This window comes from Chamaea fasciata, unplaced genomic scaffold (assembly GCF_029207755.1).
Source record: "Chamaea fasciata isolate MVZ Bird 193981 ecotype frontalis unplaced genomic scaffold, bChaFas1.0.hap1 SCAF_11, whole genome shotgun sequence".
NCBI lineage: Eukaryota > Metazoa > Chordata > Aves > Passeriformes > Sylviidae > Chamaea > Chamaea fasciata.
Genome location: NW_027094096.1, coordinates 20,698,577 through 20,769,447, shown reverse-complemented (window position 1 = coordinate 20,769,447; position 70,871 = coordinate 20,698,577). Strand labels below are relative to the sequence as shown.

The following is a 70,871-nucleotide window of genomic DNA, read 5'->3' as shown; positions in this document are numbered from 1 at the left end:
ATGAAACCAGAAGTACAATGGCCTAAGAAGCTCCAACACAAACTCAGCACTCGCCAGTGCACAACGGAACACAAGCAAAGTTCCATGTATGACCCCAGCACTGACCTAGCACACAAAAGGTTTTCTGTGGTAAGCAAAGATCACTCAATAAGCCGCAGCTGAAAGCTTCGAGAAGTAGGAAACTCTGGCAATATCAACTTTGAAGCAATCTTTGAGTTGTTTTTAGGTGGCTGAGGTGGTGGCCTTCTGCTGGGAGTCTGTAGCCACTTACTACAGAATCTAATAGACTGTGTTTCACAACTTGCATACCAATAAATCACAAGCACTGAAAGAGTATACCATTTTCATCCTGCTGTAACAAACATCATAGCATTTAAAAAAATAATTAAAATATTAAAGCAAAGAAAAAGCTTTAGTATAAAATTCAGGTCTAAAACTCCATCATTTCTACACATGATGACATCTACCTTAATTAAGACACAGAGCTGTCTAACAGTGAAAAAGGTCAGAAGCAAAGCTCTTTATAGCTATTTCTGGTGTATTAAATTGGCTCACTACTTGGGTAAATCACTTAAGCACCCTCTGATTCTCAATATAGTCAATAAACAACTACACAGCTTTAACACACCTTCTCCCCATGATAACATGCACTGGGCATGGAAATGAAGCCTGCTTGAGGGGAATTGCAGAGAAATTCCTGAGTTACAGGAATTCTTGCAGTACTTTACTACCCTTTGGGATTAAAAGGGCAGCATGGAATTAAAGAGTAATCCACCCTTTTACCTTACCACCGGCTTCTTTTTTTTTCTGTAGTGGTAACTCTCAACACTGCAACATTAACAATGCTGCAGAGCCAGTTCTAGGGGCCATACAGGCTCCAGCAATGCAACAAGAGTAGCAAACAGACAACAGTTGTAACTTCCCAAAAAACTGAGCTACAGTCACTTTACACAGTATACTTAAGGTGGGCCACAGGCAAGGAAATAATCTCTCTGGCTGTGTCACCCTTCACAATGTGAAAGGGCGTCCCAAAGTAGGACTGTAAGGAGACAATGAATCGTCTAAATATGTTTTTCAAAAAATTTTATCAGCACAAAATTGTCTGGCATCTGCTGATTCCAGTGCAAGGTAACTGACATCATGTAGCAGTATTGCTATCAAAACACAGAAAACAGTGGTCTACCAAACTTCTCTTAATTTTCCATTATTTTTAATTTATTATCTATTTTTAATTTATTTTTTACAAAATTCAGCAAATTCATTCAAGTAGACTAAGATGACCAAAATTCTCTTCTTAAGAAGCTGCCTATTAACAGGCAACATCAGATCCTCTGCACATTTGTTTTATTTGAGCAGTTGATTAATAATTTCTGTCTTTATTTTTCCTTGGTACTAAATTCCTTTAATTTTTATCTTTTTTAGCTTACAGAGAAAATGTTCAGCAGATACAGTTCTCTTTAAATATACTCAACATTAAAATTCAACCTAGGACTTCCCAGTCAAATCTGCCATTAAGTTGAACTCTTTGTGCCCCACACTGAGTGCCAAAAAGGATTGTGAGGGTTTGACCCCATCCAGCCCTCGATCACTCCCCACCAGTAGGATCAGGGAGGGAACTGGAAGGGCAGAAGCTGAAGAACTTGTGGGCTGAGATAAAGACAGGTTAATAAGAAAAACAAAAGCCACACACACAAGCCAAGGAAAACAAAGATTAATTCACTTCCTCCACAGGCAGGCAGGTGTTCAGCCACCTCCAGGAGAGCAGGGCCCATCACACACAGCAGTCACTTGGGAAGACACACACCACACTCAAAACTCCCCCTCCCTTTCTCTTCCTTCCCCCCACTTTACACACTGAGCACGATGTCACATGGTCTGGAATATCCCCTGGATCATTTGGGGTCTGCTGTCCCGGCTGTGTCTCTCCCAGCCTGCCATGCACTCCAACTTCCTCAGCAGCGTGGCAGCAGGAGGAACAGAAAAGGCCTTGGCTGTGCTGGCACTGCCCAGCAATAACAAAATCCCCTCTAGATAATCAACCCTGTGTTTAGCACAGATTCAAACACAGCTCCATACCAGACACTGGGAAGAAAATAAACTAGTCCAGCTTAAACCAGCACTATATTTATTTATTTTTACCTTCAAACCTTCTGCTGGCAGTCTGTAGCCAAATCTAGCTGGCAGATCATCAAAAGTCCGAGTTCCATTTTCAAGGTTATACTAAGAGAAACACATTTTTAAAAAATTAGGTTTGTAACAAGACAGAAATAGTTAACAAATATCAACAAAACCAAACACTACTGTGTATTTTTTTAGATTAAACTATTTATCAGACATAGGGTATCTTGTGACCATGTCAATGAAATCATGAAATTGCTTATTCCATCCATCTTCTACTCTACACTTTCTTATCTAGCTGTCAAAACAAGAAAATAAGTAATAGATTTTTTTAAACTATTTGTATGGTAAATCTTTCTTTCTACTGTCTAAAATTTGAATACCATCATATGTGCAGAACAGAAACTACAAACAAACTGAGCAAGCAAAAATCTGAAGAGCTGGGACATTTGGATGTGGAGTTTTCACTAGATGGTAGAGGTGGGTGTTTCGCCCTGAATTAATTTGTGTACAGGTAAAAACAGCTTTTAAGAGGTGCTTTACTGCAGACAAAGAATAGCCTCCATGTGCCATTCCTTCCCAATTCCCTGCTACACAGTTAAGTAGCTGAGAAGTATCTCTACAGTTTTGTTTTATAATAACTATGAGCTTTCATTTTAAAACAGAGGAATACCAGAAAAGACCCTAAATCCCTGCAAGCTTTGTTTCCCCTTTCTCTGTCCATCTCTGGCTGTACAACATGCCTGACCAACACAAAATTCTTACAGAAAAAAGTGCTGTGTACATATGGTGTATTTTTTTCATTTAAAAAAAAAGTGTTTCCTGCAAAAGTTGTGAACTGTACAGTTAAGGGACTTGAACATCCGTGGGTTGTTTTATTAAAGGGTTTAGTGAGTCAGAAATGTTTGTCTATTCATCATTTCATCCAACTGTCACACAGAACAGCCAAGTAAGGATTGTGTTTACTTCAGAGGGATGTTTCCTACCAGCCAGGCTTGGACAGGGGAGCTCAAAGTAGAGTTCAGAGAAAAACACTGACAGGTTTTATCTGAAGTCTTCCAATATTAATAAGATATTCTCAGAATAAATTTGCAACTTCCAAATCTCCAAGAATGAAAGATGTTTCATTTTTATATGGAATTACTTTAGAACACTACACACAAAGCTTAAATAGAAAAAAAATCCAACTAAACTTCCAAAGTGCCCTATTTTTATTTTTTGAGGTTAGGGTGGGTTGCTTTTTTTGTTTTAAGTCACTTTTCTAAGAGAGGAAGAAGCAATAATGAGTTAGGTTTTTATAAAAAGAGGAAGCACAGGCCTGGTGACAGAGGAAAGCGGGAAGAGGGAAATCATGTTTACAGTAAAAAGTTTAAAATTTCACAATAAAATGCTGATGTCAGTGCCATAATAAAGCAATTATGCATCTGCATTCTTTACATTTTTTCTACAGAAAGTATTCATAGAACAGTAACAACCTGAAAATCCAAATACAATACTTTAGTATTCATCAATCCCACTTTACCACAAACTTTAAAGTATTTTTTATTTTAAAATTTGTCTCCGAGAGTTCGTCACTCTCTTCTCCAAAACTGATATGACATTAACAATTCTTCTCCATATCACTGGAACAAGCAGGAGACTACAGTAATTAGGTTTAATTATTTCAGTAGCTTAAGCTCGAACCTACAAATACATTTATAACTTCCTCCTTAAAATGCCACAATATACCAAATTGGTAATAAACAGCACAGCATCAGCTTTTAGCACTGATCTATGTTCATTATTCTGTTTATTATTTTCCTTAATGATAGCAGATATTTCCAACTATTTAAAAATTGTATCTAAGTGTAAGATACACAAAACCCCTTAGTGACAATGCCTCCAGCCCACACAAATAAATTATACTAGCCACAGAAGATTATTTAAATCCATTAACCCTACAAATGGCACCCATCACCAAAACTTCAGCTGCCGTCTAAACCAAAGAACGTAATTAACAGGGTTTTAACATGCTACAGCACATCTGCTCAGAGTGAACTTTGTAAATGACTAAGGGAATTAGGTGCTTTCACTGTCATGGTACCTGAGCACATACCACCTGTAAACTCATTTGAAAACGTATAATTTATTGTTCATTGAAGTAAACTGTTAAGGCAGTTCCATTCCAAGAAATCTGCTATAGCATTTATTGTATTAACTGATTCATTAATAGAATAGTTGAAGAGATCATTCAATTTTATAGATATTTCATCCACGTAGAAAAATATTATTATACTTACTGCTAAAATATCCGCCTCCACAGGTAAAAGATTCAGGAAGGCAAATAACTGCACAGTCACAATAGTGTATATCTGGGTGGCAGACAACATCAGCATTCCTATTGACAACAGCATATTTTGTTCAATACCTGCAAGAAAAGAATCAGAGTCAAGGCACAAAGCAAATACTTTCTGTGCCATTTTACAGGACTTTTAGTCACTTAAAACTTTTCTGCTAAGGAAGTATGCAAAATGCTATTCAATGTTTACCTCTGAGAAACAAGTAACCTCAAAGCTACATGATTATTTTAGAAGGTCCTTTAGCTAGAAGCATGTCCTTCCATAGCAGCAACAGCACACATTAATTACAAAAATTTTAAGAGCAAGACTTCAAAAAGCTTTAGGCACCACAAAGCAATGCAAGGGGTACAAAGGGGTGATCATTCACATCATATTAACCATCTTTAGACACTTCATTTTAAACTTCCCCTCTTCTATCATAAATCCAAATCAGCAGAATTCCTGATGTACCTTGAATAATTCCACTAAAAGTAGGTATTCCAAAAATACACTTGCAAAAGCAATGAGATACCAACTTGGAGGAACTTCAGATTTCTCTCAAGCTTAGCTCCAACATGACTGTGAGCATGCAACCTCCTAAGAGCACAGAAAGCACAAAGTATCTCATTCCCTTTACAAAAGCTCGCACCTAAACACAATCAAGTTAGAAGACCCAATGTTCAGAATTTAAATACCCATGATCCAGTGCACCTCATGAGTACAAAACAAGCACCAGTGAAGTGCCACATGCAGCAGGAAATACAACCACTTTCACTCCTGAATGTAAGAATTGTATGGTCCACAGATGTCTAAGACTCTCCAGAGATTCTTCCAGTCTCAAAGTAAGAAATTACTGGAAAGTACATTAGATAGTCACAACACAGAACAATAGAAAAGGGTCCATTTTTGGGTCCAACATAGCTATAGGAATTAAAATAATTAAAGACAAGTTTTAAGAGTGGACAGTATGCACTTAATAATATAATTATCTGAACATCTGGATCTCCTCTAACTTCTTTTATGGGAGTAATTACAAGTACTTCACAAAAAACTCAATTAGGTCATCCAAAATATTTCTTGAAACAATTTTTTGTTGAAAACCTCCAAATTGTATCTTCTTACATAAATGGTTTCATGTGAATTTGTTTTCATTTGACTGCAGATATTTCTTCTGGAAAGTGTCTGTTGGCTTAACTGAGAAATCACAGCCAACACTACTACTTTCTTTTTCAGAATCAAGAAACACCTAGGAATCCCCATCCTTCTGACCTATCCTTCATATGTGTCTCAAGCAAAAAGCATTGTTCCATGATGTAAGGTTCTCAATGTTAATTAAAGCAAATACCAGAGAGGTAGACTTGATTTAAGCTAATATGAAGATAATTAGAATTTATTATTATTATTTGGAGGAAACAGCTGATACTTTCAAAACCAGTTCTCATGATTCTGACTTGGTCAGAATCAGACACATGATGCTTTGGGAAACTTTCAACTGGTTCACAGAAATGAAGTTACGCTGACAGGAAAGAAATGGTAGTGAGCTACAAAACTAATGAACTTTTATTACTACGTTAAGATTTATCACTTTCTTTCATCAGCTTGCCCTAAGAACGAGGACATCAGTGAAACTGTAAGGATAAAAGAGCCATTGTTTCAAAAAGACAGCCATTTCTACTATGACAGAAACAACAATACACTTGAAGCCATCACAGCACTTTAACCAACACAGGAAACTCAGCACAGAGAAAAGCACTCAAAGGGCATTAAGCAAGGTTGGACAACACAAGGATTAAAGTGTCCTTGCAAACAAAATGCATATACAGTGCACTCTTCCCTGTCAAAATTACATCCACACAAACTCCTCTGTGCTCAGGATCTGATGCCTCAAGCCAAAAAGCCTCACAATTTCTGACATTCCATGGCTCTTTGGAAAGCATCCCCCTCAGCTGAGGGAGGCAGCTCAGGCACACAGAAATGCAGGTGTGTGGAACAGGACTACTCTGCAAACCAAACCAAACAAGTCAGACCCGGCTCTGCAGAGACCTTCCACACCTCACAGCTGATTTACCAGCGTGTACAGACAAAGTTGTGTGTAAATAACTCTGAGCATTTCTTCCTCCTCTCCACGCTAGAGCCCACAAGCTGAACCGTGCCTGAGGTGCTGCATCCCTGTGTGATGGGACTGCAGGGGACAGAGTGAGGAGGAATACGTGGGGAGTGCTGGGCCAGCACAGCTCCGAGCAGCAGACACCCCCGGGGGAAACACACAAAGCACTTTTAAAATACAGGTCACAAAGGCCTTACACAGCTCCACACAGACAAGAACTTTCACACCTTCTGGCAAATATTCACATATCAGCCTTCACAAACCACACCTAAATATGGAGTTTTCAGATATTTGTATCTCGATCAACTCAAAATGTGTTTCAGAGCACAATACAGCACAAAGCAATTCCATGTCCACGTGGTCATGTTTACATTTTAACTCACTCAATAAAACAGCTTCTCCCTCCCACTTCTGAAAAAAACCCAAAACTTGTACATCTGTACGAAACTAACTTAAATTCCATTATTTCAAAGCCAAATGTGATTATAAATCTTACAGCAATCACAAAGAAAGACATATGAACATACATAAACTGCGACAAATTACAAATATTTTGGTAGACTGGGCTGCACCTTCCAGAATGTCATAAGCAGAGGATGAACAAAAACGAGACAGCTAATAACAACAATTCTCATTCACATCCTGTAATCCCCCCACATCTGAATTCCGGCATTTTGCTGCCATCGTACCATTACTGACACAAATCTCCATCTCAGACCTGTCACAACACTGGGCACTGACCCACGCGAAGCAAGATCAGCGTTCACACCTATTAAGACGAAGGAACAATTCCTCCCAATTAATTTCAACGTTTTTACTAAGAGCTTGGCTTTCAGGCAGTGAGACCCCACGCTCCTCATGACCCCGCAGGCTCGCCCGGCACTCGGGATCCGCACACCCGGCAGGAGAGAACACCGCGACCAGGGGCAGAGCCTTGGCCGTGCCGGGAGCGCCGCTCGGGGAGCGCTGCAGAGGCCTCCGCTGTGCTCATCTCCGTTCCGCGGCGCGGGCAGTGCCGGGGCCGCGGCCGCTCCAGCGGGGCTCAGCCCCGGCCGGGCCTCGGCCGCCCGCGGAACCGGCCCCGCCTCGCCGCCCCAAGGGTGGAGGCCAATAAGCACTGCGCAATGGGGTGCCAGGCCCGTAGGTGCCCGGCCGCCGCACGGCCGGAGCGCGCAGGGAGCCCGGCGGCCGCGCCCCAGTGCTCACCTGCGGCCCGGGGGCCCGGCCCCGCGCTCACCTGCGGCCCGCGGCCCCGCGCTGCCCGGGCGGCCTAGGCCGACGCCATGGCGCCTTCCGTGCGATCGGCACTCGCGCCGGAAGTCCCGCCTGCCGCCTCGCGCCCGCGGGCGGCGGCCCGGGACAGTCCATTGGCCTCTCGGGCTGTCACTCAGGCGCGGCGGGGCGGGCCCGGCTCCGCCGGGGGCGTGGCTCCGCAGTGGCTCCCGCCCTGCCGCCAGGGGGCGCCACTGCGGCGCCCAGGGGCCAAAGAGCGGCCTTGGGGAGAGCCGGGCACAGCTGGGCACTTCTGGGCCACATCTGGGCCACATCTGGGCCACATCTGGGCCACATCTGGGCACTTCTGGGGCACTTCTGGGGCACAGGTCTTGCGAGTGCAGGAGGCAGTGCTTGTCTGTAATTCCACGGACGTATGGATGTGTATGTGGAGTTCCTGTGGCTGGAGGATGTCTCGTCCTAAACAGCAAAACTCTGTCGAGAGAGAAGACAACCTGTGGGTAAGGCCTCCTACCGGTTTCACAGGAACTTGTGCGTATTTGCCGGCCATAACGATGCAAATATTTCCGTGTAAATATATCTATGGCAACTTAAAAGTTTGTAAAGTTTGTAAATTGAAAAAAAACCACGATGCTGAAACGCAGAGCATTTCACCTGGGAGTCCTATTGAAACACTAGATCTGGTTGTATGATTCTGGAATTTGTATTCAGAGTCTGAAGCTTAAACTTGACAACGTTTTAGCAGTGTAATTTACTCTATATGAAGAAGCTTTTTTCAGTCACGAGGATGGCCTGTGTCTGTGGCTGTCAGTCTTGCAGAAAAGTGCAGCACGGTCTGAGCAAAAGCTAGTGCTTCCAGGTGGTGACAAAATGCAGTACCATTTTTTTCCACTCACATTTCCCAGACATTCTTTTATTAAAAAAACAAAAACAAAAACTAACCAACCAAACCCCCCCCAAAAAAAAAACCCTTCAAAAGTTTTCTAGCCCTCGTGTTTAACAAAAGGAGGTTCGGAGCTGCCGCGGCCCAGGGTGTCCCGGTCCGTCCCGGTCAGTCCCGGTCTCTCCCGGTCAGTCCCGGGCTGTCCCAGTCAGTCCCGGTCAGTCCCGGTCTCTCCCGGTCAGTCCCGGTCATTCCCGGGCTGTCCCGGTCTCTCCCGGTCAGTCCCGGTCTCTCCCGGTCCGGCCCCGCGGCCCCGGCCCCGCGCAGGCGCCTGCGGGCGCCGCCCCTTCCCGGTCGGCGGTGGCGGGGCCGCGGCGATGCTGCTGGTGCTGTCGGCGGAGCACCGGGCGCATCTGGGCTGTTTGCCGCGGGCCGGCGATGCAGGTCGGGCCCGCGACGGCTCCGCGGGTGGGGGGAACCGAGCCGGGCCGGGGCTGCAGCGGGATCTCCTCTCTGTCTCTGTCCTTACAGCCGTCGGCGAGCTGGGGCGCCTGGCGCTGGAGCAGCTGCGGCGGGGAGCGGCCCCGCGGGCCTGCGAGACCGCCGCCAGTGAGAGCCGGGGAGCGAGGGGACCGCGCCGGGCCGGGCAGCGGGGGGATCGGGCCGGGGAGCGGGGGGATCGGGCCGGGGAGCGAGGGGACCGGGCCGGGGAGCGGGGGGAACGGGCCGGGAACGGGGAGCGGGAGGAGCGGGCCGGGAGCGGGAGGAGCGGAGCGGGGACCGGGCCGGGGCCGGGCCGGGCCGGGGAGCGGGGGGATCGGGCCGGGGAGCGGGGGGAACGGGCCGGGCCGGGGAGCGGGGGGATCGGGCCGGGGAGCGGGGGGAACGGGCCGGGAACGGGGAGCGGGAGGAGCGGGCCGGGAGCGGGAGGAGCGGAGCGGGGACCGGGCCGGGGCCGGGCCGGGCCGTGGTGGTTTGGCGGCGGGAGGGCGGGAACGCGGTGGCTCTGCAGCGGCCACCAAGGACCGCCGAGTCCCCGGGACCGCGGTGCGGGGCCGAGGGAGTGGGCTGGAGGCACGGAGCTCCAGCATCGCGGAGGTCGGTGCTTCGTGCCCAGGGTGGGGAGGGCTACGGACATCTCTTCCGACACAAACCCTCCTCTCTACCGTGCAATTGTTTTGTGTTTTTCTTAGTTTTTTGCTTTTGATGGTTTGGTTTGAGGGGGTTTCTTAACATCTTGTACATTATTATTATGTGAAGGGTGTGAAACCCTCTCTTTTTCTTTTTTTTTCTGAGCATATTTTGCATGTTAAGCATTGCATAAATTTGCAGCTTTAAGTTTCACTACTGCGGCAGTTAGCAAGTAAAAAACACTTTGTGCTTTCTTTAAAGGAAAGCTGAACATTGGCGTTGACATCGTTCAGCACGGGGTAGAAGGACTAGTGTATCTTCTTACTGAGAGTTCCAAGCTTATGGCAAGTATACCTTCTCATAAGGAATTTGGGGACACACTTGAGAGGTGTTTTCTGGACACTTGGACCTCTAAAAATCGTGAATGGGGAAAATATAGCTCAAAATTTTAATGACGTATTGTTTTAGTTTCAGAAAGAAGTGTCTCATGCTCTTGTCTTATTGAAACACTGCGTCTGCATATATGACTCTGGAATTTCTATTCAGTGTCTGAAACTAAAACTTGACAATGTTTTAATAGTGTAATTTATTACATATAGAGAAGCTTACTTCAGGATTAAGCTCTAAATAATAAAACTTAAATGAAGAGTTTGCTGTTCAGCTACTGCACAGGATGTGGGCTAGACTAGCCCTCTGTTCAGCATTCCTTGTCTTTGTCCAATGTGGTGGGTTTGAGAGCTTTTTCAGCTCTTGGCATCAAAAGTTTTAGTGGGTATAAGCAGATACTAAAAGATTATTAGTTGGACAATGACTGTTTCCATTGGAAAGACTGCTAACTATTGATATTATAGAATATTTGAGCAATGACTACATGGAGAAGGGATACAGAGACAAGGAATGCCTGATTAAACTCGGGTAAGTGTTGCTCCCAAGAGTAGGTGGGGAGGGGATGGAAATGGTGCAGAGCCTCTCCTTAGAACAAGGGGTCTTGACTGACAGGTTACAGTGTGCTGTGGTACAGTGTGGCTGGTTACAGACTGTGTTGCAGGTGCTGCACTGGGGAGGTACAGTGGCATTTTCTGTGGAGTCAGTAACAGCTTCCCCAGTGCTGAGCCGGGCTGCTGCAGTGAACACAAAGGCCTGTGAAGCTTCTCCTGCCCTTGGGACAGGAGCCTGGGCATTGTGCCTTGTGCTGCTCGTGTACAGATCGCTGCTGGGTGTTTGTAGTCTGGTTATCAGGGGCCCAGTTCGCCCTGACAAATGGATTCACGCAGCATGTCGTGCCTTGTGACACAGCTGAGGTGCTCCCTCATGCTGTGTTTTGTTCTTTGATGTGAAGGCTTACATGTGAGGGCTTCAAATGTTCTTTAAAAAAATTGTTCCTGAATGTCATACAAATCTGCAGTAATACGTCGACATCTGTAGATCCTTTATAACAAATATCCTGGATATTTGTGTCTGAGGTGTAGAACTGTACTTGGACATTCCTGCAGGAAAATAACTGCACCATAGCATATGTGATGTTTAGTTGCAGTTTTACTTGGTTTTCAAGAAATAATGATGATTACCTGGCCTAAATTGATATTTCTAGATTTCTGAGGTTGACTTCCAAGATTCCATTCATGTTTTGGGATTCTCGGATGAATTGAACAAATCCTTGCTCCAGCTGTACCTTGACAACAGGAAAGAGATCAGGAGCATTCTTGGAGAGCTGGCACCAAGGCTTCCCAGCTACCACAGTCTGGAGTGGAGACTGGATGTGCAGGTCTGTTGTTCCCTGCTGTTTTTAGCATTCCATCCTTTCCTTCACTTTTTTTTTTTTTTTTTAAACATAAAAAAGCCTGGTAAACAATATAAAAAATTGAGGGAGCAGTACTTCATGTATTTTAAACTGACATGATATTGTTAAGTGTCCTACAGCCAGTTGTGAGATGAACAGGATGTGCAGTGATGCAAAGTGCTTGTTGCCTGATAAAAATTTAATTAATGGCTCTATTGGTGTTTTAAAAATATGAACATATACTAAACATATTTGGTCTTGGTTATCACCTTATTTTCAGAAATATTATGAAAGCATTGATTAAAGTGGGTTAGTACTTCTTAATTATAAAACACAATAGTACCTTGTGTGTATCTTTAATGTGGATGAAAAGGGTTTCTGTACAGTGGTCCAGGCAGGTTCCACAAACCTGACAAGAACTGTTAAGAGCAAACATTGATAACCATCAATCATTTTCCTGTCCCACTGAACCCCTCCTACAGCTTGCAAGCAGAAGTTTGAGACAACAGATCAAGCCTGCTGTGACTATGAAGCTACATCTTAATAACCAGAATGAAGATCAAACTGCCCAGGTGTTGCAAACTGACCCTGCTACCCTTCTCCACCTCATCCAGCAACTGGAGCAGGCACTGGGGGAGATGAAGATGAACCACTGCAGAAGAATAGTGCGCAACATGAAATAACCTTGACTCCTCTCTGCTCTCTTACCAAGCATTTTGTAAAACAACTCAAAACACTGCTCACAAATAGATTTTGAGGAAAAATAAACATCTGGATCAGATGAACTGCTTTCCTGTGCCAGGATCTTGAGCCAGTATTTAGTGGCCAGATGTCTTTGGCTGCCAGCTTTGCACATCTATATTTGGTGACCTTTCTCGAAGAATCATCTTCATATATAGTACATGGTAATTAAATGTGATCAAATATACTACTTGGAATTTTTGATTACTATTTTTTATGTAATTGATCTCTGTTTTCAGGGGAAACACAAGATTAGCTGATACATAGGTGGGTGGTTTCCCTCATTCCATCTCTCCTCACTACAACCGTAGCCTGGAACTCAGGGCAGCAAAAAAGAAGTTTTAGATACAAATCCTAGAAACTTTTTGTGTTGTCTCACTAATGCCTGATGAATCTGAACATATTTACCTTTTTCTCTCTTACATGTTTTTAAAAATCCAGCTGCTATAGAGCTGATTGGCATCATGATAAGTGCTGGCATTCTACACATGGGTCATATCCTGAAACACATACTAACTGAGAAGGGGAAGGGTTTTCCTTGGGGATTCTGAGTAAAATGGTCAGTTGAAAGCAGATGTTGAGATTGCAGAATGTCACTGGAGAGCCTGCATGTTCCTTTGGGGAGTGCGTTGCAATATTGAAGAAGGAAAAGCTGCAAGACTGAATGGTTTTGTTTCCTCTTTCAAAAAATTACCTCAACTAAGGATGGTCAAAGGTAAACTTTGAAGCTGGGTGAAACTGAGAGAAACTCCAACTCTGGCAGTGATCAAACAGACTCAAGGAGAGAGGGAAGGAGAAAGATCCTTTATACCAAGTGTCTTACTTTTAAATTGTACCTTTCAGTTTGTTCTGAGAACTACTGAGCCTGGAAAACCAATGGCTTAATTATTGGAAGGGCAGATTTGCCTTTAGGTGAAGTTGGAACTGGTCTACACCTCTGCAAGTTCTCACTTCTCTGTCTTCACAGCATCCAGGGCAACTTCTGAGGGCTTAGCACCCACACCCCGCTGGTGAGTGCGACTGCAGGCCAGCAGCCATGGCTGCCAGTGCCTCTGTACCATGGGTCAGGCTGGGGAGTGAAAAGGCACATGTGTCAGTAACCCAGAGATACTGGTAAAATAGGGATTCATCCTTGGGTACAGACTTTGATTTTGTTGTTGTCGTGGGTTTTGTAAAGAACATGTTATTCTGTTTCATCTGGGTGGAGCAGAATTGCTTATCTGGATGTTTTATTTTATAACAGACATCACACATGCTGCTTCACCTATGTAGGTTTCTCAGAAAAATGTTAATCTATGAAGAGCTTTGACATAGACCAGTGATAGATCTAGATTAAAAATTACATGTGGCATTATTTCTTTAACTTATTAGGTGCTCATCATATAAGGGTACTTTTTAAAGCGGACTTACTTCTGAGATGTTTGCTTGGGTTTTGATGGAAGTAGAGACTGAACTTGCTGCTAGAAAATCTACAACAAATAGTGTATATTCAAAGTACTGGGTTTTATTAATCCTTCAGATGAACACAAATCCTCTGTACTATTCAAAAACATTTGAAAACCACGTGAAATTGAGATAAAATAATGTTATTGCCTTATTTTTTTACAATGTACAATGTTGCAATGAGAACAAAGAAATGATGAGGAGCTTTCTATGACACATTTGTGATTTGGTTCCTTTGTCACTTAATCCAACCCCACTGTGATAGAAGTGTCCTTATTTTCCATAGATTTGAGCATTTTGTACCACTTGCCCTGAAAGCCAGTGGTAGCTTTCTTTTTTGTCCCATGAAGGAAGTTACTATTTCTTAACAAAGATTAATGACAACAATACTATGAAAATTTATTCTTACAGTTCTAATCACTTCCAAATTATTGGAGAAAAATGCTTTAGCCTACACCAAGTGGTACAATAGCAGATAATTGTATTATTCAGTAAAAAGTGCAGCTGAAATACATCTCATTGAAGAAGACAGTTCTAATTGTAATAAATGTGGCTTAGGTTTAGGACAGATGTGTATGTACTCACCCATAAGATGCCATGCTTATGGAAGTGGTCTAATTAACATAGATGAGATGGCCCCATGCATGAAACTGTCAGAGCCGTCCCTTGACTGGGCATGTCACTTGAAAAGAAACAGGTAGAGAGTGTGTGGTTTGTCTTTAGTCAGAGATACAGAGCCGTGGAAGCAAAAGAAACCCTTTTAAAGGCTGTATGAAAAATCACTCATGCTCAGATCATTATCTGTGCAATAACCACATGCATACACACCCAGAATCTCATATGCAAAGGATTTAAATAAGGATATTGCAGGAAAGAAAAAAAAGATATGTCTGCATAGCTCTAGAGCAGTGCTGTGATTAGCACTGCTCTTTGAGCTTGTTGCAGCAAGGAATCCAGTACAAAGCAGTAGAAGAATGGTATAAAAATATTTTGGGAAGGGAAACATAAACAAGTCTCAGGAGTAATGGGTTTCCTGACCAGAAATACAGCAGATGTCAGGGGAAAAATAACAAAAAAACCCCCACCAAAAACCAAAAGCCCTCAAAACAATAACAACAAAACTCCCAGACCCTCACAAAAATGAAGAACAAAACAAACCTCAGGGAGGAGATCTGCCAAGCCAATGGAACTATGAACAGGAAATGTGATGAAACGTAACTGACAAGGAATATTTGTTGAAGGAAAGCCATCAGGAAATGCACAGGATCTGTTTCACAGAGCTAGCTGTAGTTCGTGTACAGGCTTAAACTGCAACTCTGAGAATCTGCATAACCAACATATGTAACACTGATTTGAGGGACAAAGATGGTTCGGTCAGGCCCACATTCTCCCCTAGAAAAGCCAAATGCAGTTTAGAGAAATTCATGCTTCTTTTAAAGAAACAAGGAATACAGTTCAGAAAAAAATTGCTAAAGACTTTTCTAGTGTGGAGAACTTTACTGAGGAGGGTGTATTCTTACCAATCAGCATAGCCTGGCATCTGTCCAGAACACAGAAAATAACAAAATGCAATTCTAAAATAAAGTTGTATTTGTTTAGGCAACGTGTGATACCTCTGTGTGTGTAGTCACAAAAACACTGGATGCTTCTCTCTGTAAAAGCCAACATTTAAGTTGGAAAGTGAGCAGTATTATTCTTTACAGACACAGCTACTGTATTTAAACAATTTTTGGTCACATTGCCATTCAGAAGTTATTCCAAGTGCACCAAAAAATGAGACAACATTATATTTATTAATTGTAGAAAAACCTCAGGTATGCATTTTGATGACAGCTCTGGTTTCTAGTATAAGTTAAACCAAAGACAAGTGATTGAACGGACAGTCAGCAGAGATTCACAAAGCATCACACCTGCATTTGAAACTACCCCTATGGACAGTGAGCTGGAAGGACTTATGATACAGCTCTGCACAGGACTCAGTACTTTTCAGCAAAGGGTCAAACCTTATCCAAACCACAGCGAAGTGGTTGCTGTCCATGGCACTACGGATGCTTCATTCCTCCCCATCGCCACAGCATCACTAAATCATGCAATTAAACTTGTACGTGAACTAATTCAAGCATCATTTTGCTTCCAGAAATCAGTATCACCCGTTATCTTTCTGAACAAGGGTTTTGGAGCACAGTTCATTAGCTTGGCAGAGACAAAGCGCTCCGGAGGCTCCCCGGGCACCAGGAGCTGGGGCTGGGCGGGGGCAGCGGCTCCGCGCGGGGTCCCGGGGAGCGGAGACCGGCCGATGTGCGCGGCCGAGGGCGGCACGGCCCGGGCGACGCGAGAGGGGGCGAGGGCGGGGCGGGCTCCGCCGGCCGCCCGGCTCGGGCCTCCAGGGCCGTCCCGTGCCCAAAGTTTCCGCGGCAGTTGCATAACTGCGGGCGGGGCGGCGCGGGGGCCGGGCTGGAGCCGCTGGCACTGCCCCCGTCCCGCCGCCGTCCCCGTCCCGCCGCTGCCCGGGGGCCGCCCCGCCCGCCCGGGACACCGGCGCGGCCGGCGGGGGCGCAGAGACACCGTCCGCCCGCCCGGCCCGCTCCGCTCCCGGAGGGCCCGCTCGCTCCGGAGGGCACGTCCTCGGGGGTGGCCCGGCAGCGGGGCCGGCCCCGGCCACCGCCCGCCCCGGGACGGCTGCGCCCGCCGACGGGCGGTCGGGGCGGACAATGAACCCCGCGGCCGCGGCCCCGCCGCCGGGGCAGCAGGTAATCCACGTCACGCAGGACCTGGACACGGAGCTGGAGGCGCTCTTCAACGCGGTGATGAACCCCAGGCCCAGCTCCTGGCGGAAGAAGATCCTGCCCGAGTCCTTCTTCAGGGAGCCCGATTCGGGCTCGCACTCGCGGCAGTCGAGCACGGATTCGGGCGGGCCGCCGCCGCGCCTGGCGCCCGTGCACGTCCGCTCGCACTCCTCGCCCGCCTCGCTGCCCGGCGCGGGCGCGGCGCCGCAGCACGGCCACCTCCGGCAGCGCTCCTGCGATGTCACGGACGAGCGGCCGCTGCCGCCGGGCTGGGAGATGGCGCTCACGCAGACCGGGCAGCGCTACTTCCTCAAGTGAGTGCGGCGGGGGAACCGGCGGGGGAACCGGCCCGGGCCCCGCGAGGGTTCGCGGGGCGCTCGCCGGGCGGGGTGACCTCCGGGTCCGAGGTCTATGCGACATTCCGGGGGGGAAATCCCTTCCCGGTGGGAAGAGAGAGACGAGGGGGAGCCTGGGGCTCTCCCGGAGCCCGGGAGAAGTCCTGCCGTACTTGTCGATTTCTTTTCTGCTTGGCCACACCTCCAAGATTCTGAAACTTAATATTTTTGAAAATAAATTCAATAACAGTTATTCCAGGGAGTTTCTGGAACGTGGGAACAGAGCTCTGCATGTCCCTGGTCTGCCGGGGGTAGAAGGGGCTGTGGATGGGTGGGAGCTGCCCGTCCCGGCTCCGGCCGCGGTGTGTCCCGAGCATCCCCGCCTGCGGGGACACGGCAGGAGCCGCCTTGTTCTACTGGGAGTTTGGGAAGTGTGGTGACACAACTGCCGTATCTCTTACGGCCAGTCATTTTAGCCGGAGTGTTTTATGTATGACAATTGACATTCGATTCAAAGGCATTTAATAGGCCTGAAAATACGTAATAGCTGTAATAAGTGCTAAGGCAACAGTGCCTTGTTTTGGTAGGTTCTGTAAGTCAGCTACAGATTCATTGCAAACTGAGTCGTACTGCAGTAACTTGGTAAATAAGATAAAATGTTTGCTAATGAAATAAAACATAAAACTAATGAAGCATCTAGCTGGGAGTTAAACTGCCCGGGCTCCAGGACATCATTTACTGGCTCACTATAGCCTTCTTGGTCAGAAGAGTAAAATCTTGAGTTCACATTAAGACATGTGTGGGTATTCAGCCATCATAAATGTCATACAGACAATGTGTGAGGGGAAAAGAAAAGGACAAAACTGTTTAGAAAAGTGAAAAAAGTAATAGTTTACTTGTTTGTATAATGATTTCTTTGCCTCGTGGGTTTGGAATCTCGAATTGATTACTCAAGAGCCCAGTCTCCTAATGACTCTGCAGAGATCAGATTTTTTGCCTTTTGTCACACTGAGCTACCAGCAAAGCACGTAAATACCTTTCTGTATGGCACTGTGTAGTGTTGATGGCACTGTGTGCATATGTCTCAGGGTCCTCACTTAGAAGTTTGTTATTAGTCTGGTTTGTCACCTAAATGAGAAGATCTCGTGTCTCTGCACTTAGGATGTATGTTTCTCAATAGAACAAGCTGCAGATTAGTAGCTGACTGACAGGAGCACTGTAACAGACCATTGATAAATAATTATTCAATATAAATTCTTGCTAGGGTTTGGTCAGGGAGTGTTTTCACATACCTCTAGCTAAAAATTGCATAATATAATCTTTGTCTGCTCTGTGTTTTTTGACTAATACCAAAATGAACTCATGTGGTTTCACCTTCCTGTCATGCGTTTCTGACCTAGAGACAGAGTTTTCCAAGTCGATGGATTCTTGTTGCCTAGGCCAAAAGTACAAGGCCTTTAGAAAATAAAAAGCATGGGTAAAAACTCAAAGTGGTTTAAAATATTTTTTTCCAAATCCTGTCAGCAGTGACAGGATACTCTGATTAACAGCATCCTTTTTAATATAAAATACAATATTCATTGTGCATGTAATTTGTTACCTAAATTAATATTTGTTTTGTTTCCCCAGTTTTATCTGTCCAATAGAACTTCTGTCATTTATATAAAAATTAATTGGAATAATGCGTTTCTTTATACCTTTAATGTATTTTGTTATACCCCAATGCTTTGGGGAGTAATATTTAGCTATTAAATGCTCACATATGAATTACAGTATTTTACAAATGTAAAAGTAGTCTTCAGGTGAAAATACAATTTAGGCTTGATTATGGAAAGCAGCGTTTAAAGCTGTGTGCAATAAAATAATAGAGTCAGGTGATGCACTAAAAATCGTATTTGATCAAACTCGGCATACAAGGTTACATTTCCCTATATTCAAAGAAAAAAAAAAAACAAACCAACAAAACAGTCAGTCCTTTCCAGCATAACAATGAAGATTTGTTTTTTGTCATTAGCAAAAAAAAAAAAAAAAAAAGAGAAACCAACAAAAAATAAAAAGCCAAATTAGGTCCTATTAAAGCCTTTATTATCTGTTGAAGTTTGGAATGCAATTTGTTGTATTAATACACATTTTCAATAATTATTTAACAGAAGTACTAGTTTGAGTTTCAATGAACAGTGAGCTAACCTTGTTGACAGGGAGCCAGCTAGAACTTGAAGCAGTTGCACTCCTGCATGTCAGTTCCTGCAGAAATTTTCTGGCTGTGACTGGAAGAAACATAAGTAGCCTGGGGACCACTCCACCCTGTAATTAAATACCAAACTGCACAAGTGGGGGCTGGAAAACAGGCTAATGAACACACACTTGCAGCAATGTTATCTAAAGCATTTTTCTGTGTGAGCATGTGTGGAAAAAAATGTAAGTGTGATTTATTTCTGATAAAAAGCATTTCTGTAGAGACAGGCCGGCTGCCTGCCCTTATGCCTGTGAGTGGGGAATGTCAGCTGGATATTGATCTCCACGCTGGGCTGTGTATACATATTCTGTAAAAGGAATGTTTCAAGTATTACTTTATGCCGGTTTGGGTTTAGGTGGTCCAGCCTCATATTTCAAATGAATACTGATGGTTTCATTTTTTCTCAGTATGTGTAGCGAGCTTCTTGGTCAGACTCTTATAAACAGATTTGTGAAACTTTTGCCACTGTTATCTTTATCATTGTTATTTTTAAAATGTTGCAGTAAACATTTGCCATACCAGGACATATTTGCCAGCAAGATCTGGTTGGGGATAAAGAGCCTAATTACTTACAATATTTCATTCACTCAAAATGTTCAGATTTTTTCTTACTGGTTTCTGTTGGAATAGAGCTTGATTTAACACATGATCAATTTTATATAACTAAGTGTGTTCAGCAGGACAGCAGATAAGTAATATAAATAACATAAATATAGAAAAAGTAACACAAATACAATGAAAAACTTTTTTCCTGAGAATGATAAAACAAATAGTATTGAGATAGCTGAACTGTTGAAGTGATTTTCTGATACGATTTTTCCTTGAAAAACATTTGTGTTAATTCTGTAGAGACTGTTATTATTTCACATTGGTGTTGTCCATGCATTCATCATGGAGAAACTTTTCCGTGTTGGGAATGTGGTTGCACAGCTGGCAGTGGGGGAGGAGATGGATGGTGCTTGAGGAGGTAACTCAGTTAAGCTCTGGTAAGAATGTGGAAGGCACTGACCCCTTTGTCCTGCCTGTCCGCAGTGCCGTCCCACAGGTGTGACCACTCGTGGCTGTGGTGAGTGTCCTGCAGTGGCGGCTCATGTGGCTTTGCCTTTCCTTGGTGCTTATGGAAGAGTGGTGCAAGGCAAGAGGCCGTGCATCCCTGCTGGCCTTGGTGTCAGGCAGTAGAGAGAGAGATTTCACAGATCCATGTGGCTTTTGGAGCATTTAGTCCACACCTTAAGAGAATTTTTTTTGTTCCTTGTTTCCAGTGGTTATTCCTGTGGGACTTGGAGCTTGACTTGTTCCCCACGCCAGCATCCCTTTATTAAAAATAAATTACAATGTGCTAGACAGTTCTAAGATGTAATACTGGCAATGGCTTTTAGCCTAGACTGTTGAGTGCATTAATGAGTTCTTAGAAGGCAGGAAAGCTGTGATACACCTCTGAAGTTTAATTGTCAGAAATACAACTATAGCTCACATTTACAACTCACTTTAGAGATACTTAGGAAGTTCTGAGATTGGAATGTACACATCAAAATTAAATTTTCAAGCTGTAATTGACAGCATTAGGGGTCTGTCTGATTGCTCCTCAAGTGCTGATTTAATGATGATGATCCTGGAGTTTCACTTAAAAAAACTACCGAGGATCCATTTCCCTATATTCTTCTTTGAATTCTCTGAATTCAGCAGTAGAAAAGTACAGAGTTTCTAATGAAGGCTGATATTTATTCATTTTCTGGTCCAAGATGGTATCTTTCCATGATGAACAGATTGGTTTTTTTGGAATCTAAAAATCATGTCATCAGTGCTGCTTAAAGGAATTTGGTGGTTAATGTGGAGCTTAATAAAATCTGAGGACGGAAGTAGATATGGAGTAAAATTGCTTCAGGGACGCATTTGATTTGCAGGATGTGATCCAGTTCCCTCTGATATATTTGACTTATGTACACTTTAAGATAATAAATTAATAATGTGCATGTGAAATTATTGGTTTAATGAAATTTATCTTAAGTTAGTCCTTCAGACATAGTGTTAAACCCGAAGTCCTGGAGTATTTGTGCATTAGTGGATGATAACTGTCATGCATTCACCTCATTAGATGAGCTGAAAATACAATTGCTTTATACATTAATGATTAGGAAATAGTATCAATTAGCATTTTCTTAGAAAGACGTCTGTAGAATTGACACAGGTGTTAGTTAAGAATGCTACCATGGGAACCAGACATTTTTTCTGAAACCATCTGCAATGGTTTTGTCTTTACTAATGGTTTGGGTTGCACAAAGAAAGCAAATGAATAGTAGGTTTATTTTTATCATGTTTGTGAGCTGCTATAGCCAACATCTAAAAGCTGGTCTGCTTGACCATCTTTACTCCATAGTTAGTAAATGAGAGTGTGGAGAGCTGTCTGTCTCTGGAGGTTATGGATGTGTTCAGTTTTGAGCAGGCTTGACAATGTAGAGTCTGTAAAGTCTTACTGTCCAGTTTTTTGCTGTTCACTCCTTCAAATAATGTTGGAAGAGTCAGTGGTTGGGCTTTGGCTTGTTTCCTTTTGGATGCTTTGGCTGAAGTTGAAAATTCTGTCTTTTTGATGTTGGGGCCTATTACAGGACAAGAGTTTCTTTGTAACAGATGGTTTGGTGCTCAGGGGCTTTGCTTGATTGGTAGATACAAATTGAACCAAAGCAATTAAATCCAAAGGAAATGTCATGTGGGCTGGATTTCAACATACAGACTTGTGGTGTTTTCCCTCTTCATTTAGAGAGAGCGAGAGAGGGGTCAGCATGATGTATGGTGGAGGTATTTGGGGTTGTTTGTTTGTGGATCTTTTTCTTTTCTTTTATTAACTCAAAGTCCAGACCTAGAGAACTCTTCAAGAATGGAAAACTTGGGAACGCTGCACTGACCTGCAGTTTTCCCTACCTATGACTATTTTAAAGGCCAATGTGATGGAAGCTGCGCTGCAGAGACAGATATAGCTGTGCTAAGAGAATTGAGCAGACTGTCTTGTGTTAAAACTGAAATAATTGCTTAGAGTGTCACCAGAAAATAATGCAGTATGAAGGGAGATGTGAAAGAGGAGTTGGCTGCTCCCATGTCGTCTTGGTTTGCAGCAAGTGCATCAGCAGTCACAGCACAAGCAGCAGTAGCAGAGCTGCAAGTTCAGACACAGCTTTTCCTGTGGTGACTTGTTTCTCTGATCTTGTCCGCTGAGCCCTCACTGTTTGCACAGTCAAAATGCTCTTTTTTATTTATTAGGTATTGATCTGTCCCTGATAATTTTTGGATGCTTTATTCTGACAGTCTTATAGGTTTGAGAATAGCAGGATGCTTCCCTGGTACAATTGAGTTGTCTCTTGTACCACAAATAATCATTTTTTCCTACCTGTGATCAATTTTCCTAGTCTGTCTACTGTTTTTTTTAAATAAATGTTCTATGTTCCTAATTTTCAATGATGGATTGGTGAGCAAAGGTGTAAGCATTACAAAATGGAGTGATAGTCCTCAGTCATGCAGTTCTTGAAGTTGTGTTAAAGTATCTTGTTTCCAAAACCAAAAGTAGTGTTTGAACTGTGAGCCTTAAGTTTTGTGTGAGCTTTTAAAGAAGTTTTCAAAACTTCTTGATTGATGTGTTTTCTTAGTCTTCACTGGCGCTGTGCAGCCCGAGTACGGCAGCATCCGAGCAGAAGGATGTGGGGATCCTTGGGAAGCTGACCCAGGCTGGAGGAAACAGCAGCGCGGTTCCTGTTGTGCTGCCGAGTGTGTCTCGTCGGAAATCACGTAATTTCTCTGTGCCTTCTTTTCTGGGCTTCATTTCAGCATCTGTTCCTGTCTGTGAAAAATCTTCTGTGTATTGAAACAGGCAGCATAATATAACTTAAATATTGCTTCATGGAAGTTGTTTGTTAAAATGCAAGCTTGCGCCCTTTTGTGTTCCCGTGGATCAGCTCAGACTTGAATCACCACAACATCACAGGCAGTTGCTGGTGATTCCTGATTGATTGCTGCCAGCAACAGGAGTTCAAAATCCCTGAAAAGGGAATACATATTGCTCTTTAAATATACTTCTGCTGTGGCTTGTTTACAAAAGCTAGCTATAGTTTGTACAAACTACAGCAACTCCCCAAACATTTTTGGAGATAGAACACGCAATACAAGCAAGACACCTTACCCAGCTGGAGTCTGTTAGATTTTCAGACCATATTTCCAAAGGTCTCTTCACCTGATAAAATCATCTGGCCTGTGTGGGTTGTATGTCGCCTTTTTTAAAAAAAGAATGAAAGAAAAAAGAACAAAACTGAACTGTTGGGTGGTGTTTGTTTGCCTAAGCAGCCTTTTGTAATCTTAAGGTAGAAATGCCAAAGTTGTTTTGAGAAGTTTCTTAAAATCCTGTATTTTCAAATGCCTCAGGAATAAAAGTGCCATTTGAAAAAAAGGGTTTAGATTGTCTGCTTAGTCAAACTATTTGGACAGAAGCAGCTTTTCTAATTTTGCCATGTGCTCCATATGGTTTATCTCAGAGCACACAGGCAGTTCTGTCGTGTGAGTGCCCATCTTTGCAGCCTCCTGCCAGTGCCCTCACCTACATCAGGTGTCTCTGGACTCAGACAAAGCAGGCTTTGCATCAGTAAATCAGTGCAGCCTGTGCTGTGTGGGCATCATCGTGCAGCTCTGTGGGGAATGTCGAAAAGGTCATCCCTTTGGAGCTGAGAAGCAGAATTTAGTGTGGGAATTCTTCACAAAAGGTTTTTTTATTTCACATTTGGTTTTGATACTGCATTTCCAATTTCACGTTTTTCTCATTCTATGGTGTATCTTTAAACAGAAATGTAAGTGCTTTTGCTTCAGAGATTGGGAAAAATATTTTTTGCAAACGAAGCAAAATGAGTGATGAAGAAAAGATGATGAAAATAAATGCCTACTGTCACTTAAAATGTAATTTCTAAAGGTGTAAAACAGGCTGGGTTGTATCGGCACATGTCAAAACTGAGGGTTTGATGGGAGTGACGGTGATGTGAAAATTCTGGAGCACATTTTCATTTTGAGTAAATGTGTGCCTCTACAGCCTACAGCTCTAACTGACCTGGCAGCCGAGGCAGCAGGAGGGGTACAGGGATGCCAGTGACTCTCACCATCCCTTCACACTGCAGAGGGTATAGGTGCTGTAATGCTTTGACAGCCATCCCTTTGATGAGGACTTTTCCAGTTGTGGGATGGTATTTTCACAGGTTCTGCCATCCCTGTCTCTTAGCCCTGACATTACCAGTAGTAGGTTATAATAGTGGATAAAGCTTAATTTTTATTAGATGTAGTGGAGGGCTCTCCTTTTTTTTTCATGTTTTATAGTTGGTATTTTGATTTTTGTCTGTCACTGGAAGACTTTAGGGAAATGGAAAATCAATGAAATTGTGCTATTGCAAGAGAACAGGCAATGCAAAACTTAATAACTAGAGTAAATGAGATTTTTAGTGAGACTGTTTACAACTTACTGAAAGCGCAGCAGTAAATCATTGATATTTAAAAGAAATTAAGGTTTTGTTAAAGATTCAGCAGTGAGACTAGTCAATAAAGGTGTGTATGTTGTTAAACATTTTCAAAGCTAGGAGAGATCCTGGTTTGAGATTTGTAACTTTATAAAAACTTTAGTGATTTTAGTCCCTAAGTCATAAATGAAGAAATATTTCTTGGTATTAATCATGCTAATGCTCACCCAAATATATGAAGAAATATTATTTTAAGCAGTCACCTGCACTGACTGAATAATTCACATTATTATGTTTATTGTTTTTCTGTGGTAGCCTTTCATTGAGGACAGAGGGAAGATCTAACTTTGATTCCATAAACTCTGTGTAGTTATATATCTTGTGAATTATCTGGCAGATTTGCCATGATGTTCCATTGCCAAACATCTGGATGAAGTGTCGTGCTGCCATGGCAGGTCCCTGTTCTGTATTGCAGCCTGGAAATGAGTGAGCAGTCTGGGGCAACAGAAGTGGTTTCAGGTGCTGTGTATTCCAGAAAGCAACTCCTGTGTTGGTTCTCTTGTCAAATAATTGCCAAAACTTAGGCGTTGGAATGATCCTGGTGCTCATGCTGTATATTTATGGTCAAATACTGCTCAAAACATTGAGTATATTTTGAGGTTTTCACATGGTCTTTTTTTAGCAATTATGACAGATCTTTCTTGTAACAAAGAGTTGGACAATAAAGGGTGAAAGAGAAGCATAAGTTTGCAGATAAAACAAACGGAGATGCAGTTAAGACACAGGAGCACAGTCAGTTTCCATTTTGTGCTACTTTTCCTGCAGATGCAGACATATGTTTGCGTTTATTTGAGTCGTTTTGTGGTACTGCCTGGTTTGCTTTACTAAAAGCATGCCTTCTACTGAGGATATTGTCTCATGAACATTTCCTTTTTCTGTCAGGATGGCTTCTACTAGAACAATATTTTCAGTGCTCTTTTTTTATCTTAGAGAAACAAATGTGTGATTCATTTTTCTAGAAAAACAGGAAGCTGTGAAGTAGACAGACGGGAAAAGAAATGCATACTGTTACTTAAAATGTAATTTCTAAAGGAATAAAGCAAACTGGAAGTAACTCTTTGTTATATTCTTGGGGGATATTACAGTTTTACTGTTTTTCTCCTGTTATCTGAACCTCATGCGAAGAACAATTTAAGATAATCTTATTAAAAAGAACCCCAAACCCAAAAAACAGCTACTCCAATGAAAACTTCAGATGAAAGCAGCTTCAAGACAGCAGCAGGTATTTTGAAAGCATGCAGCCTCTGCACCTTTCTGAGTGATGTTTTCTATGCCCACGTTCAGTATTGCTGCACTGGGTCCAATACAGATTTTGACCACAGCGAAGTACTTTTCAAAGCAAAAGAAAAGACCAGATGGGGAGATTGAAGTTGGGAGTTCTTTCTGGCGTGTATGAGGTTGTGATTTTTTAAAAATGGAATGATGTGATTAATGGAAAAAATGTTCCAATTAATTTTAATAGACTGAAAAGCCCTGCGTATTCATAATCAGGTTACTTAGCCTGGCTCTTTTTTTGGTTTTTGTTTGTTTGTTTTTGTTTGTTTGAGTTTTTGGGGGTTTGTTTTTTGTTTTTTGGGGTCTTTTTACTGTAGAAATGATTGATCCTAGAGGCAGATTATTGTCAGCTTTGCATGCAGATCTGTTCCTGTGATCTTCTGGGGTGCTGGAAATATTCACGGACGTTTTGCACCTGTAAAAAGCAGAATGACTGCATGTTGGAAGGGAAGTGGAGCATTTAAGAGTCCCATACCACAGTAATCATTGCAGTAGGATTATGGTTCTAAGTACATGCAATCCCAAGTCATAACTCAGTGGTGAGGTGTTGATGCTGTGCTTATCACTGGTGCCAGTCCTGACCTTGCTGTGAGTAATCTGGTCCTCCATCCTTTGTTACAGTTCTTTCCTCCCTGGGGGCTGTAGCCTTTACTGAAATGCAAGAATTAGAAATTATTGAAAAATTATTCCCTTAGCACAAACATTGTGAAAACTTTAATATTCGTTCTTCATATTTTAATACCTATGACAGAGGGATGCATCCTACGGAAAACTCAAGCTAAAAGACTTCTGTTATTCTTGCACTTTTGTACACTGACAGATGGGAGATGAACTTCCTCAGAACTGTAATGAAGTAGCTCTGTTGAAAATGTGTGAAGTTCAGTTTTGGCTTCTGCAGATAAGTAAAATACTGTGTGGAAAGATTATTTTGACTGTATTTATAAAGCACCTGCAAAGCGCAGAACCATCAGCAATGCCTCTGTTTTATTTGGTGTTTTTTTCTTGGTGACTGTACTGGGAACAGCAGAGAAGAAGAAAAGTCTGAACTGAATTTCCTCTTGGGGCCATATGGGAAGAACATATCACTGCAAGAATCCCACCTGATACAGACCCGAGTTTTTCCTGGCTGTTGTGCAGATGCCTGTTGTGGGTTGTGTTTTAGGGACTGGCAGAAGGGAAATGTTTTCTACTCATTCAGTTTCCAGCATTTTTATCAAAAGGAAAAGTTGCAAAGGTGTTTCACCGTAGGGTCTTTGAGACAAAGCTATGCCAGTTTTTAAAATTTAATTTATATGTGACACTTTACATAAACAACAGCTTAAAAAAATATTAATGTTAACTCCTGAGAGTTTGCAGTTTACAATTACATTATTTCTTTGAGACATTTGAATAACAATTCCTTTGATAGTGTAATTCCACATGGCATATGCAAGAGTCTTGACCTGCCAGATCATCACCTGCTAGGCCTAAATAAATCTTGCAAATTCTCCCCTTTGCTGAATTCTTTACTGAATTCTCACTTCAAAAAAAGAGTTTATTTCAGTTTAACATCCTAATATGATCACCGTATTGTAAAGCATTTAAATACAAGTATTTCAAAATCCAGATACAAAGTTTACTGATGTGTAATTTTTAATTCTAAGGCGTTTTGGATTTTACAGGGAAATGTTTTGCCTTCATGAATATTAAAGAAGAAATACACAATGCAAACCATGTGTAGAGCTGTTATATTGTATGGTGATTTGATTTGAAAGAAAGATGACAGGCTTGAAGTTTTCTTGCAAAAAAGTTACGAAAAAAGTGCCTCCATGTTTTAGTGCAGTCTGCATGCACAAAATAGGCAATTTTCCACACTTGGATATGAAGAGTTTGGTGTTTAATTCATACGTTTGGAATGCTTTTTTAAAAAAGTGAACTGTAATGAAGATCAATAGTAAACATTTTAAAGAAGCATAAGCAGTTGATGACAACACAGGTTTTTAATACATTTTGTAATGGATTGTTAGTCCAATGCAAAAATATTTGGGCTATATTTTAGCATATTGATTTCCAGTGGTTGCGATAGGACTGTGGGCAGCTGATCAGCATTGCAGTCCAGTCCTTTGCTGTGTGATGGTGGAGTACGACATTTGCTCTCCATTGCCATACTTAATTTTTGCTCTTGGTAAGTCAGGAACTTTTAATACTAACTGTGAGCTGGAGCTGGTTGAATCTGGCTGAGTCCCAGAGGTGTTTATTTGGGAGGTGCTAAGTGAGTGGAATATTATTTATCATTGTAAGAGACCTACAGGACATTTATAGAACTGTAACTGAAATTGGTGGATATAAGCCATTATTTTTCCTTTGTAGTTCCAAGAGTCACCTTTAACAGATCCATTCCTTTGTATCACATGTCACAATGATCAAAATAATAGCTTTTTTTGTTGACATGACGTCTGTAATTGGTGGAATGACTAGACCGTGTCTTGTTATTAAGATAATTGTACTTTCACTTCATGCTTATTATTTAAAGTAATCTAAAGGAAGAGGATGGTCACTTTAAACACAGATGAAGCATATGTAGTTGTTCTTCAGTTCACACAGCTGGTTTAGCCTTTCTTCTCTGTATGGGGCCAAACCTCAGATATCTGGGTTAGTGGTGCCATGAAAGGGCTACACATTTAAATCCAGGGCTGATAAATGACATACCTCCTAGGTAAACAGTATCTTAGGTATTGGAAAATACTGTGACATTGGAAATAACTAAAAGCAACCGGGGTATAGTGGTTGGACCAATTGGATGGGTAAGATGAGAGCAGATTTTAAGGGAAATGTAGAAGATAATTTCCCCCTCCTCTTGGGGGTTCACTTGGCAGGGGCCCACGAGCTGCACTCGGGTTCCTGATGGTCTGACTCCCGCTTGGCTTTTGCTCAGGTTCCTCCCTGGGAGGAGCAGGGAGCTGCTCTCCTGCCTGGTCTCCATTCCTGCTCCTGGTGGCAGTCATGGAGAGAAGGGGCTGCAAGTGGCCTCATGCTGCTCTTGCTCTGTCCTTGTCAGTGGGACACTGAAGCAGCTCTGCCTGGTTCTGTGTCCTGGCTTCATTATGTGCGAGGACAAACAGGGCTGCACAAAGTTCTGTCAGCAACGCCAGCAGCCTCTGACTTCATCTGGGTTGGAGCTGTGGCTTTGGGGGCACCAACCTGACGTGTGGCTTGAGTCCCAGTTCAGTTGTATTCAAAAATAAAGACTGTGATTTTGTTTTGGCTGATGTAAGCTGAACTGAAAATGAAAACAAAGGATGATTGCTCTTACGACTCAGGTAATAATCCGATTGCTTTCATTATTCTGAATTATGAAACTGTCAACATATCGTTAAATTTTACAAGCTAAATTTTTTAATAGGACTCCTTTATTACTCTCCCCTGAACTCAGTATAGCAATAAAACATCACAGATACTCATTACGATGAGAGAACACCTTGCAGGTCATATCTTAATTTGTATTCTCACGGAGTTTCTTTTGCCTCCTAGTGGTTTATTTTTGGTCAGAGGTTCATTTTCACTTACTGTTTGACTTTGGATATTACAAAGTCTTTGGCCCCTCTTGAAAAACCGTAAATTATTTTAAGGCTTTGAATAATAATAAAGTAAAGTCCAGCAAAATAGTTATGATGTCAAATTGTAAAGGAGGGCCGATGTACTGAATTTGTGCAGGTTGGAGAGCAGGAAACTGAGGGATGACCTCGTGCTGTCTGTGAATTCGTCCTGGGCGGAGCAGGCAGAGGTGCTGGGTGCTTCTCCCTATCCCCTGGCTGTGATGGGGAAGCTCAAACTGGACATCAGGCTAAAGCTCTTCACTGAGAGGATGGTCAGACACTGGAACAAGCTCCCCAGGGAAGTGGCCCCAAGCCCACTGTTGGTCGAAAAGTGTTTGTATGACTCTCAGATAGCTGGTTTAACTTTCAGGTTGCCCTGTGTGGAGTCAGGAGTTGGACTGGATAATCCTCATGGGTGCCTTCCAGCTCAGGATATATGTTTTTATTAAATAATTCTGCATTTATTTATTAATGCGGGGGGACTTTTTCAGATAAGAAGTTGCTCTGAAATATTTCATTCCTACTAGATTTTAAAAACCAGATTTTAGGTACCAGATTTTAAATGGTGTATTAGGAAATTTTACAGTACTTAGGACACTGGCTTTTAAATTATATTTTTCAGTGAGTTGTCAGCATTTTTTGTAGCTATGATACAACATTTTAGTCTTTAAAAAGTCACACCTTTTCTGAGGGTAGCTAATGTATTTCTCCAGCCCCTCCATATATATACACATGTCCCACACTACTCCCCAGTCAAAATTGTATTTGTTAGCCAGGTTGAATGTCTAGGCTAAACATTGTCTGATCAGTCACTCTCTTGCATTCCTAACCAAATAGATTTAGGGAGTGCATCTGACTTGCTAATAATATGTGTAATTTGTGCTGCCTCCATTTGATGGCATTATTCCTTTTGAATATGGCACGGTCTATTCCTGTGACATGTGCCCATCTTCTCATACCAGTAATCCTCAGACACGTGTTCCTTGCACCCCATTAGAAATCAGTAAGATGCACCTACATTGCTGAACATCTGGTATTTTTACGCATTATTCTGAGCTTAAGGGAAGCCTCGTTCGTCTGCGTTTGTACTTACAAAGATTTCTTTTCAAATAGACTGTGTTCGGTTGGAATATTACTGCAGTGTCAGAAATTACAGAAATTCCTTATGTTCAGGTAGATCTTACTTGAAATTCTGGTCTCATTTTGAAATTCTCATGTACAGAAGAGCGCCAGTGCAGAGCTGTCACTGTAAGCTCAGGTCAACTGTCAGCTTTGAGAGATCATTTCTTAATTTTGGGAATGTTTTGTTTGAGAAAAGATTTGGTCTTTTAACCAGCTCCTGCTTTTCGTCTGTTTTTCATGGCAAATGATCACATTTCCCAACCATTTGCAAACAGTGACTGTCTGGCAGGATTTCCTGGATACACATTAGTTTTGAGATTGTAAAAGGTCAACTTTCTGAACTCTGGCAATTAGTGTGGTTATTTGTCCTGCCTTTTCTTCCATGGGAACTGATCAGCTCATATGGAAGGTAGAAATAGTGTCCAAGAAAAATTCATCTGCTAGCTAATCACCTCCACCACGAATCACAAAGAAAAAAATAATCCAAGTAGGACATCTCCTGACCTTTGTGTACTAAAACTTTCTGAACAGCTGGAACCAATATGTTTGGAGTCAGAGTTTTGTAAGAAGCTTCTGAAAAAGTTATTCATAACCTGATCCCATTCTTGTCTATTAGAGTGAGGTACTGAGGTCCTGGCAGCACGTAACTCATAAGTTGGAGTTGTGTGAATAGAGGGCAGTGGATAACTAGTGCTGACTGTGAAAAGAATCATTTCTTTTAGACCTTTTTTTTTTAAAAAAAATATTTGAAGCTGACCTTCAAAATTAAGATGGGAATAAAAACAAGTAAACCAACAGATGTTTATAGAAATTTGTTTCTTGTGACTCCAGTGGAAGAAGTGATGGGATTTTTCTCATGTGCATGTGCCGTGTAAGAGATTGAAGCCATGGAAATTCTTCCATGCTGTGAGGGAACCCTCTAAATCGGTAGTAGGGAATAGTAGACAAGAAGCTGATGTTGATAAAAGACAGGGTTTTGTCATTATTTGCATAGAATCCATCAGATATTTCTTCAGGCTCTGAAAGTGAGGGCTGTGTTTGACTAGCAGAAGTCCTAATGGATTTCTTAATCTTATAGGGAAGAGGAAAGAGTCATGCTCCACATCCCTTAGCTCCAGCCGTTGAGTTTGGTTATTGCTTTCCTTTTCCTCACCTTCTGAGGACTTACAAAGAGGGCAACATTCTGTTCTACCTTTTGTCTGTTTAAGAATTATGTATCTCCTGAATTGTCTGTTTTCCTTACTGTATTCTCAGTAGTAATTAAATGGTCCAAATGGAGGAAGTAAGATAAGTCCTGATGCATTCAAGGTCATGGTTGTCTCAGCATTCATTTAAGTGAAACAGATTTTCTCCTATTGAATTTATTTTACAGAGGAAATGCCAAAGGCATCCTGATAGCTGCTTTCTCCCCCCGTGGTGTCTGGAGCCTTTTTTCTCCTATATGAACGAGATCTGCAAGTTTTGGATTTGTAGGGTTGGGGCTGGAGGGGAGCAACAAGCAGCTTTGTTGGTTGTTTTTTAGGTGTGGATTCTCACTGCCTCTGGTGTCTGCAGGAATGTCACCAGTGCCACTGGCTTGCAGGTGGGTCAGTAGAGACCTTTGTGGAGGGTTTTTTAGACCTTGCAGAAATGCTTGGGCAGTACAACTCCATCAAGTAATCATTTGTTCATGTCCTTATGTACATAACTGCACATGATAAAAGAAATTTGTAGTGTTTATTTAACTTTAAACGTATAAGTCTGAAACAATGGTTCTTACAATCCTGTAATTAATCTGCACCATATAACGCTTGAAAGGATAGCAGGACAAAATACCAGAATTTGTTGGATAAAAATAAAAGTGTGATGCATTGAATCGTGGGCAAGTGAATAAAACTTCAGTGTTTACAGGTACGAGTCACAAAGTTGTTCCTGATGATATTGCAGTGACACATTATTTTCTAAAATACTGAGAGATTTGAATGGCTTGATACTTTAAATAATTCTATCTACCTTATAACCACTGCTGAGGTAGATAAATATATATCCAAAGTAATTTTATTCATCTAAATAGTTCTGTCTGTGATATATTGAATGAAATTGGTTGCCTAAACATTATTTTAGTTGGTTATGTTGTAACTAAATCATAGGAGAAAATGCTTTCGCATTTGCTCTTTGGCAGAATAAAGTCTTGTTTACAATATGTAAATCTTGGTTAGGGATTTGGGTCATGGAGGGAAAAAAAAATTAGTATCTGGTTCTGTCTGTTGTGCTGTAGTTACTGGCATGCATATTAAAATATAAATATTGATGTCTGTGAAGTTCAGAGAACAGAAGTTATTTTGATCTTTTTGGAGCTTAATAAATGTACTGACCTGAAAGCTGAGGTTGTGAGAACGATCTCTGACTGCAAGCTGCAGTACCAGGAACTGCTTTGCACAAGTGTGTGTATTTTGAGCCAGTGTGCAGTTTCTAGTGAAGGAGGATTGTCTATTTGGGAAAACTGTTCCTCAAACCAATCTATGTTATTGTTTGGAAATCCTGACCAAGCAGTTCAAAAGCTTGTCACAGGAAAAAGTTAGAACAACTGCTGTGCATTTGTAGAAAGAAATTCTAGAGACTGTGGTAACAATATTTTGTTGTCTTTTGAGGAAATGCTGTTCTCTGTATGATTTCAAAATCAGAAGGTACGCATGATTGCAGATGGACCTACTTACGGAGTAGAAAATAGTTTTATTTCTGCAACTAAAACCTTTTACAGAAGTGTACTTGAATATATTGCAATGATCTGAAGCTCTTGACAAGTTATTCTTCAAATTACAAAGCAAAAACAGTGCACAATTGTTAGTTTAATAGTAAAATAGTGTCTTCTTGGTATTATGTTAATTAATTCAACCCTCTAAATTCTCTGATTAAAAAGGCACCAGACTAGAAAAAAAATCCTTTTTTTTTTTTATTCCTTAATGAACATGCCAAAATGCACAATGCCCCGGAAAGATTAATGGTGATTTTCTGACAGACTCAGAAAGCAAAACATGAAATAACAATCTAGATTACAGAGGAGAATTTTGGGACTAAATTCCGTGGAGTCATACATTTCTCTGCTTCTGGCCAGTGCAGTAAAATGTAACATTAGGTATTTTTTTGATAACTTCAAAGGCATTTTGTGTCCTGTTTTGCTCTGGGTTGTTTTTCTATCCTAGAATCTGTTCTTTCCTGGGGAAGATTTTCAATGTGTCCTTTTAAGGGAACTCTGTATAGTTAAGGGGGAGTTCTTGTTTATGTATTAATTTCTACTAGAATGCAGAACATGTTAAAGTAATAACAGCTTGTCTAGAAATGCCACTTGGGTAGTCAAAGAGTGTTCATTAGGTTGGGCCACTTCTCCCATTCTTGTTACAAGGCAGCACCAGTTTATATTTTATGTATGCAGACCATGATTGTTCTTGAATATGGTCCCTTTTGTCATGACTTTTGTATCGGTAAAGTGAGGCATTCACAACAAGACCCGGTGACAGCCCTCCAGCTCAAGTAGAGGACAGATAGTTACCTTTCATTCTATTACCTGTTCAACAATTTCAGAAACTGCATGCATCTGTAAATGTCGTGTATCTCTCACAAAAGAATGCTTTGTCTTCAAATTGGTACATTTTCCCCCAAATAAAATAAACATGGTTTTAATAAAATCATTAATGTTGCTTTAAATATGAGTGCTGCAGGCACTCACCAAGTAAACAAATGCATTAATGCTATTATATGTTGTATACGTTAAAAAACCCTAAGAATGTTCTATATAATAGCTTCATTCAGTACCTTTTTTTTCTTTCTCTCAAGAAATGGGATTTCATCCAAATTCTAAAGGTTAAGTTGTCAATGGAACTCAAAGGGCGTTTTGTATCCATTTGTATAACTAGTTTAATGTTTTTTAAGGCCTCCATGTATGCCAACAATGGAATCAGTCAGTTACAGGGGAGCTTAGCAGGACATTCTCAAAGTTCTCTTCACAGCAAATTATGCTGAAACTAATTCAGGAAAAGAGCAATTCTCTTCACTGAAGGAGTTACTTAGCGTAGAGTAATAAATATTCAAATACAGATGTAATGTTCCAGCTTCAAGATCAGAGATGATGATGAACATGCAGCAGGAGAACAAAGTCTATGGTTCAATCAGTTTAATAATTACATTGTGGCCGCTTGTTAAAGCTTCATGTAATTTTCATGAAACATTATCCGTGTCTGAAAAAGCAAGTGCCATGAATTTGATTAGCTAAAACTTGTGAGCTGGAGTACTGCAGAGCATCACTTGAATTCCCACAGCAACAAGTGGCTGAACTATTGAATGTTACTGATTTCTGCACTCGAAAGGAAAGTGATTGAGAAATACTGGATTTTATATTTGTGTGCTTTTAGTGATGTAAGGAATGATATGTTCTTGTTCTTTCCAACTGTTTGACACTGTCCCAGCCATTTCACAGCTGATGTCCTGGCTGCAGGGCACTGTTGAGAGCAGTGGCCTGGCTCTGTCCTCCTCTTTCCGAATCTTTTTCTCCATTTTCTTCACATGAGGCTGCAGGCTCAGGCAGATCAATCTGTTAATCTAGCTGAAACAATCAGCAGGATTTGTTTCTGCAAGTTCAGCGAGTTGACCGAGGTGTCCATCCTTATCACCTTGGCACCACAGGCAGTTGGCAGGAGCAGCTGCCCTGTGGCACTGTGTGACCATGGAGCAGGCTGTGGGCTGCAATACCATCCACCGGCATTCAGCTGGGACCTTCAACTACCTCATGCATCATTTGTGACTTAGAATGCAGAAAAATGGAAGAGGCTTTAAACCTGGTTTTATCTGTAACAGCCCAAGTGCCATTTGGTCTGCCCCAGACTTTTGGAAACCTCAAGAAACCTCAACATGTTGAGGCGCCTGTGCTAAATAGCAGAAAATATGCTGTAGCTGTCTGATTTTCCCATCTCAAAGTACTGTCCCATGAAAGGAGCATCTTACCCAGTTGTCAAGTTGTGTCTTCACAAAGTAGCTAAAGAAAGGCCCTAGTCCTTCATCTTCTTTTCATCTGTTTTAGTGCTTCCTGGGAAAAAGAAGTAGATTTTTATCTGCATATAATTGCATGAAAGGGTGTATGTATTTGAAAGTAAGAAAGCCCCTCCAATCTGCACTAACACTCCCCCCATGCCTCCCTGTGATTCATAATATGCACATACTTAGGGTGGTAGCTGGAGTCACAGGAAGTTTTGAACACAAAAAGCAATACATATTTCATAGATGCAGGGGCTGGATGTTTCAAAGTACTCCCTGAAAACTGAATACTGCTACTTATATTGTACCCCTGATCTGTAGAATAGCCTTGCAAAACCACACGGCGATGTCTGAAGTTGCACTGTGATGATTTTCTCATAATCTTTTAAATATAGTTTATTACACTTGTCCTTAAAAGAGAGTTTGAAAATTTTGCAGTAGGTGTGGGATAAAGCTGGGTGTTAGTTAAAGAAAATACTTTGTAGCACTTTAGAAACAGTGTCTTTGGATAGTGAAATGCACTTAGTGAGTAAGACAGGTACTCTCTGGAGAAAGTGTGTGATTAGATAATTGACTGTGGTATCACAATGCATGACTGGAAGGGAATGAAGAGAAGCTAGCACTGAGTTAGCTGTGTTCATTATGTTAAACTTTCCACATTCCTTTTTTTTTTTTTTTTTTTTTTTTTTTTTTTTTTTTTGGGTAATGTGAATATAAACTGAAAAAAATCTGAGACAACTGCCTGCCTAGTGACATTGATGCGTTGCTGTCTGCACAGTCTGGCGTGTAAACTGTTGATGCCAATCAAGAACTTTTCCCAAACATTTTCTATGTGGGTTCATGCCAGTGTGAAGCTCATTGTCTTTAGCAGGATGTGATTCAGAAAATAATTTAACTCAGTCCCATTTTCACTTAAGTTTGAATTTAACAGAGCTGTAAACAAGTGACAAGCCATTAAAATTGGTCTGTCCTGCTGAAATTGTAGGATTCTCAAGTGCTTGTAAGAGAAGTGACTGTCTCTTACATGTCTGAAGGTAACTCCTACATCACACGGACTGCTGCAGTCTACTTAAAGAGTTACAGTTATCAAATGCACAGGTGAATGCATGGCATTAGGACATGATGCTGTACTTTCTGTAAAGTCTTTTCATGGTGTGATGAGAGCAGAACTTGGCTCTTGAAATTTTCCAGTCTATGGTGAGAGAAGGGGGAAAGCAGCATGGCAAAGGAAGACATCCAACTGCATCTAAGGACAGAACACTGTATTCTCATGTAGTTGTTGGACCACGTCCTGCTTTCCCAGCAAGAAGCATTCTCAAATTCTCTTTCAATACCCAGGAAAACACACAGCACATGTACAAGTGTTTTTATAAGAGGTGATCTAAAATGCTTCTCATCTACTGTTTTCTAGTGAATAATAATTTCCTCCTGCTTTTGGATTGGAAGGATGACAGTAACAGAAGTGCATCCCCAGGTGTGCAGAGCCAGCAGGTGTTGTCACAGGGTGACCTTGGTGGGACAGGCATGGGGACAGTGCTGAGGGTGACAGGCTGTGTTCGGTCTGGCAACAGTTGCTCGTTTTTGTGGTGCCCCCAGCCAGTCCTCCCACCAGTTCCAACAGCTGCCATAAGCTGCTGTGAAGTACTGCCTAATTATAGCATTTTCTTGATCCTCTTGATCCCCTCCAGAGATTCCTGGCCCTACCCTTGGCCAAACTCATCACCTAAAGGCAAGGCTCCATGGAGGTATGACAGTGGCACCACTGCTGCTGCCATCCTTAGGGAGGAGGTGATGCTTCCGTGCTGAGCGCTGGGTTTGGAGGACTCTAAATGTCCCGATAAATGTAACTGCTGCTGGTAAGCGTTTAGCCCAGTTTGATAGTGCAGTGTCATATATACACACAAATCCCGTTAGTTTCTGTGAGAATTGGACGTGTGCACATAGGGTAATTGTTTCTAAAGCTAAAAATCATTTCCATTCATATCTTGCATTTTCCTCGCCTGTGACTGTAAGACATAAAGATCACATAACAAAGAATACTAGAGCTAAGGTTTTTAAGAAGTAGATGATACTAGACTTTTACAGATGCCCAATATTTTGTGAGTTTGTGCACGGTTAGCCTTTTGCTGCTGCATCCTGCGTGGTGGTGGTTACTGGAATAGTGTGGGACTTGGCTCTGGCTGTAGTTTTACCAGAAATTGCACTGCAGTACCCTGAGCAAGCTCAGACAATAGACTCAATTCTTGTATCCCTGAGGTAATTTTCTTAAATTTAAAAACCTTCCCGTCTGTATAAAGGCGAATCTGCCACATCACACAGCGTCAGAGCAGTGTGAATGGCCTCTGACTTCCAGTACACTTTCTTTCCGCGCTGTTTTTGTTTACAGGGAGCAGAGGGACAGAGAGAAGGTTGGGCAATGCTTTGGCTCTGCTCCAGGAGATGTAAACAGATTTCCCAATGTTTGGCTTTGGACGGCTGGAGGTGCTCCAAGGCAGTGCGAGTGTGGCTCCCCGGGAGGGGGGATTATGAGTCAGAGGTGAGGCTGTGCGTGTGCTGAGTCACCCGCTTCCCACTCAGCAGCAGCTTCACTTTGATGTGGCTCCGTCCTAAAACCCACTCTCAGTCCCTTTGTTCAAGCCCTGATAAAGTACCCCCAAAAGGCTTGACGCTGTTCGTCAAACTCCGTGTTTGTGTTGTTTCAGGTGATAGTGCACTTACAGAATAATCAGTTTGTCTTTCTCAGTTCCCCTACAGATGATGAGTTGCTCTGAATTTCCTAACACCAAAAAAAAAAAGGTCTGAAAATAGAACCCACTGAGATACGTTGGTTGTTGGAGTGAGTACAAGCAGAAAGAGAATTGGTGTCCCTCATGCTGATTTAAACTCACTGAGATGTCTCGGCCCGGCTGCAGTGCAAGTCGTGGATTAGAGCCTTGCAGTTACAAAATGCAGGACAAAGCAGCGGCACAAATTCAGAGGAACACTGACATTTCAAAGCAAGAGGCTGACACCCAAACACCTTTAGCGAAAGCCTAAGGTGCAGCAGGTAGAACAGAATCCCGAAGTCCAAGTAAAATACTCAGCTGTTTAGATCTGAGCTTTGGTTTAATTTTTCTTTAGTGAGGGTCCACTGTTGGGATATAATTTGCCAGTTGCTGAATTGGAGCACTGCAGGACTTTAAGGGTGGGAATGCCATGATCTGAGCAGGTTGGAGAAGCAGTTATGGTGCATGCCCTCTGTCCTATTTGTCAGATTCTTGTGTATCTCATTTGAATAGTAAATATTTAATTTTCCCTGATCTTACTGGAACATGTGAAATTATTGTTTGCATATGGAGACCCCATCAACCTCACCTGTGATGCAGAAACAGGAGCTAAAATGGACGTCTCTTCTTTCCTATTCTGCTTATGAATTAGGACCTTGTTGAGAAATGGCCTGCTGTGATGTTAGGATTTATAATAATGAGAGATGCGAAAATTGCTTTGAAAACGTTGAAAGTGAGAATTGTGGTGTGGATCTTGGGGCTGCTTTGTCATATGTTTGAATATGCCTCAAGTAAGAATCTTATAAAAGTTATAAACGCAAGTCATAGAAGTTCCTTACTTATCTACATAGTTCTATTTCAATATTATAGATGAGGCAAGATACTGTTAAAGTTTAAAGCTCTTCATGCACCGTATGCAAGAATTTTAACACTTGAAATGTAAGAGTAAAGAGAGGAAAAGCTAAAATGTAATAAAGATTTACAATGAGGGCAGAATAAAGTGTTTTAATCCTAGAGAGAAGCAATGGAGAGTGGTTTCATTGTAAATAATAACAAACAAGTACTCTAGAAGCTGTGAAGAAAGGAAGTGACTCAGCAGTTTGAGGCTGAGTAACATTCATGTAAAAGTGTGATCTTCCATTTGAGAATTTTACATTGAATGCACAATATTAGGAGAAGAAAATAGCTACAGACTACATAAAGATGTCACATTTTTCTGTGCTTTAAAAATGGTCTGGGTTATTTTCCTTTTTCACTTCTTGTAAGTCACACCATTTTCGGTGCTACCTGAGGTGTACATCACAATATAGACTGAAACTTGGTCATGAAATCGGTCTGGTGATCAGATGGGTGTGGAGTGGTGACAGCAGTGGTGGCCGTGCCACTGGGGTCTGCAAAAGCCATGGCAAGTTTAAGATGGAGCTCAGTAAAGATTTTAGACTGTTCTTTTATGAAAGTTGGATCTAAATGGTTTTCCAGACACAGAATGTTTAGATTTTTATGCCTCTTGATGTGTTCTTCTTAAAGACTTACCTCTTTGTAACAAAAAAATTGATAGAGGAGAACCCACTCAAGCACAGACAGTAACCTGGTTAGTTGGTTGGGCTTGGAGCCAGGCAATCCCTTAAAAGATACCAGACTATTGATTGCTTTAACGTACTTCTTTTTTCTTTTCTCGTTTCAAATAGAATTACATGCTGATCCTTAAAATGCTTGTCCTGCTAAGTTTCTTACAAAACAGATGCTTTTCAGTGTAAACTCTCAGTTGCAACAAAACCATAGTTCTTTCACCAATGAATTCTGTGGCCCAAAGTATTTTACAATGATCATTGTTACAGTTACCTCACTGTAAAATTTATGTGGATTTGTGCATGACTCCACTGTTTTCAGGGTAATACATGTATATGAGAGTTTGCATACTGAAATGGTAGGTATGTTGTTAACTAGATTGCAATACAAACTCGTAGTGCCTTTACAGAGAAACTGCTGATTGCACATGAGTCATGAGGCTGTAATCTGCCAGGTTTGGTAGTGGGTATTTATGCTGGTATTCTTGGAGACATACAGAAAGACTCGTTTTCGTACTGTGGAAAGCAACAAGGCAGTTGGATTTGGCAAGACAAACACTTGTCTTTTCAACACTCAGCAAAATTACTATTGCTGAGTGAGGAATGGCCATATATTGAGTATGTAGAAAAAGACTGGTAGGACAAGAGTAAACAACTTTTGGGCAATTAAATAATCTGAAGATAAGAATGTGTTACAGATTTTCACCATGACAACAGAATTTACCAATTGTTCAAGTAAAAGTAATTATTCAACAGTAGAGCAAAAGAAATTAGAACTGCAGGGGCAGAAGATCAGAAGAAAAAGTAAACAACCAGATGATAGATAATTTCAAGTGGGTGACGGTGAGATGACAAGGGCAGACGTGGAATGAGAAAAACAAATAGGACTTTCATGGTATTATGCTTAACTGTTTATATAGTATACCAGGTATTCTATGTTAAGCTTGTATCTTTTCTTTCTCAGTCACATAGAAAAAATTACAACATGGCAAGATCCTCGAAAGTCCATGAACCAGCCACTGAATCACGTTGGCCACCATGCTGCAGCCACATCCACACCGGCGCCACAGAGGTCCATGGCAATGTCTCAGCCAAATCTCAGTGAGTACTGCATGGCATCTCTCTGGTGAAGACACAAAAGAGATGGGAGAGACACCTCCTGATTTGTTTGTCAAAGTAATTTTTGGTTCAAGAAGGTAGCTCTGATTCTGCTATCAGACCTAACAGTATGTTCTCCCCTCCATTTACTTAATTTTCCCCTCTGTAGATTTGTATTGTTTGAGGTGAAGCTCTAACATCTCATGTTCTATTTTAGAGCCTCCCTGGCTTTTTGGTGAAGTGTTAGACATAGAAAAATAAGTTCTGTCTGTGCTTCTCTGTTCTGAGGTGGTATAAAACCCCCACAAGCCGCCTATATCATGTCCAGGCTGTTGGATAACCTGTCCACAGTTAGCTCTGTGTTTCTTCAGGCCAGAAGGTATAGCTGGTTTGCACGTTAGTTTGTTTATGGTGGTGGGGCTCTTGCATAGTGAGGTTCTGCTCTGGAAGCAACTTGGAAACTACTAAAAAAGTTGGCTTTGCAGTATGAATTAGCTGCAAAATTCTTATAACTGGTGTGGTTCCCTTGCTGTTTCTGTTTAGCACTTCAAGTGTAAATTTAATTATCAACTTATATCAGTCTGATATTGCCAGATTTAAGCCTTAGTGAAAATAAAGCCTTGAAGACCCTAAAATTTTAAAGAAAATTTGTAAATGGAAGAAAACATTTTCACGTATAATTGAGAATTACAAATAATCCCTAACCTTTCACTTCTGAAGCTTAAACTTTTCTACTACTCAAGAAGATGAGAACAGGTGAGCTGACAGGCTCAAGATCACAAAACTGTGTCAAAAAGCAGACTTAAGGACACATAGCAAATTCTTGTTCTGGTTAATTTTTGGTAAGTTGATCCCATGATTTCTTGATTGTCCACTTGCAGTGTGGTTCATGAGTGCTGTCTCTTCTCATGCCAAGAAAATGCTGACCATTTGTCCGCTAATGATCACCAATAGAAGTAGTGCAATATTTACTTTTGTCTTAGGTTTATAAGAAACACCTAGGCTGACCTCTGAGGTAATAATCTTCAGTTCTTTTTCTCTACCTTTGTCTCATCAACTGCCTTGCTTGCATATAGGCAGTAAGAGTGTTGGTTATGTTACAAGATTTAGTGGGCAGTAGCAAACCATAATGTGAGATAATGGATATCTGCAGAAGAAGCCTGACTAAAATCTGAAAGGTTAGGGTGTCCGTGGAGTGTCATAGCACGTGGTAAAAGTAACAATTGCTCTGCTGTGGCTTCAAACCACAGCTGCGTGTGGGTCAGGCTGTTTATAGCAGTGCTGGAATGGCCAAGAGGTAAGAATAGGACAGCAGGGGTTTTGTTCATACCAACTCCTCCGCTTATGTTAACATCTGTTACATTGTCCCCAGTTAAAAATTAGCAGTGCCATAATTCAGGAGGGTGAACAGAACATTTTTCCCCTCAGTTTATTGGTGGAAGTGAATGAAAGACAAATTCTGGACTAAAACACATGTATATTGAATTTTAGGGGAGGGTCTTTCTTGAGATTCAAAGGATTAGAAATAAAAGCCCATACCAAATGAAAAGTCTGTTCTTGAAGGTATTTCACGTGCTCAATAAGGGTATTTCCAGAGACTTCAAAATCTGTCCCATTAAATACAGTCTGTATTTCATTCCGTGCCCTTCATGTATATATAAATATATATATGTATGATGAGCTTCTGCTTTTTGTGTAGGTATATATGCAGTTCTTGGCATAGTGATTCAGATGTGTGATTGAATTTCCACTAGAAAGAGTGTAGAAATCTACACAGTGTCCATATTTATTTAATCCAGAAAACATTCCATCAATATGTCTTGGTGAACTTTTTCTCGTTTTGATGGCTTTCAAAGGCACACTAAATGTGACACTATTTTATTTAGAAATATATCCTATAAGATTTAATCTAGAAACTGTATATATATGCGTGTATATACACATAGAGAAATTGCTTAGAGAAATTGCAGTAATCTGCACAGAGCACTGCAGCCTCTGAATACTTCACATGGCAGTTTAAAATACATGTGACTGTCGTTTCCAGTACTAAAGTAGAATGCCTCTATTTTTAAATTGCTGTAGCCAAAAGGAAGGGCCTTTCTCCTCCCCTGTGCTGGCAGCAGTGTAACTGCTCAGCATTCCTGGGTCTGCTCCCCTCTGCAGTGAGCAGTGCTGGCCCTGGAGCAGGAGTCCTTGTGCCAACATCTCACAAACATGAGAGGAGCAGTGGGAGCTGGCTACCCAGCAATACCACTCTTCTGGCCCTTATTTTGTGGTGGGTTTTTTTTTGTTTGTTTGTTTTTTGGTGGATTGTTTTTTTTGGATGGCTTTTGTTTTGGTTTTTTTCTTTGGTTGGTTGGGTTTTTTTTGTACTGTAGGAACTGAAAGAAGTTTTTCTTTTGAAGATGTGCCACTTAAAAGAAAAGGATTTAAGTATTTCAGGTCTGCACACTGGTCTGCACTTCCAATTACTAACACATGAGTTTCCCTTGTACTTCTTATGAAAAGGAGGAAAATGTGGTTTGTTTTGTACAGCTTGATGCTTTGGTTTATGAACTCCCTTCAGCAATATTTACTGGGAATTGTACAAAGGCAGTTGCAAACATTTTATCAAAGCGCGGAGTTTGACTAAGTGATACCAAATCATATTATGCCTGTGTTGGAGGCAAACAAAAGCATATAGTGAAAGTTGATTGAAGTTAGTAGTCATGCTTTAAAAAATCTGCTGTACTTTTCTGCCTTTTCCCTTACTATGGTTTTATGTTGCCTATTTATGAGCTATAAGTGAACACTTCAGTAGTGTTAGTTTCCACACTAACATTTAAAGCACTGCCTTTTAAATGTTATACAACAAAGGCATCAGGTGTTTTTTCTTTTGATGCATCTTGTTAAATTTGCAGAAAAGTAATACATGCTAGGCAAGTTTCTGCGCTCGTTTACACACCACCACTAAATTCAGTGACATTTCCGGAATGAAAAGGAAAATTTGTCACATTTGAAAGCATGTTCTTGCAGGTTAGCCTATATTCAGACTTGTTCAATTTGTTTTTTCTTAACATTTTACCATTGTTATTCTTCTAAGATGATTTAGATGTATGTACTAAGGAAAGTGCAGCATTAATAGGAATGTTTTCAGTGTAGATTTTGTTGTTGGAAGCAAAAGGGAGAGTGGTCAGCCTCAGACTGAAGACCAGAAGAAACAGTGTACTTCTTGCATCTTCATAAGGACTTCAGAAACTTCATTTATTGTGATGCTGATTCTGCAGAGATCCTAATTTTCTGTCCATTCTAAACCATAGTGTTTTCCAGCTGATTGATGAGGTATTAAGTATCTCTTGCCAATCAATTATTGCAGTAGAATCAAGGGCCATTTGTGGAAGGGGGAATTACTCTAAATCCCTGTTTTAGTTGTCAGGCCTAGATCCCTGAACAAGGAGACCAACCCACAGGGACCCCTGTGCCTGAGAGGGAGCAGAGAGCAGTTGCAGTGCACCAAGCTAAGGGTCACTCTGCTGCCTGGACCTGAGCTACACACGCCCTTCTGCCTTCATGGCATTCCCTGATGCAAAAGGACTGTGGAGGATAGTTTTGAGCTACGTGTCGCAAGAACTTAGAGGAAAAATTAGGTCCTTACAGAAGTTTCTTTTGTAAGATTTTTTTTAGTTAAATGCTACTTGTTTTGTAGTCTTTTTCTATTCTACATTATGCAACACTCAAACCCATTGTCATTTCCATCCTTCTCCCTTCAAAGTGTTTTAAACAGATTTCTTTTGTGATTGTACTCTTCATCCCGTGGGTAAGCACAATCTGGTCTTCATTTAAGTATTTTCCAAATTCAACAATTTGCGACTTACTTTGCCATAAAATAATCAACCCCTCCAATAGTTTATATTTTCTGGATAAGATAGCATGAATTTATATGTGAGTTCCTTAAAAAGCTCATACAAAAAGAACATGCTATCTGCAAAAAAACTCAGAAGACTTCTTGCCCACCGTGTGGCACAGTTGGATGTGGGATTTGGGCCTTGGGGCAAATAGCAGTTGCAGGCTGCAAGGCACAGTTACTCTCTGTCCCATGTGAGTGACAGAAACGTGTGCTAAGCAGTGCCCGGAGTTTGCTGGTTTGAGTGTTTTGGGCACTGCCACTTTGTGAGAGGCCTCTGAGTTTGTTTGGGTGTGGATAGAGGCTTTCATTTTGTCTAACTGGTTAAAATTGGTGTTTGGTCTAACTCAAGCCACCAAAGCCCAGCCAGGTGGGGTGTCCCTGATGCTCCCCTCTGCTTGGCCACCGCTGTCCCCTTTGCCTGTCTTCACAGTGAACACTTCAGCAGCAGCAGTTACAGAAAGGTGTGCCTGATTTTTCCCCTTCTGGTACAAACAGGAACCTGTGTGATTCATCAGACTGTGCACAGAGGTGGGATTGATGGGCAGAAAGGGTTTTAAATGCTGCAGTTACGCGGGAGCTACAGCACTTTACCTCTGCTTTCTTTTTTTTTTTTTTTAACCAGCCAGGAAATCCAATCAATAAAACAATGCCAAAATCCTATCTAGGAACAATAAACACATGAACTGAAGTTTCCATATCCTGCCACGATAAAAGAGGTGTAGCTGCTATTGTTTAAGGATGATAAAAGGCAGTTTTGGTAACTATGTCAAAGCCAGTCTCTGGAGAACATAGAAACTCCCAAAGTGTTCAAAACCAGATGATATGTATTTTATTGTTCCCTAATGTCCATGAAGAGTGTTCACTAATGTCCTGGATTTTTCAAGTCTTGGTTTGTATTGGCTGGAAATTTGGCTAGAAATGTGTGACACTGAGAGAAACATGTTGTTCCCTCTCTGTAGTCCATACCCTCATACCACCTGCATGGTGGAAAGGCTTCCTGTTCCAGGTCATTTTTAATTACTGGATATCCTGAAAGAAGCAAACACAATTCATTTGTGGTCAGTGTGAATAATCTTGGCACCTGCCTCTCATGATTACTTACAGGAGAGCTGAAAGTATTAGAGAGGATTTGCACGTTCTGTGGGAATGAGAGTTTTGTGATGCAGCTCTCAAAAGAATGAGGGGGTTTTGGTTGTTTGCAATAAAAACCTCTAACAGGTGATCTATCAGGCAGATTTCAAATGGACTAATTTATTTATGTTTAAGGTCAGGGGTTAATAGTCCAGAATGTAATTGGAATTAACTTCAGTATCAGGTAAATTAAATCAAAGGAGACACACCTTTAAACAAACAACTAGCCATCTAATAAATCTGACATGCTAAAGGTTGATGTGCTCAAGAGAGATGTTGTCATTTTTTCAAATTCTAGTGATTTTTGATTTTGACACAAAGAGGTTCCTGTTGGTGTAAGCATTTCCCCTCAAGGATAGTAATCCAAACATGTGCCAGTGCAAGAGTGGAGGGTCATTAACATAGTTTCAAAGTAAATGAAATGCAAAAGCTGAAGATTGCATGAAGCAAAATAAAAGTAAAAATAATTCATTAAATATTTTAAATCTAACAGTCATCAGTAATTAATCATTAGCATTAAAGCTGTCTCTCCACTCAAGCAGCCCCCATCCTCACTTTTTGTTACTGATTTATAGTTAAAAGTGCCTACAGAGTAAATCTCTAATCTTTTAAATAACTTCCTGCTAAATCATAGCTTTGATGTTGCACCTGCAGGTTGTTTGTATTGTTTATTTTAATCTTAAATCACTGAAGAGAGAAAAGATTAGTTAAATGTGAATATCACAGACCTTAACAGTTGAAACTGTTGAGAAATCTCTATATAGCTGTTTTCAGCTCAGAAATCTGAATAAAGGAGTCTCTGTGTGCTGGAATAGTGCAACTTTTTGCTTTAATACTTTACAGATTTTTGGAACAAAATGCACCAGAACTGAAAAGCAGCATTTTTTGCTGACCTTGTTAGAAGGCTAATGCTTCTTTCTGGGAAATAAATGAAACAAGCAGTTCTTTGTTGGCTGAAGTGGAGTGAGAAAAGGAGGGGAGCCCGGTCTTTTTTTCTTTACAGTGTCATGACTAAGTCAGAACTGTAGTATGGCTGGGTTATTATTTTTTGTTTTTTTTAAACCTGTGTAGACATTTGTTTTTCATCAGACTGTGTTGTATGAGACCTGGCGCTGGCTAGTTCATCTGAATTTGGGTCTGGGCTGCCTATAAACAGAGCAGAAAGATCCACAGCTGCATCCAGACACTTCTGACACTTAAATAATAAAAGTTGGTGCAATCAGTTCAATGCAAATGTCAAAAATGATTTGTCAAAAGCATGTTTTGGCTTCTGCAACCTGCAGTGTCTCTTGTCCACAAAATGATCCTTGCCTAGTATATATCCAGCAAAGTCATCAACAGAAAGGTCTCCTACCATGTCAGAAAACCTAATTCACTAGGATATCGATATTAATTTAAAAGCAGTCAAAAGCAACCAAAGAATTATTTTATTTTTCATCTAACTGGAAAAAGAAAACTACATAGGTCTAACTTGATGTAAACTAAATAGCTGCAATTTCACGGACTGCAATGAGACTGTGGTCACATAGTTCAGGTTTGGAACTTAGCTCCATATTTTTACTTGCTTTCATTTGGGCTGGATAATTGTGTAATGGCTGTTTATTAAAAGACTTACTTCATTTTGCAAAATAAATCTGGTTTTCCCCAAGAGAACTGAATTCAGGGCCACCCTGAGTCTGTCTGCTGTAATGACAAATACTCTTCTCTTGTGTTAGACCCGTCTCCTTTACCAGAGTGGTAGATTTGAGCTTTTGATTTTTATTTTTTTTCTTTGCTGATCTTTAGAAATGTTCCACTGGAGTCCTAGAGCCTGCCTAGTGAATTGAAGGTTACTGAAGATCATTTGTTTTTCTTCAGTAACTTTTTGACCTCTCAAAACCAGGCCAGTGGTCCCAAGGCTCCGCAGAGCTCTGGCTGAGAGGAGCTGTCAAGGGTCCGTGGTGTGTCTGATGGTGCCAGTGCACTGAGAGTGGGGTCTGTGTTGGGCAGTCCAGCTGGAATGTGAACTGCAGGTTTTTGCTTTTTTAATCCAAACTCCAATATGTTACTCATACCATTCAAATACAAATTCAGAATTGAAATGTAAATTAAAGCAGGCATTACTAAAACGTCATAAATAGCACAACAGGTGTGCCATATGATTATATTACAAGGAACAGAGATTTGTATAATGTCATTGTTTGTGAAGTTACTCACTGGGGCTGACACAAGACTTTCCTTTCACTGGGCTTGTTCAGACCATTAGTGACAAGGAGTTATCAGCTGTATACCAACCCACTTTTACTGCCTGGCTTCAGTTCTGGTTCACTTGAGCAGTTCCAGGAAAAGTACTTAGGTAAAATGGTTTTCACAAACTAAGCTCAAGTATATACCACAAGGGTGATTTGTCCATTATTGGGATTCTTTTTATTCTACCAGTGTATTTAAAGATCCACTATTAATTTGAAGTCTAGACAATATCAAACCTATCAAGCATGCTTAAAACTATTCCAGATACAATATTTTTGTTTTCCCTATGCATATCATTGTAACTCTACCCTTAAGAAAAGCAACTTAGTTTATTCCATTTTTTTTTCTTGTTGCTTGAAAAAACTCACGCAGTGAAAATTAGTTAAGCAGTAAGAAGTCTTAGCCCTGTAACAACTGTATCATCACACTTTGCCACATTTCTTTTGAAGAGGCTGGTGTTCTGCCTGGGTGCTGGGGTTTGCCCAAGTAGGTGGGGTTGCAGGACAAAACCTACCTGACATTACCTACAGTGTTGCATATGCAATTGTATGAAGATCTAGCCCAGGTCTGATAGAATCAGAATCATCGAATCATCTGGGTTGGAAAAGTCCTCAAAGGTCGTGGAGTCTAACCATTAACCCAGCACTGCCAAGGCCACCACTGACCCGTGTCTTCAAGTGCTACAACCACACATCTTTTAAATCCCTCAAGGGAAGGGGACCCTACCACTGTCCTGAGCAACCTGTGCCAGAGCTGGACAAACCTTCTGGCAAAGAAATATTTCCTAATCTCCAATCTAAACCTCCCATGGGATGACACATTGGCATCAATCTGTGCAGTACTCTCCAGAACACCTGGTTCTGGAAGCAAGTTGCAAAGATGGTTTGGATCTGCCTGCATACTTTCCACAAGGTCCAGAAGGATTTATTAGTGTGGGCTTTGCACCACCTACAGGTAACAAAGCTGCCCTTAGATCCAGACTGGCCCTGGAGATGGCCCAGGACTAATTCACACCTGGTCCGTGCAGCTAGGCCTGGTCTGAATGAATAATCGATCTAACCTGAGTCCTGAACAAACCATAGAGTTAAAATGTTGAAAATTCTCTGTGTTTCTCTCTGGGCTTGTCTGGAGGATATCAATGCTGGATGCTATTCATAGCACCATAAACAGGTAAAAATTTGTCTTGGTAAGTCAGGAGTGATACCTGCTGTCTGAGGTGACAGGGCGTTCTGTTAGCTTTGTGACGTGTTGGCACCAGAGTGTCCCACAGCTACGCAGACTTGAAATTTCTTTCATGGCAGTTCTATGAGTAAAAATGTCCATCTCACAGAGAAATCTGCTCTGATTTTTATTTTCTGAATTTGATCAGAAAAGATGATGCTGATTTAAGAAACATTAACAATCTAACCGCAGTAACTTGCTCAGCAACTGCCTTCTGTCAGCAAGTGAAGGGGTTTACTTCGTTTTCCTGGGTATAACTCAGTTTTGCTTACTAATTGTCCTGTTTCTAACCCTGCCATCTACAATGTTCTTCCCCTGTCAACCATGTGAATCTCCTACCAAAGGTGGAGGATTGATGGGTTGTGTCCTAACAGAAAAGGTTTCAGTTGTTAATTGAAAATTACTTCTGGTAATAATAATTGATTTAAATCTGTCAATAAAGAAAATGTTAAGTTGAAATATTTTTACTAGCTTACTGTCTATTATATGCACGTGTTTTTTAGGAATTTTCAACTTAAAAAAACTTTCACGTTATTTACTAGTTTATTAGGTAAATATTTGAACATACCAGGATAAACATAAATACTTGTTTTATTGTAAGTGTTCTTGTTTTATACACTCAGAACATTAAAAACCATTTATTAAGCAACTGTTAGTGCAGATCTTGTCAGATGGAGTAGGTCTCTCAGTCATTTGAAGTACAGAAATTCTAATAACGTCTTCCTGTAAATGAGCAGCATGTGTCCTGGGCCCTCTGTTACCTGGGAATGCAGCCCTGGCCCGGGTGCCCTGAGTGCTTGTCTCTCCTGCAGTGATGAATGCCCAGCCCCAGCTGCCCCCCAGCCCAGCCCTGGCGCAGCAGAGCCGCCCCCCGGCGCTGCTGGCCCTGCCCGGCGCGCTCACCGCCCAGCAGCAGCAGCAGCAGCAGAAGCTGAGGCTCCAGAGAATCCAGATGGAGAGGGAGCGAATTCGGATGCGTCAGGAGGAGTTACTGCGACAGGTAACACCAAAGATACTCTTACTTTCTTCGAGAGCTTTTAGTTCAATGCATCTAAATTTTTAACAAGTACAGTTAGTGGCTCTGTTACTTTATGTCAAGACTAACCATGCTTTTACAGAAGGGTAGCCAAAAAGCTAATATAAACAGGTAATTGCATTTTTTTTTCTCGAGACTAGCACTGAACAGAACATGGAATGGCCACCAGTCAGAAGTTACAGACCTGGTGTCTTTCTTACCAGCCTTTCTTAATAGCCATGTAAGGGCCAAATTCTGTTCTTTGTCTGTCCGTAAGCAACTAGGGCAACTGACACTGATTCATGTGCAGTTTAACTTGGTTTGCATAGGAGACCATGTTCATACTTCACTGAAGATAAAGGAAGAACATATGGAATTGTTCTTGACTCCAATCCCTACTCTCTTAATTTGCACCCTTTGCCTTTTAGTTAAAATAAAATCACATTCATATCTTACATGAGCACCTCTGGTCTGAAGACTTTTCAGAGCTGGTTATTTGTGGATGTTTTGCTTATTGTTCTATTTCTTAAGTTTCAGCTCTATGTAATGACTGTACAATGTCATATTGTACTAAATAGATATGTAACTTCCTTTATAGTGCCTTAAGAAAATGAAGTTTTAAGAATTGTGTTTCATCTGTTACAGACAAGTCCGCTAGTGGTGGTGTGTTTGCATATTAATCAGATTCCTTAGTGGGAAAAAACAAAAACCTGTTTCTCTCAGAAACAGCATTAAAGAAGTTCACCTTATCAAGAAGCATATTATTATTTGTGGCCTTGCAAGTGCTGCAGTTAACAGGTCTAAGTGCCTTTAAAAATGGCAGCTTTCACATGATTAAGGTCTCTGACATGGGCAGGGGTCTCAAGTCTTTCGTGCAGCTCCTTTCTCATCAGGAGCTCGTGATAGAGATGGGTGTGAGAAGAGAGTGAGGAAATCTGGTACGAGATTAGTCGGGATTGTCATCAGGCTAACAACAAGTTTAGCTGTTTTTACTCTCTTTGACTCTATCCTTGATTCACGACAAGGGCAAATCAGGCTTCAAAGCAGTTGTGCCATTAACACAAGGGAGGGTTTTGCTGCTTTGCTGGCTTTGAAGCCGATACATTCACAGCACTCTGCAACTGTGCCGTACTCAGTCCAGACTTCCACTTACTGTGCCCAGTACCACCCTGCCCCTATGGTGTTTGCTGAAGCTCCACGTTGCTTGAAGCAGTACAACATCACTTTGCATAACTGAAGTTTTTACAACTGGTGTAACTCTTAGGGAGGAAAGCAAGATGCACAGTCTCTTCTTCCTAACAGAATGTTGTGAACTTCCTTCCAGTGACCTCAGTATCCTGAACCCTGGCAACTGAGGGCACAATGAACCCCTCTGGTCATCAGAGTTCCAGTACAGTTACTCCTGACCTGACCCTCCCTTGCTGTTTTTGCTTTTCTAGCATAACCTATCTAAGGGGAAAATGCTGAGTAAGTGTGTATGTTGCTGCTGGCAGCTGTGAGGAGGTGTGGAGTGTTTGAGTGAGAGGGGAAGGATTCTTTGGAGGGTCACAGACCTTTCAGCCCAGTAGCAGCTGCTGGCTCCTCACAGCCATTCCTGGCAGCAGCTGCTGGGGTGGAGCAGCATGCCCAGCTGGGAAGAGGTCATAGCTCTGGAAGCTCTTGGCTTAGGGAATTTCTTTCCTTCTTTGTCCTTCTCTTCATGTAGTTGCTAAAACCCTAAAACTCTAGACTGGGCATATGCAAGAAGGGCAGCATTTCAGAACACCATTATGATAGCATCTAAATAAAGGTTTCCTTACTCAGTTTTGTCATTCTATAAGAAGTTAATGTTCTTTTATACTAATTTGGTTTTGCCAGCTTTCCAAAGGAAAAGAGAGGATGTGTTTGCTGCTTAAGAGCTTCATGGAAATGGAAGTCGGTAGAGGTCATGTCAGTCAGAAATCTCTGAAAGGTCCTCCTCAATGAAAAAAAAAAAATTGAAAACATAGTAAAACATCATATTCTAGCCTTGAAAACTTGTTAATCCCTTCTGTACTGGGGAGACTGAATGATTGATTCAGAGGAGAGAAGTTTTCTACTAGGATTTGAATTAAATATTTACTTTGCTTGTTTCATTAAAAAAAAATAAGTAGAGTAAATAATGGTAAAAACAGATACAGCTTTATTATTTTAAGGTCTTAGGATTTTTGTTGGGAACATCCCAATGGAGACAGACAACCTCTGTATAGAACTCTGTACCACTAGATGTCATGGGTGTTTCACAGAGATAATGCTGAAAGAATTTATCTTTCAGGAAGGGTTGTGAAATAAGTTTCCTTTGGCTCTGATTGCTTGTTTGTCATCCTGCAGATAGCAGACATGAGACAGGTCATTAGGCAAATGCTTACTATTAGGCAGAGTGTTCATTCTAAAGATCACAGTCTTGGTGCCAGTGGTTGTCTTGTAACATGTTAAATACTTTGTAGTTGCTGAATTACAGGCCTGGCTTCCAGACATGGTAGAACTGACAGCTAGATTCTGTGGTGCTTTAAACCAGCACAGATGGGTGATGAGAGACACTGTCTGTCTACAGCATGATTTCCTTCATACCAGTGTAAACTAATACTCGTCAGTGACATCACTCAGAATTACTTTCCTTCGGTGTATATATTACGAGTTCACTTGTTACAAGACTACAGTATTTCTGAGCTGTTGGAATAACCCTTCCCATGTATTTATTTGTCTTTTCAGGAAGCTGCTCTTTGCAGACAACTTCCTATGGACTCAGAAAACATGGTCCCAGTTCAGACAGCTGTGAACACCCCTGCCATGACACAGGACATGAGGCCTATTACAAATAATGGATCTGATCCTTTCTTGAACAGGCAAGTTCATTCTTCTTCATTAGGCAGTTTTTTCTGTTGCCTTCTCTAGACTGTTACAGCTGTCTCTCTAAAATAGTCTCTATATTGTCTTCTTTTGTTTACTTACTTTAAACAGGGGGCATGGCTGAGTGGCTGATCTGAAATCTTTCAGTTTATGCTTCAAGAAGGAATCTTAGAAAAAGCAATAAATTATAACAGGTGGTTTTAATTCTGTTGTTAGTGTATGTAGAAAACTAGGTAGAATAGGTATATTGCTTAAGTATAAATACACAGAACTTTTTAGGCTGTCAGAACTGATTTCAGCTAGAGAGTTATATGTACACATGCGTGTTTCAAAATTTAAGAGTGGCCTCACTTCAGTTACTTTGTTATTTGGGCTGATGTGACCCAAATATGACGTTGGCTGATCAGTGGCCAACAGCTGAGGATGAGGCTTAATGACTCAGCATCTATTTCTAATGTGTAACCTACTGTGTTCTCTTCCAACATTGTGCTCAGGAACTGTGTCTGTCAGAGCATCTTTACTGAGTCTTCTTCATGTTTCCATTTGCAGTGGGCCGTACCACTCCAGGGAACAGAGTACAGACAGTGGCTTGGGATTAGGATGCTACAGTATACCAACGACACCTGAAGATTTCCTCAGCAACGTGGATGAGATGGATACAGGTAGAATACTCGGATTTAGTTTAAAGTATTGTCCAGTTAATAACTTTGTAGTATGACTAGTAATGTTTTATAATTGCAAAACTGAATGATAATCTCTGGGTTTTCTATCCAAGAGAACAGACTGAAGCTGTGGGAGAAAATCCCTAGAAGGTGCTTAGTGCCCAAAATGTTCTCAGCTTTAACTTAGATCCAGATTCTGCCCTTTTACCTCGGTCTGATATAAAACAGAATAAATAAAACATGGAAAATGCAAGCCTTAATTTCTGTTTTCATACCATTTTCCATGGTAGGGGGAGTAAAAAGCTTGTTTTGGGTTGCAAGTCCAAATCGGTACATTTTCTAACTCTGGGAGATCAGTCTTGCTTGTAAGTCTCTTATATTGGCAAAGTTGGATTTGCCTTAAACCAGAGTGTATTTAGCTAGCTTACATTTTGATACGTATTTATTTTATGTTAGTGTCCTCATTGTGTTTCAAATACTGAAATAATTTACTAGGAAATCAAGGGTTTCTTCAGAGAGGGAAATTGTCAGCACTTCCTCACCTGAGTCTCCTTTTGAAGTCATCAGAAAATCAGTATTATGCGGAGAATGAGAGGTTTATCTATTAAAGGTTTTCATGCTTGTTCTTATTAATTAATGAAAAAAAAATAGTAATATTACAGAACTAAATTGCTGTAAAGCACATTGTTCAGTTCTTTCCTATGGACAGCATTGGCCCTGGTGCAGAGATCAGGATCACGATGTACACGAGGTCCCTCTGGCAGACCAGGAAACAAACCTGAAACTGTCCTGGTTCCCAAGTGGAAGGCCAGAGCTGGATGCTTTGAGCACTGCTGGAAAGGACCTGTTGTGCTTTTGAGATCAAAGCAAGGATGTGAAATGTATTCTTAGAAGAATGTGTACTCTGCACCTAAATGCAGTTTTGAAATAACATTTTTGGTGAATAGGAGTGCTCACAAGTGGTTGTGGGAAAGGGAGAACCAATTTTTATGTCCATTCTGTTGTTTTAAATTACCCACAATAAGAGTTTGGTACTTCAAAAGTTCTTCTTTACTTTTCCTAGGAGAAACTATAGCACAGACAACAATGAACATAAATCCACAACAAACACGTTTCCCTGATTTCCTCGACTGTCTTCCAGGGACAAACGTTGATCTTGGGACTCTAGAGTCAGAAGATTTGATCCCTATTCTCAACGACGTGGAGTCAGTGCTTAACAAAAATGAGCCCTTCCTTACCTGGCTGTAATCAAGCAATGCTTATTGGGCCTACAGTGCAATTCAGATTTATTTTTCCTCTTGAGGTCGGCATAGAATATCTGAATATCCTCAAGAGACACAACATACTGCCTTACTGACTTTTGTTACATCATCTTTATGGTCAGTTTAGTATCTGCCTGGATTTTATTGATACTAATTTAAGTATTAAATGCTCATTTTACCTATATATATATATATAATACATACATGGATATATATTTCTTAAAAAAACCCCACACCACTTTACACATCTGTGTACTTTTTTACCTTTTCAAACCAGGCAGAAATGCTTCACTTTTAGGACAGAAAGTGGCTGATGCTTGTGCATATCCTGGGTACTAATTGACATCACAGACCCTTTGTGAGGCAGAAAAGCTAACTCCTAGGTCACTTGGTTCAGAAAAAGTGCAAAGCATCAGGACATGAGAGCTGTTTTAGTATTATGTTTATGACAATAGTATCAGAAGCTTTTTTTAAATCAACTTACTTAAGCCTTAAAAATCTTTTTTAATTCTTAGTAACTAACTGTTATGTAGGGAATACAGTTCAAATCTGATCCATATCAAGCATAGTAATTCCCGTTACATATTTGTGAAGGCACAAACAATACTATATCACTTTCTTTTTTTCAGTAAATTACTGTATAGTTTTCAGAAAATAAGTACTTCCAATCTCAAAGTACCAGAATTGTTTAGCAACATTTTTACACTACAATATTGTTACAAAATAAACCAGGCTGGTACTGACTGTTGCCTTTTAAAAACAAAGAAATGTATTATAAACAAGCATTTTTTAAAAATTCTTAGATTTTTTAGTTTATTATATTAAGCACTACAGTTTTGTAACTTAATACATGAACAAGCAATTTTTTATATATATAAAATCTGTGGCAAGTATCTTATGTGCAAAAATATTATTTTAAAATCAGTTCTGAAAAATGTGGCACAACTTGTTAATGTCATACATTGGGGGGAAAAAACCTTCCTCATAATGTTTTCAGTGATGTTTTTAACTGACAATGTCAAAATACATGTAGTTGTATACATGAAAAAAAAACCAACAGGAACTTTATCAGGGCACTGCTAAAGCAGCACTGGGACTTACCTGGTAAAACTGCTTAGTTTTTATGTCTTTCACTTACCATAACTGGTGCACAGGACACAAGACATGTGCTGTGTGTTTTTGCCTGTCATATATCCTACGAAACTTCCTTATCAGAGGTTTGGGACTGAGAAGACATCAAGAACATTAAGCCTGCAGTTCCCCTGAAATGCAAATGAAGTCCTGAATATTCTCAAATGTTTTGAAATTATCTTATTTATAATTAATGGATTTAAGCATTTTGCATTGAAAAATAGGTAATTTTATGAAAGGCATTATGACTTCTCTCTAAGCTTAATCCAGGCTATGTAAAGAGAAGAAGAGATGTAGCACTAAGTGTAAATGTGTGTTTGCCAGGTCTGATAACACTTAACAAGATCTTACTGATGCGATGGAATATTGACCCCTAAAGACTTTTTTCCATCTGGTTGGGTGAAGGTAGGTGAAAAGGTCAGCGATGAAGTGGTGGGAATACAGAGTAGATTTGGAAGACAAATGATGAGGTGATAAATGTCGATCCTTGCTGGGAAGGATGGCTGCAGACAGGGATACATAGCAAATGGATCCCCAGTGTTCAGTGAAAAACATAACAGAAGCACTCAGTACAGTAAATGACCGTGTCCATGATGAACTGCTAAGTGTACATGGTGTCACAGGATGGAAAATAAAAAGCACACACACTGAAATTTTGAAAAAAGAGATGTCAGGCAAAGACCTACAGTTGTGAAGTTTTATTACATAGTAAAAAGTAGCTTTTTAAAAATGTTTTTTTTGGGTTTTTTATAGAAAAAGAGATGTAACAGCAGAGTTGTTATGGGCATTGTGTTTCTTTTATTCTTTTGAAGGGTTATTATTTGGGTTTTTTTTTTTTATTCTTGCTAGTTTTGCTAACTGTTGCGATAGCATAAATTTATTTTCAATAAACAGGGGACCGTGCGGGGCTGACCAATATTAGTGTAATTAGTTTTAATCTCTCTTTTAAGGATTTCTTCAGGTCGTCAGCCTAAATGAAAAACAGGTGGTCCTAAGGCTTTGTTCTTTAGTACCATGATGGATATTGGTAAAGAATTGGAGATTTTCTGGCCAACTTGCTAGGCCATGTCACCAGCACTGCTCAGTTGGCGTAAGGAGCTGACAGCCGTTGGTGCTGGAATGACCCACAGCAGCTGTGGACCTGAGCGCTGGTGTGATCCAGGTGATCCTGCCCATCAGCAGGTTATGTTTAGAGAATGCAGTTTGTTCCTTTGCTAGTAACTCTGCAGCACTGAACATGTAAGTTTGTCGTAACAGAAGATATTCCGAGCAGCTCGGGCTCGCAGCTGCTGTGAGTCAGCTGGTGCTGATTCCTGCCCAGCCACGTGCATTGTCGTCAGCCAAAGGCTGCTCTTTGTACAGGGAAAACTAATGCAACTTTCCAGTGAAATCACATCAGATATTTATCAGAATTGTGAAGCTGCAAACTTGATTCCTTTTTTATTTGTGTTTCTGATGGTTGAGTGTCTTGGTGCAAAGACCTTAAAAGGGTAAAGCAATCATAAACTGTGTTTCTGTGTTACTTCCGTAGTAAACCAGCAGCAGATCTGAAAGAGGAGGGTGCTGTGTGGAGCAATACTTCAGGTTGAAACAGCTGCCAGAATCTTGGGTTAAATCTTTACTTAGTCATGAAACAAATCTTGGTTGAATTAAAAGTGATTCTTTACACTGTCATCTTTTAATTTTTGTTACAGAGGTGATGTGTCCGATGAAGTGCAATGACAATAAAATCGATTTTTCAAAGTTATCATTTTAAAGAAGTTTCTGGCTCTAAACAGGTTTATGGCAGAACTTTTCAGTATTCAAAGCATATGTAATATGAAAATAAATTTATTGTTGACAATATTTCACTGTACTATTTCAGGTTTTGAGCATTTATGTACTAAATTTTACACTGTCTACTTGTAGTATAAATGCAACAATGTGCCAGCTGGACAATGTTGCTGTGACCATCCCTGAGGGGGCATATGTAAGTCTTGGTGATACAGAAGTAATGGGACATGGTTAATTACAGTTTGTATTCTGGTAATACTGTTAGAATGTAACTTGGGGAGGGATTGGGTTTGACTTTTTGTCAACAAATGCTGTTTGGGAGAAGGGAAGGATTTAAATCTATATTTTAATTACAGAAAAATGTGGGTGGTTGTCCAAATAAACTTGTTTCCTAATACATACATCCATGTACATGCTAGTTCTTTAACAATTTTATTTACTTTTTTTTATTTTTTATATGACTTGTGTGAGCATTTGTTTTTAATTTTTATTACCTTGCAATATATTGTATTAGAGGCAATCAGATCAAACTGTTGTATCCTGGGTTTGATTCTGTTTTGGTTTTAATTATTTCTTTGATCTTTTACAAGAAAAAATACAAATGAACTTGAAAGATTTTGATGCATATTGGTTTTTTAAAATAATTTCTTTAGGGGAGGGAGTGGGTTTGATGGTTTTAGCATGCACTTCCCAGGGAACTGTAAAACACTGCTTAGAACAAAGGTGCGGACATACTATTCTATGAAAAAGGCGTACATTTTGAATTAAAATATTCAGTTTTATATTGTATATTGTATATTCAATTATTCATATATGTATCTACGTATTCAATATGTATAACCAATTCAATATACGTTTGAATTAAAATATGGGGGCAAAGACCCCACCCATATCAGTGTAACGGAAGAAGTCAGCCTTCCCACCCTCTGACAGCTGGAATGGCTCCCGGGCTCCATGCTGGTTACACTATGAATAATGTACAATCCATGAAGAGGGAGCTAATGTTGAACTGGAGACAGGTGATGAACATTCAAGACTGGAGTGATGTGTGAAAACATCCCTTGTTCTGGGCTGAGCAAATCTTTTTTCAACATTGTATGTTACCTCCTTCCTTTAGAGATGAACCTTTTGCAAAGAGTCTCCAGTTAATGCATCATTCCCCAAGAGGTGACACTGTCCTGTGGTTAACATATCATTTTTCTGCAGTCTATTTAGTGAAGACAACCAAAAAAGAGAACTAACTGTATATAATTCAGCTGTGCAGGAGCTGAACCAGTTTTGTCCCGCTGAAGTTAATGGGCTCAAAATCACATGCACACACTCCACATGTTGTAATCTGAGTTGTTAAATAACCAATGTGTATCCTTTTATGATGTCTCTCAGCTAAAACAGTGCCATGCAATGTGGAAGTTGCCGTGTTCTCAGCACCCTGGTCACCCAGCAGCCAGTATTTATGGGTGAATAAGGAACCTTCACCCAGCATGGATATTTCTGAGATTGGACAAAGAATATTACTAATATTTTTTCTTTTGGCTGCTATTATTTTTACTTCTGTGTAGGTATATGTTGCTATTTCTACACACTATAACACAGTGTGGTCCTTAAGTTGGTTCCTGAGGTCTGTTAACACTTTCAGTTATCCCTGTTTGTGCCTTTTTTCTTACTGTTATCTTTCTGTCCCTTCCTAGAGCTGCACTCTCTCTATCTGTGCCTTCTTTTCCAGAATTAACACTGGCTTTTTACATCATTCTCTGTTATGAGGATCTATGATTAGTCCTTCTCCTTGATTTTACTGGATGCTTTGCTGAGTAGAAACACAGAACAATCTCCAGTTACTGCGGAACTGACACTGCAGATGTGTGATACGCTTGAAATTAAGTGCTGGGGAGAGCCTCAGATGTTAGCTTTAACTGAATAGATTTGGGAGCACCATTCTTGGCACTTCAAAGGGTGAGTTCAGCCGGGCTCCTTGTTCTGGCTCATTTACCCTTTTTCAATACACCTGAAGGCCAAGGTGTGAATGCAGTCCGGATCACAAGATGAAATGTGTGCACCTTGTGTGAGTATCTGCTATATATTAGCTCATGTTAGAAAGCCATCATGTAGCTGGGTGTCTCTTGGAAGCGGTAGCTCATTGATTTTGGTTTTAGGTATCGTAGCTTGCTGCCTGTTATTTCTTATCCCATCTCCCACAAAGATTTATGTACTCTGTTTATTGATTTATCAAAGCTGTGCGCTATGCAGCTACCCATCCCTTTATTGAATGCTGATGAGAAACATTCCTTGTTCCCAAAGGCTTCATATAAATCAAACAAGACAAATGTGAGATGAGGTGCAGGACAGCTGCTCACCACAGATGAAAGAATGGATGTGAGACAGTGCCCAGTGTGTGTTGAAATAAAGGGTACTCTCAAATTCCTGGGCAATGAGTAGAACAGGTGGGACAGACAGCTGTTTCTGAAGAAGTTTTTTTTGCAATTCATCATCTTGTACAACATAATTCTCAGTACCTGTATCAAACTGTTCAACATTTCTGCGTATTGCTCAGGAGCTTTCAGTGCTTTTAAGTACTTCTGATTTCTTCAGATATCTCCTAGTGTAAATACACACTACATGAAATATATTTTCTGAAAGCTCAGGCCACAGAAACATTGTTTCAAGAAGAAAATTCCAGGGAACAGATATGGGCAATATCAAGAAGAATTGAGACATCCAGCCGGGCATGCTAGTTTGTGAAAAATTGTTGCTGAATTTTTTTAAAGCAGCATACTGGTTGATTTAAATCCCTCAAATGTCTCCAATCCCTCTTATTTTCTCCTTGATTCCTTTGGAAAGTAGCTTTTTCTTTTAAAATTTTGAAAGTTCTTTCTAAAAGGTATTTTCCCTTTGAGCTAGCTCTCTGTTGTCTTTCCTATCTCTTTCATAGCACTGTGCTAAACACAGCTAAATCGAACTTCTGCAAAAAGATTAATAAACAGCATTTGCACTCATGCATAGATTGGAAGCTTTGAGGAGTTACAGGCTACCTAACTGACCTGAATAAAAATTGTAACCCAAATTTGTATTTTTCATGAGAATACCCTCTTTTTAAATGGAGGCTGTTTTACAAAAATAAATATGAATGTGAGAGTTGTATTTCACTTATTTTATTCCGTGAAGAGGGATTTCAGGAAGGCTGGAAGGGGAGTCAGGGCTTCATAACACTTCTTCATATAATGAAGAGCCCTTCATTCTCATCTCCTTAGCTGGAGCCAGTGCATCTCTGAGGGCTGCTTTGTGGAGCAGCTGCAGAAGGGATCCTCGCAGGGTGAGGAGAGGTGTCTGCCATATTCCCATTCGTTAGACAGTTCCATCTCCCTGGAAGAATAAAAACATGGAGGTAATTTCCTGGCTACTATGGCTGTGACTTTCAAAGGGTTGTATTATTTCCTAATGGCGGCAGTGTAGGGTTTTGGCAGTATGTTAGAAAGCCACGATCATGGAGCTGAAGGAAGTTTAGTTCCTCTGACTGTCAGCTAGAGGTGTGTATGTAACTTGTCAGTACACAAAGTAATAAAGGGGAATTATCAGTTACTCACCCCACAACATCCACAGCATTTGCAGTCCCCGCAGAGGGTTCCAAACAGGCCATTCACCATCTGAATGCCACAGAGCACTGCCTGGATCCCGCTCATGATCAGCAGCAAGGAGAAGAGGGTCAGGTGCCATGGGACAATATTTTCAGGTGACTTACACAGGTCCCACAATCCATGGTCACCAAGGTAATCCCTACAGGAAAACAATATAGTTAGGAAGAAAACTGTATCAACTTACAAAGGAGGTCTCTCACCACTGGGAGGTTCTCACTGCTGTGACATGGCTGAGGTTCTGTTCACTTTGGTAAAATTTTCCATTGTCACACTGGTGCTACTTACCTAGAAATATACTTCAGTTTAGTTTCTAGGTAAGTTGTAGCAAGTGACTTGAAAAAAAACAAGACATCAGAAGGGAGCACTTGGAGACAAGGGTGTGTTTGATACAATTGAACCATTTTTAGTGTTTTAAGAAGAAAAGATCTTAGCCAAGCATGTGCCAAATGAGTTTTATCTGTTCCAGTGTTTTGTCAGGAGCATTTTTGCTGCTTTTTTTTTTTTTTTGGCCGGGACTGGGGGGTGGACTGTGATCAGGGCATGTAATCCAGTATCTCAAAGAACAAGGAAGTACATTGTAATCAAAACAACTGAATTATCAAAACAAATGATGAAATGATGCAAGTCGCTCCTGGCCCACTGAGCTGAAAATAATAGCTTTTTTTCTAAATGCCTCATATAAAATAAAGGTAGTAACTTCTATACTTTTACCTTCACATTTTGATTTAATTGTAAACTGCTTAACTGGCTATATTTCATCTGCATATTCTTAGTGCTGACTTGTTTGTGTTCTTGTCAAGTGATTTCTGGACTGCAACCAAAACTGTTTGAAACAGCATATTTCCAAAGATTCTCAGAATGAGATCAAGCGATTTGGTTTTTGGCCCTCACTGGCCCACGAACAAATAATCCTCTACCTGTATGCTTCTTGTTTTCTTTCCTTTTTTTTTTTTTTTTTTTCAACCTGAAGTATAATTTTTTTCTATATTATGTAAGAAATGCTGCCAGGTCCTTCTTGACTGAGGCAGACTGCATTAAAAGTTCTGAGGTAATGAGAGGTTTACTGCAGCCCTTGCTGTTCTGTTCTGGTCACACCTGCTCTCCTCAGTAGTGCATTGTGTCCTGTTGTTTATTGAAATTGTCTTGACTTCAGCCAGAGCAGTGGGATTGCTGGGTTTAAGTTATAAATATACATGGCAGCAAACATGTTTAAGTTGCAGAGAATGAGGAACAAGCAGCTTCCAAATGCCATAGCCAAAAGAAAATTATATATAGATCATATATATTAATATTATATAATATATTATTACTAGTAATTATTTGAATACCATTAAATTTAAGTATAATCATAGAATCACAGAATGGTTTGGGTAGGAAGGGGTCTGAAAGATCATCTTGTTCCAATGCCGCTGCCATGGTCAGAGACCCCTCCCACTGTCCCAGGTTGCTCCAAGCCCTGTCCAAACTGGCCTTGGACGCTTCCAGGGATGGGCCATCCACAACTTCTCTGGGCAGCCTGTGCCAGTGCCTCACCACCCTCACAGGGAGAATTTTTTCCTAATATTTGGTCTAAACCTACTCTGAGTTTAAAGCCATTATCTTGTCCTGTCACTACATGGTCTTATAAAAAGTCCCCCTCCATATTTCTTGTAGGCTCTCATCAGATACTGGAAAGCCACAATCAGGTCACCCTGAAGCTTCTCTTCTCCAGGCTGAACAATCCCAATCCTTGCAGCCTTTCCTCATGGAAGAGGTGTTCCATTCCTCAGATCATCTTGGTGTCTTCCTCCATCTGTGTCATTAATGAAGATACAAAATAACAGCAGTCCCAGTAGGGATCCCTTAGGGAACACCTCTTCTCAATGATGTCCAAAAGGATCCTGAGCCACTGACCACCACCCTCTGGATGCCACCATCCAACCACTTCCTTCTCCATCTAACAGTTCGCCCATCAAATCCATCTCTCTCCAATTTACAGAGCAGGAAACTGTAGGGGATTGTGTCCAGATAAATGACTTCTGTAGTCCTTCCATTATCCACTGGTGGCGTCACCCCATCATAGAAGGCCACTGGGTTGGTCAGGCAGGGCTTGCCAAATCACTCCCCTGACCTCAGTGTGCATCATGAGAACTTCTAGGAGGAACTGTTCCACGATCTTCTCAGGCACAGAGGTGAGGCTGACAGGTCGATGGCTCCCAGAGTCCTCCTTTCTACCCTTTTTAAAGATGAGTGTGTTGTTTCCTCTTTTCCAGCCACCTGGGGCTCCACCTGACTGCCAGGACTTTTCAAATATTTGAAGAATGGCTTGGCAATTACATCAGCCAATTCCTTTAGGACTCTGAGGGGTGTCGAAATGTGTCATTGCTATTCATCTAAGTGGAATTTATCCCCATATTTACTTATCATCCCAAGAATAACCTAGGAAGAGGCTGTGCATTTCTCTTTATTGGCCCCTCTGAAACTCAGTAGTTTTGATTGTACTTGCTATTCTTTACATCCCTGCTGTTGAACCTTATGAAGTGTTGCTGTCTGCTGCAGGCACTTCTAAGAGCTTCTATAATTTAGACGAATGGTATCATTCCCATTTTCATACAATGGATTTGGAATTTGAATCATCTCACAAACTTAAAGCATGTATATCTTTTTTTTTCTGATTACGTTGTCTTACCCATCCTTGAAAGGGTAGGTCCAGTTTCCTGCAGTTTGACACATAGGTCCTTTGTTTATGGCTACTGCTGACAAAATGAAACAGTATCCAGCTCCCACAACTCCAACGGCAGCAAATATTATAGAAGAAAACATCTGATGAAGAGAAAAATAAGGTTATTTTGGTTCTCACTCAAACAATTAAATGCACCTTTAATGTCAGTTAACGTTCCTCAGATTCAGCTGTTAATAGCCAAATAATCAGCACCCAAACAGCTAACGTCTATTAGTTTTCATTGCATAGTAAGTGTGTAATGCATACCTGCACTGGTATTTTAAAGCTTTACAAGCATTAGCCCCATGGGCCTGAGGAGGAGAAGGCAGAGGCTGGCAGCAGATGGCACTGCTCCTCTCTGAGGCCTCCTGTTCCCCTGCAGCCAGATGTTTTCCTCAGGAGACTACAAGCAAGACTGAAGTCTTGGACCACTCAAGGCGTGTAAAAAAAAACTCTACAGTATCTTTTACAAGTTAGCTTTGGTATCTTGGTTACATTTGGACCAAATAATTGTAGTTCTCCTTCCCAAATCTCCCTTTAGGTTTCATATTAGTCTACTTTATCTCCTCATAGGTACTTACCAGTGTAAGCTCTAGCAGTGCAATTGGAAAAGTATGTTTTTATTTTTCTGGCTTTTTATTACAGAACTTTCAATATATACTAATATGTAAGTAAATCATGGAAGAACTAATGCCCTGCCTGAATTCTGAAATACTTGAAGCCATAACAGTTCGTAGGTAGAAGTAGTGTCCTTTATTGGAATAAAGTGATTCAGGTGAAGAAAATAACCCCAAAAACATACTTTCAGGTCATAGAATCATTTGGGTTGGAAACGACCTCTAATACCACCAAGTCTTCTGTGAGTTTTTGTTCAGACCTCAAAACAGGACTCTTGTCTTGAGTCCTGGCATGCATTTTTATGTTGATATATTTCACAGGGCAAACTTTAAAATTATGCTTTTGCCTCAAACATCATAATAAAGGATTTCAGGTAACATACAAGACCGAATCTGGTTCTCAGTCATGCTAATGCTGATAAGGCCCGTAGGATTTCCTGTAGTGCAGTGTACTTGGTACTCTTGACTCTATTAATATTCCCAATCAGCTGCACTCTAACACGCCTGTCAGCAAAAAAGGCAGGTGGCTTTGCAGGCAGCACCACACACGTGCAGGTTGGCTGCTGCTCAGCCAGCATGTGACTTTGGTCACTGCAGTGTGACCACAGGCACTGTGTATGACCACTGGCATTGCAGTGTGACTGTGGTCACTGCAGTGTCACTATGGGCACTGCAGTGTGACTTTGGTCACTGCAGTGTGACCACGGGCACTGCAGTGTGACCACAGGCACTCTGTGTGACCGCTGGCATTGCAGTGTGACTGTGGTCACTGCAGTGTCACTATGGGCACTGCAGTGTGACCACGGGCACTGCAGTGGGACCATTCCCCTGGTCACCACCTGGCTGAGCAGCAGAAAACCGCAGTGCCTGGGTACTTGTAGAGTGGCATGTGCTCTGTTTCTCTTCACTGCTGGCAGAAAATGGATCATGCAGTGTTGTAAAGAGAAACAGATGGTTCCATTTCCTCCTTCTCAAAGTTCAGCCTGTTTTGTTGGTACTGCATGAAGGCAGCATCAAAGACAGACTTTAGGGAAACTCTTTGGTCAACCTCATAGGCATGAATCTTTTCCTATTTGTTTTTATCTCTCCCTTTTTTTTCAGTTGAAAATCTGTTCCTTTATTTTAAAACTGTAATAATCTACTTGATCCAAAGAGTTTATTTTGAAAGGACATAATTTTCTTACTAGAAATAGAATGTTTTTCTCATTTAATTTTAAAACTAAAATGCTTGAGATGTTTACTGGTGTCTGAAAGTATCCTTTCGAAACTTTTCTAGTGTGAAAGGAAGCTGTAAATTCAAAGTGGAGCCTCATCCACACTGCTTAAAGTAGGAGGTTGAATTAGGTTACCTCCCGAAGTGTATTCCTTCCTGAAATTTTCTGTAAATCTAATGAGATACATCTCATTTTGTGAGCTTGCAGTGAGTTGGGAATGTAGTGTCTGACTGCCAGGTTAATTTTAAAAGCTGCCAACAAAAAATGGCTAAGGAGAGAACTGTTGTACTCTGCAAAACAAAGTATAGATCTTGCACCTATAAATTTTAAAAGTGATAGTAACTATAAGTATCTTGTACTGGCAAAATCCAATGAGGCCATACTATTGTGATACCTGTGGTAAAATATCAGAGACATGATACAATTTTTACAGCCTGCTATTTCCACTTCCCAGCACTCAAACAAATGGCAGGGCTGTGTGTCCCACACTCAAGGCAGCCTCTGTCTAGACTCACAATGACCGTGAGAGGAAGATTCATGTATCAGGAACAATTTAGCTTTTACTTTTACATGTTTCCTTTCACTTACCGCAAACCTCTTTCCGCAGCCCCGATTACCACAACATCCACAGCAATCATTATTCTGAAGGCCCAAAAATACCAAGGCAGGGAAGATCATCTACAAATAATAGAAATACAGTTTGAATTGGGATTAATTAAAGTTACTTCTTCTTTTAAATATAATAATTCTATGGGTTTGGGTTTTTTCTTATCATTAGCTTAAGTTACTTATTGACGAGCCTTTGGATGACTTAAAACTTATTTGTTTATCAAAGTGGAATTTGCAGTCCTGAGAAAATTCAACAATGCAAGTCATGGCTGCCATTAGGGGGAAGGTAGGAATGTCTGAATTTAGATACTTACCAATACACCCGATCCCAAGATCCCTCCAAAGTACCAAACTTCATTTGTAATGTGTGCACTGTCATCAGCCACTTTTCCTCCAGGGAAAAACAACAAAATGTTTGCCAGGGTGCAGAGCACAGCCAGGGGGATAAGAGTGCCTCCCAGGCACTTGGCACAGCCTCCCGTGCACATGCTTCTTTAAAGGAATTGCAAACACAATTGAAGACAAAGTCTCTCAGATGTTCTCAGAATTGATTTATAAAAAGAAGCTTCTCGGTGTTGTTTGCAAAATCCAGTTTCTGTTTGGCCGTTAGAGGAGCTGAGCCTGTAGAATGCTCCTGTCAGTGTTCCCGCAGTCAATCCAAAATGCACGGGGTGCTGGTTTTTTATATGTCTTTGCAGCCGTGATGTCAATTTTCTGAACGTCCGTAAATAAAATTACGTTCAGGGCCGCCTCTCATTTTACTGTGACAACCCACAAACTCTGTTAATATTTTACTGAGGTGGCTGACACACCTCATAATCTGGGCTCAAGTCATGGGTAGATATCTGTCATAGTTCTGGATCATCATTTTTACACATGATCTTTCTTCATATTAGAAAACATTTATTTTGCAAGGACTGAATTAAAAAATGCATGATGAGTCAGCTGATATGAATAATATATTCATAGTCCAAGTTTTTACATGTCATGAGACAGTTCTGTAATTGAAATAGTAGAGAAACTAGATAAGACAAAGATGAGCTGTTAAAGACCAATAAAGATACAGATCCGCAAACCCAAGAAAGTTTTTGGGTTGCAGCAGGAAGAGAAACACTTATTTATTGATATTAGACAGTTGGACTGTGCCTCAGGGCATGTGATTCTTCTCTGGTTTTGGGATTAAAATTGGGTTTTTTAATTATTTTGTGATTTTATGCTTTACATGATGGCAGACTGTTTGCAGGAAAGACTGAATTAAAAATGCTTTAATATTTAATAGCCCTCTTCACCAAACATTAATTTATATGATGAAGATGAAGCAAAACATGAAAGTATTTTCCATAGATTGTATTTTGAAATTATGGCATATGCCATGTTTTAGGATAACTCACACATTTTTTCCCTTTCATGGAAGAATATTTCATATGACATGAATGATGCGATATGCTTATTGAATAAAGGATGGCAAGAAATGATTGTCACTACTGCCACTCATATGGATTCTATAATATATTAGGAAGACCAGAGGATGCGTTTCTTAGGAGGGCCAGTCCTAGGAATTCCAGGATCTGTAGTGCTGAGCAGACTCATGATTTCTGAGGAAATTATACTAGTTTACTTTGTAAAAGGCTGTATTCAGTTATTTATTAAGACAAATTTTTGAGTGACTTCTCAAGTTGGCACATAATACAACACGAATTAAGTCAACAGGTTCTTGGTATGAATCACAGATTTAGCAGAACAACCTTGACAGTGACAGTGGTTGTTCCCGATGGACTGGAAGATCCCCATTAATCATAGCGCATTCCATGCTGCTGGCACAGGAGCCTGCAGCTGATGATTTACCAGTTTCTGGAAGTTGTGTGATTTTTGCTTCTCATGTGTCATCATGATTTCTCTTATTGTTTTTGCTAGAAGTAGTGGGGGTTGTGAACAACACGTGCTGTTTGGCATAGATTGGCAGGCAAGGCCCTTTGCATCCCACACTGCTCAGCCAGAGCATGTCTCTGCCAGGTGCTGGGGGCTGCCAGTGTGCTGCCAGCCATGTCCTGCATTGTTGTGTCTGACCCAGGAGCTGCTGTTCCTCTGCACAGAGGAGCACCATTGCCCATGGTGTTGCCACTGGTTTGTTTGCTGGGCCCAGAAGGAGAGAGGAGCCTCTGATCCCATCTGTGTAACGTCAATGTGCATATGGCCCCTGAGGATAGCATTTTGAAAGGCACATGCTCATAAATTTAACTTTCCATCTCAAGAAGGACAGCTATTATGCAATTGAAGAGTAGCCGAGAAAAAGTGTCCTGAGAGCACAGCCTACGTGTGGTACTCAGTAGGATGTCAGTTGGGCCAATGTAAGCAGTTTCCATGGCTTTCAACATGGAAAGATTCTGTGGCAAAGATTCAGAACCTGAAAACTCTCCACACATCACCTGATACATTAAATAGGCTTTCACGACATTTCTGTTTGGTAGACAGCATCTGTAATTTGGCTCTCACTTACAGTGGCTCAGTAACAGGCACAGGGAAAATGTTTGCTGTAGCTGGAATACAAGTCTTAGTTGACTTTCTTCCTCTTCTTTATCTGACTAGAATGTGGCTTTTTTGCAGTTGTGAATCCTGGCTTGCAGGAAAGAGGGAAAGTTTTGTGTAAGTTGTATAAGGTGCATCCAGCACCCTGCCATCCTGATTCACAGCAAGTGGTTCAGAGGCAGATGCTTCCACCAGTTGTTGCCAGGTGTTCACTCCTGCACCTTCCCTTCCTCCACTCACTAACATTGCCAGCGCCACTGAAGTCAAGCCAGACCCTTCTGTCCAACTATACTTGTCTATGCATGGAGTTTTTAAACTGTAGCTGGGTTTTATGCGAGGGCTTAAGCTACACATTGTTTTCAGCAGGGAAGTGGCATCCAACCTGAGCTGGAAAACAGTATTCAGATTGAGTCAAGTATTTTCCCCAGGGAAAACCTGAATGGCTTGCACACTTGGCTGCTCTGAATGAGGCTCTCCTCATTCCTGCCCCCGTTTTCCAGCTCTGGCCATCTCTCTGGGAGGAGTGATCCATTGTCCAACATTAGTCACAATTCTTCTCCTGGAATAAATGCTTCATCGTGGAGAATCTGAGGGCTGATAACTGGGGTGGAGCCAGTCTTCGAGTGTTGTGTCATCCTGTGCTCTTGAACAGCATGTTTTGAGGAACTGTGGTATCATAACGGAAGGCACTCCTTTCTGTCTGGTGTGAAGGTGTTTCCTTCACTCCTCATCTCCTCAGCCATACAAAGTCCATGCTGTGCAGGAAGGTGAAGTGACATATTTTACTGTGAAAAATTATAGGAATATCAGGCCACTCAGTTTTGGTAGTTTCAGGAGGATGTAAGCAGTGCTGATACCTTTCAAATTTTGTTTGTTTGATGTATCTAGTAATTCAGAATTGTAGATAGGTTTGTCTTGATCAGGTTCTTGTGTCAGTTAGTGAACTCCTTAGACTGTTATGACCTGAGGTCATGAGTCCTTGCTCTTGTGATTTGTGTAGCTGCTTCCATAGTCTAAATGTAGTTTGTATATCCGGAGCTTGATAAGCTTGTGACAGGTACTGACCCTCCCTTAAACTGAGACAGGAGGGGCAGGGATGGTGCAGATTTATAGATAGAATGGGATTTAAAGTAGTCTAATAGGAAACAGATCTGTTCAAGCCTTTGCTGGTGCTAGTAAACTTGTGTGTATGCATATATATATATATATATATATATATATATATATATATATACACAAAATTTATAAAATATATGTGATGACACATTGATGTCAAGAAAGAAATACTGAAGGATGTTCCTGCATAAGATTGCTCTTAACACACGTAACATGGTGT

The 70,871-nt window shown here is 41.0% G+C and overlaps 4 protein-coding genes across 6 annotated transcripts in view; 2 read left to right on the top strand and 2 right to left on the bottom strand.

Annotated features, from left to right (window-relative positions):
• RNF13 (ring finger protein 13) overlaps positions 1–7,863 on the bottom strand; it is a 17,752-nt gene extending 9,889 nt beyond the window's left edge. The window contains exons 1-3 of one of the 3 annotated variants that reach the window (XM_066193597.1): positions 7,781–7,863; positions 4,398–4,525; positions 2,140–2,220 (exon numbers count right to left, since the gene is read on the bottom strand). In XM_066193597.1, the coding sequence (XP_066049694.1) occupies positions 2,140–2,220; positions 4,398–4,511 (195 nt within the window). In that variant the 5' untranslated portion in view covers positions 4,512–4,525; positions 7,781–7,863. Of the gene's footprint in view, positions 1–2,139; positions 2,221–4,397; positions 4,526–7,312; positions 7,414–7,749 lie in introns of those variants that run through there. The other 2 variants (XM_066193596.1, XM_066193595.1) reach the window with 2 other exon arrangements.
• A 1,144-nt stretch (positions 7,864–9,007) lies between these two features.
• On the top strand, positions 9,008–12,518 carry COMMD2 (COMM domain containing 2). The gene is made up of 5 exons (XM_066193594.1): positions 9,008–9,103; positions 9,191–9,268; positions 10,052–10,134; positions 11,382–11,555; positions 12,053–12,518. Exons 1-5 carry the CDS (start codon positions 9,037–9,039, stop codon positions 12,251–12,253), a joined length of 603 nt encoding a protein of 200 aa, XP_066049691.1. The 5' UTR covers positions 9,008–9,036; the 3' UTR covers positions 12,254–12,518.
• Positions 12,519–16,254: 3,736 nt separating this feature from the next.
• Positions 16,255–59,028, top strand: WWTR1 (WW domain containing transcription regulator 1). Its single transcript, XM_066193593.1, has 6 exons — positions 16,255–16,854; positions 40,928–41,064; positions 50,341–50,528; positions 53,274–53,407; positions 53,961–54,073; positions 55,137–59,028. The coding sequence occupies exons 1-6, from the start codon at positions 16,466–16,468 to the stop codon at positions 55,319–55,321; spliced, it is 1,146 nt and encodes a 381-aa protein (XP_066049690.1). The 5' UTR covers positions 16,255–16,465; the 3' UTR covers positions 55,322–59,028.
• A 2,355-nt stretch (positions 59,029–61,383) lies between these two features.
• TM4SF4 (transmembrane 4 L six family member 4) lies at positions 61,384–67,646 on the bottom strand. Its single transcript, XM_066193592.1, has 5 exons — positions 67,324–67,646; positions 66,989–67,078; positions 64,537–64,670; positions 61,818–62,007; positions 61,384–61,596 (listed from the first exon to the last, which is right to left on the bottom strand). The coding sequence occupies exons 1-5, from the start codon at positions 67,495–67,497 to the stop codon at positions 61,579–61,581; spliced, it is 606 nt and encodes a 201-aa protein (XP_066049689.1). The 5' UTR covers positions 67,498–67,646; the 3' UTR covers positions 61,384–61,578.
• Between the last annotated feature and the right edge of the window lie 3,225 nt (positions 67,647–70,871).

Bases quoted from the DNA above. Each gene is read 5' to 3' on its own strand.
- COMMD2 (XM_066193594.1), top strand. From the start codon at position 9,037: ATGCTGCTGGTGCTGTCGGCGGAGCACCGGGCGCATCTGGGCTGTTTG. The intron at 9,104-9,190 runs GTCGGGCCCGCG...CTGTCCTTACAG, and splicing joins GCCGCGGGCCGGCGATGCAG to CCGTCGGCGAGCTGGGGCGC. The intron at 10,135-11,381 runs GCAAGTATACCT...TGATATTTCTAG, and splicing joins CTGAGAGTTCCAAGCTTATG to ATTTCTGAGGTTGACTTCCA.
- TM4SF4 (XM_066193592.1), bottom strand. From the start codon at position 67,497: ATGTGCACGGGAGGCTGTGCCAAGTGCCTGGGAGGCACTCTTATCCCC. The intron at 67,079-67,323 runs GTAAGTATCTAA...TATTATTTGTAG, and splicing joins TCTTGGGATCGGGTGTATTG to ATGATCTTCCCTGCCTTGGT. The intron at 62,008-64,536 runs GTAAGACAACGT...GTTTTCCTGTAG, and splicing joins ACCTACCCTTTCAAGGATGG to GGATTACCTTGGTGACCATG.
- WWTR1 (XM_066193593.1), top strand. From the start codon at position 16,466: ATGAACCCCGCGGCCGCGGCCCCGCCGCCGGGGCAGCAGGTAATCCAC. The intron at 16,855-40,927 runs GTGAGTGCGGCG...TTTCTTTCTCAG, and splicing joins GGGCAGCGCTACTTCCTCAA to TCACATAGAAAAAATTACAA. The intron at 54,074-55,136 runs GTAGAATACTCG...TACTTTTCCTAG, and splicing joins CGTGGATGAGATGGATACAG to GAGAAACTATAGCACAGACA.